The following is a 69783-nucleotide window of genomic DNA, read 5'->3' as shown; positions in this document are numbered from 1 at the left end:
TTTATAGGGTCTAATATACTCCACAGTAAAGTCTACAACCAATCATAATTCTTTCTCTCCTCCAGGTATCGAAGGAAATAATACCTGACTGGTTAAAAGAGGGTAAAAACTTAACAGTCATGCTACAGAGGGAAATGGTATGTGACTGGGTACAGCACTGTGGGAACCATCTCAATTCTCAAGCTATGTTTATGTTAGGTTTACCTCATGACTGTTTAATGTTGTTGGTTATGTGGAACCTACTAGTTTTTCTTTGGCATTGGTGGCCTACTCACTGATGCCTAGCGCTAGATAAGTAGGTAACTGGTGTTCCTCATCTTTCTCAGGCTTGAGTTGGTTTAATGCCTTCTGCTCGACCTTAGGACGGCTGAGAATGACTTGAAGCCTTTAGTTAATATCATTTAGAAGTCAGGACTGATGAGGGCAGGTATTGTCAAGGATATAAGGATCGGTCGATTCTTGCCTGGAGTGCCTGATCTTGTCCAGTATCTCTCAAGGCCATTACGGACCTTTACGGTTTCAATTTAGCTAGGATAGATCCAATTTTACTTAAGCTAAGGATCTGCTGGTCAAGATTGCTCTGGATCAACAATTTAGAACCATATTTATGAAATGCTAAATTACTCTAGCATATCTGAACATTAAAAACCAAGCTGAAACTAATAAATGTTAGATGGTCAGTAAATTTACTCAAAATCGTTTATATTTCCAAACTAGCTTTCAGCTCAAAATTGTAACCTTTGAATCTCTATCTCCGTTATTAGCAGCTGTTTTCTTTCAGCTATGGGGTTACTCAGAACCACTGAAAGTGTAATTTCATGACTCCTAATTTCTTATTCATTGTGTAACTGTGGCATGGCATGATACCTTCCTTATGCCTCAATCTGGTGGTTTGCTCTTGTGTCTTTCACAAAGTATGGGGAACTGATATTTAACTGTTTGGTGGATGATCTTTATGTAGTTGAGGTTGGTATTGAATGAAAACCTGGCAATGCTTCAAATATATGATGCCTCTCCCCTTGATGAACAATTTGGCTATTGTAAAATCCTAGAGAAAACATAAAATGTCTGCTTTTGGTTAATACATGTGCTAGTCATCATGGCACTAGATATACATAAGGTCAAGTCATGAGATGGATTTGGCGGAAATTTGTTTGATATATTTTAGTGAACATGTGGATTCTCTCTCTCCGAAAACAAGATTTAAGGAATTGGGCAGTAAGATTAATGGTAATGACTTCCACTGAGACCAATAGTGCTGGTCCTCCATCCCTAGTTAATATTTCTCAATCCCTAGTAATGTTTTTGTCCAAATAAAATACATATCATATGTATACCCTTCTTTTGTTTTTTAAAATTCTGGTGTTTTCTTATATTCATTTTCCTTTTTATAACCACCAGTATTTTTATCTGTTTCAATTTTTATTCGGAAAAAAAAATCTTTCCTGTATTGATACCTTTTCAATGTTGTCTTGTTTCTATATGTATATTAAATTTATTTTTGGATTTTTTTATGGCAAACTTTATTTTTCTTACTACAATTGTTATATGAGCTAATGTTTCTTTAAGAGATGCCAATATAAGCTTGTCTATGCAGCCCACCCTCTTTGAGGCATGTGGAGTGCGGGCTTTGTTAGCCAATTGTTTGATCTTTAGCCATGTGTCAAATTTTTGGGTTCCCGAGTCAACACTCAACAGTATTGTGCGCCATGTTTGAGCTTTAAACCTTATATTTCAACAGTTGGAACCCTCTTTGCAAAGCTAGGTTTTCAACCATTCTGCAAGCTTTATGTCTTCACATGGAAAAGTGGGCTTGGATTGAAGGTAAGAGATAGATAGAGTTGACGTTAACATGTCTACAAAATCTGACTGCCAACTAAACCGTGACTTGGTCGATATTAAGGCCTTTCAAAAAGATTCTCTTAGCTGGGCCATGTAAAGGACATTTTCTCCTTCAATATTTACACATATTTGAAATATTCTGTAAATCTTTCTCCATGCTTGATTTCTAGATTGGAAATAGCTAGACCCCTGTGGACTCTTGCATGTGTTACCTGTGTTTCTGCCTCATACATAGGTGACATTGATGACGAGAAACATTCTCTAGAACTTATAGATGGAGAAAGAAGTTATGGAAATGAATGGACCTTCAAGAGCAAATTTATGTTCTCACAAACTGGGGGTTACCGAAGAGAGATGACTTGTATGCCAAGGAATGTGGAAATCCTAGGTTGATAATTTGGTATAATGTGGTACCGAGAGGCTCGTAAGTTATTAATTATTGCAATGATAGTTTCCTGAGTTGGAGGGAGTGAAATACAGACATATTACATGCAGTGTTATGGCATGACTAGATATGATGTCAAAAACCAAGTAGTGTGTACTTTTGGTAGCATTATTTTTCTGTCTTCTAGCTGACTCATACTATGATGGCATAACTGCTCTACTTTATTCTACTAATCCAAATGAATTTAAATGCTTCCTTTAGAATCAGAGTTGGGGAAGGGGGGGGGGGGGGAGACAATGCCCTTATTCTTTTGATATTTTAAAGGACTGGTTTCTAAAGTTTGCTGTCTTGAATGCAGAGTGATATTTTCCTGATTTGCACAAATGCAATGCAATATAATGCTCCAGAAACAATATACTTTAAACAGGTAAGACTTTTGATTGATTTCTGTTCTCTCTCTGTTTGTTTAACTTATACAGTTGTTTAATTGTTAATCTCTCACTTAATTGTTTTGAAAAGGCACGTTCCATACAAGAGCTGGCAAAAAAGAAATTCCAGAGATTAAGGATTGGAATTGAGCGTGCTGAGAAAGAGCTCAAGTTGGACCAGAAAACAAAATCCAATTCTGCCATGAAGAAACCAATAAAGAAGTCCTCTTGCAGGACTGCACAGGAGCCTGTTGGCTCTGATTTCTCTTCAGGTGCCACTCTTGCTACAACAGGAGATACCGGTACCTGGTCAAATGTGATACAGGCTGGTGGTTGTGAGAGGTCTAACAATACTGATGGACCTGTAGATGGGAATTCTTCTCTGATTGATAATAAGCCAGAAAAGACGGAGGAGCAACTTTCATGTAAGGTTATGGCCGTCTTCATTTTTTTGAACTCCCCCCCCCCCCCCGGCGGGTGGGTGAAAAAAACCCCATATTTTGTAAGATGGACATTAACAAAAGTTTTGAGGAGATTGTTGAATCAGGATGCTGATAGTTTTGATAAACAAGGTAGTTAGACCTGCATTAGATTTTCAATGAACGTTACTGTTACGGATTGTCTCTTGTAATGTTAATTTTGGCTTTCTTTAGAAGAGGTTAAAAAAATAAAAGTATGAAGTCCAATAAACTTTCCAGAGTATTGATCATCTCTTGGAAGAGTATGTTACAACAAATGGACTCATATAGAAGCTGGCTGATTTAGCCAATATAAATGTAACCCTTATTTGTCTTTGGGATGGATTGAATCCCTAAGGAAATCCTGCAATATGGTGTGCATTGTCATAAATTTTTTGTCCTTTCGACCAACTGAAAATAAGGAATGTTTTGAGCACTCTTATCTTCACCATTGTTCACCTTTTGACCTAGAGACAGATTTAAAGTAAGGCATGTATTGAGAAGTATTATCTTCATCATTGTTCACATGTTTTGCTGCTAATTGCTTTGATTGTTCTCCTGCATTAGGGAAGGGGCTCCCATCTAAATATGGAAGGAAGCCATTTGTGGTTGATGAAAACCGTCGTGCAACTTATAATTTATCCAATCAACCTGTGGTCAGAATGGATTCGACCTTTACGACTTTTGAAGGCGAAAGCAAGCAGATGGTTGCAGTATGTAACAAAAAATTGATTTCTCCCCTTTTACCCTTGGCGTCTTTACTCATCTGGTTTCAATTTTTTGAATCAGGTCGGGCTTCATGCAGATCATTCTTATGCAAGGAGCCTGGCTCGTTTTGCTGCAACACTTGGACCTGTTGCTTGGAAAGTTGCCTCCAGAAAAATTGAGCAGTCCCTGCCTGCTGGGATGAAATTTGGCCGTGGCTGGGTTGGGGAATATGAACCACTTCCGACCCCAGTATTAATGCTTGACAGAAATATGCGAAAAGAACCGGATTGTGCTGCAAATTTGAACTGTACTGCTGATTCAAGGAAAGAGGAGAAGGCAGAGGGTTTGAAAGCTGTTCAAGATGATGCTAACCTGGGTTTCAAAACTTTGAATTCAGCAGAGATGACAACTTCTAGTAAGACCACAGAACCTGCAAAGGTGAGTTCTGTTAGTAGGCCTAATTTAGATGGGAAATTGTTCAGTGTTTCTGGGACCAGATCAATAATTGGTGCTACATGTCAGCAGCAGAAACCAGTAACCACCGCAAAGTCTGATGGTAATGTCTTTAAGAAAGCTGAATCGAATAGCTCTTCTGCCAGTGGGAACCCCTGTGAGATTGCTGCACGAAAGCAATTTGATTATGGTTCTGAAATGACTACTTCGAGGTTGCTGGATATGGTTTCTAGGCACAGAAATATTGTGCAATCTGTACCCCCCAAGCAGAAAGAAGCCAATGGGGTTGCTGATGGAGGTTTGCCTACTGGTAAAGCTGTGAGTGGCAGTTTGGATGGCAATAAAGTGAATGGTTCATTCTCTGACTCCGTTTCTAGTCAACACAGCAGGGCAGAAACATACTTTCCCCATGGAAATCAGGAGAGTTTTAGTGACCCAGTTTTGTTGATGAGAATGTTGGCTGAGAAGACACAAAACCAGCAGAAATCTTTGAACTGTACTTCAGTTGGTGCTCAACAGGTTATGCCATCCATTCCATCCCTGAGAAGAGATGATTCAAACACTGCTGCCATCACTGCTGCCCGCACTTGGATGTCCATTGGGACTGCTGAGTTCAAATCAACAGACAACATAGATCCTTCCAAAATGCAGATTGCTGCAGCTTCTCTGTACAACCCAGCTCGAGAACACCCACCTATTTCACGATTTTGTGAGGAATCTCCTCGTTCTGGAGGGCTGCAGTTGCAGCAAGAGAAAAAGATGTTCCCCCCTCAGGCTTTCCTTCCACATCCTGTTCGTTCTGGTGAGGAATCACGGTCTCAAAACAACAGACCAGTTATTTTCCCTCAACTTGCAACCACCGACTTATCAAGGTTTCAGGTGCAGTCGCCATGGCATGGCCTTGTGCCACATACTCGGCCAAAACAAATACAGGATATGCTGCCTCCTGACTTGAACATTGGATTCCAATCATCAGGGTCTCCAGTGCGGCAATCGTCTGGCATTCTGGTAGACTCTCAACAGCCAGACCTGGCATTGCAGCTCTGAGTTTGGCAGTGTTTATAGGATAAAATGGAATGAAAACTGGGGAGTTGAAGAGTTGATGGCTTATGGTGTGAGGAGCAGTTTCATTGTTTTATCGGCAAGTTTCTGTTACATCAGGAAGCAGTCTCCTCTTAACACCTCTGACTTGCATCAAATGTCATAGTTATCAACATCTGTATCTATTGAAAATCCATCTTTTAGGGCTGATGCTAAAGATGGGAGCAGAAATTCATTGTTAATCTTGGATTCAAGACCTCAAACCATCTAATCTGATTCATTGAGTTACTAATGGAAGAGATGAAATTGAATACTTTGGTGACTTGTAGGCTACAACATTCTTCGACGGGACATCTGGATAATTTGCTGAAGGACATTGCTTACTGCCGATGAACTACGGCTTTTTTTCTTGGTCTTGCGCATCTGACCAAGAATATTTACATGCAGTGGGGAGGATATATTATTTGCAGATACATGAACATTCAAGCAATGGAGTGCTTACAAAAGTAGGTGGTATCCTCAGGAAAGCCAGTGGATTATGTTCTGTACATTATCAGAAGATGAGTATCACTTGTTCAGATTTTTAATTGTTCTGCATATCCCTGGTCTGCTGATGATTCATAGCTTACATATCATGTACATTGAACTTGGAAAAAATTTTGAACAGAAAAGTAGTACCACCTATTGCATCTTTTAGTTGTCGAGTTGAGTGCTTGTTATGACTGATGAGTTCCAAATTCGGCAGCTGCGGTCTTCTAATCAGAACTGTATTTGAGAAGCATTTATAGGTTGGAATTGTCCTGGCTTTGTGGAGTCAACTCTTAAGTCTATGACACTCACTCTTCCTTGTTCCCACAATCCAATCATAGCATTAAATCACCATTGGTGAAGAGATTCTTGTGGAAAACTAAATCCAATGGAGGTGCTGAACTTTAAGGGTTTTCAAATTAAACTAAGGCTGCGTTTGGTAACGGTCTGAACACTGTTCTTTGCTGTTCTTCCGTTCTTTAAAAACAAAAAAACATGAAAATCTGTTTGGGTTACCAGTTCGTTTTTATGTTCTTTTAGAACGAACCGGAGGAAATCTTTACCAAAAGATCGTTCTTTACAGACCATTTCTGAGACGGTCTGTAAAGAACGAGAACGACTAGCCGAAGGCAAAAATCGACCAAAACCCGTGAAAACCCGTATAGGTCTTGGTTTGGAGATACAACCTTGCGATCAAATGTTGGGAAGAGAAGGGGAAGAGAAGGAGCAGAGGAGGAGACCTCTACCTGCAATTTGGCCTTCAAGGTAAGAACAACAAACCACGATCTCATCTCTCTCTCGCTCTCTCTCCCTCTCTCTCCCTCTCACTCTCTCTGTCTCGTTCTCTCTCTCTCTCTACCCTGCTGTAGACCCTCTGTTGTTAGGTCGAAGAAGTCGGATCAAAAGGAATGGATTTCAGAAGAAATTGAGCAATTTTAGGGCTTTTGGATAATGTAACATTCTCTCAGTGTAATGTATTGATTTAGTAATTCTTCATGTTTAAGATTTTAGGGTTCTTTGTTGAATAGATAATCCGTGCCTCCATATGTAATCCGTGCTTCAAATTTTTTAGGGTTCTTTCTCTATTTCACTATTTAACAAAACCCTTGAGGTGTTTTGTGTCCTAGATGGGTTGTGATTCTTTGTAGGTGGATGTGTAATGGAGAAAGATAACTCAATTGGGTTTTGACTATGTTGAAAAATTAAAAGTCATACGGAATATCCATCTCACAGGAATATCCCAGTTTCCTGCTGAATAGGATGGGTGAAATTCATTTTGCAGGAATATCTCCTAACACTACTAAATAGGACGGGTGAAAATCTGCTATGGGAAACAGTACCTCCATGTAAAGTACAAGCAGCAGCAAATGGACCAGATAAGCTAAAGTTCTTAGCACTCCAAATTGGGGGTAAATTGTAAAACACACTAAATGCAAGTTTTGTTAGTATGTCTTGGAAAGTGTCTGTAAAACCAGTAATTTTTAGCAAGTCTTATCAGGTACTGTTTATTCTATATTTTGTTGATCTCAGATAGTATCATTCTATTGAACAGGTACCACCAAGCCTGCTACACACTTGACAAAATGTTTCTCTCTTTTTGGATTTGATTTCGTAAATGAAAAGATTGTTTACGGAGAAAAAAACAAATATGGATTCGCATTTATATACATGAAAATTATATAGGAACTTTCCTCTTTTTTAAACAAAATAGTAAAGTGATTCAAGTCCACATTATAAGCTTGGTAATCATTGGATGTTCATGTCTCCCATTCTCCCCACTATTTTGCTTAAGTTTTGAGGGCTTCTGGTACTTGTGTAAATAGGGTTTTGTGGTTGCAAAGCCCCCCTAGCACAAGCCAGTAGGCAATTAATCATTTCCTTCTGTGTCTTATTCAATTGATGATTCCGAATGGTAAAAAGTTTCTGGATCGATGATGCTCTTCAATCTGTGGACCTAAGTAGCAAAATGCTTGCTGAGTGGTGATCTAGAATTTGCAAACCTACATATGAAATTTCAGTGCTAGATTAGGAAGTCACAGGACTTTCTAAATGACACCTCTATGGGTTTTGAATATGAAATTTCAGTGCTAGATTAGGAAGGAAAATGCAAACTTGCATAGCCATACGGAAGAGAATATTGGATCTCCCTCCCAACCAAATTTTCAGCTCCCTTAAGACCTGTCATTGACACAAACAGGCTATGCCCTGTTTTTTTAAGACAGTCCTTTTTTTCCATTTCTAGAGGATCGGCCTGTAGTGGTACAGAAGCAATCCCCAATACCCATTTATTGGCTGCCAAATGGGGCTTCATAAGGCTGCGATGTGGGCTGGTGAGTCCCTTCCAAGTTGTGTTTCACATTGCTGTTGCAATAATAGCACGAAGAGGAGGGAAATGACGAGGAAGAAATCCATTAGACTGTGATGTTGTGAAAGGTGTACTCACTCTATGTGGGGTGTCTGAACTCTGAAGTCCCAGGTAAATTTTCAAAGGGAAGATGGGAATCTGGAGTTTCATCTCTTTTCCTTCTCCCTTTCTAGTTATGCTGGTCTTTTTATTTTCTCCCTTTCTAGTCTCTCTACCCTAACTATATATGATAACAGATCAATCAAGGGTCTTTTCCTTTGAACAATTGCTGCCTTCAAACCTGCACAGCTTTGGGGAAGATATAGAAGATGAGATCTCTTTTCCTTCTTGTGAATGGATGTATTCATAACTTCCCTCCTGAATTTTCATTTTCCCTTTTTTTTTCAAGTTAGATGCATTTATGTTGACTCTATTTATTTCCCATTTTGATGAGATCATAACTCACCTGCTGAATTCCTATTTGGAAATCTTGCTTGTTAACTTTCTCATGCAAAGATTCATTTCATTGTGACTCTCTTGCTGTATTTCTGTTTTAGACCTTTGCTCATTTCATTTCTCTTGTGAAGATTCATGCTATTGTGACTTTTTTTGTTGTATTTCTGTTTTGGATCTTTACTTAATGGGTCTTTAGCTCAAATTGGTAGAGCACTTGGAATATGAGCATGTTCCAAGGGGATGGTGGTTCGAATCCACCAAGACCCTTTTTATTCAACTGTTCATAGTATAGTCCGTTATGGCACTAATCCACACAAGAACCCAATATTAATGGTATTTTTTAAATTTGACATATTTTTATAAGTGTTTTGGTTATGTTAATGAAATATTTTAATTTTATGCTAAGATTGGTAAGAGAGAAAAGGTTTTTACAAGTATTTTTTGGTATAATTTAGAAGGAAATGACATTACTGTAATTAACATCAAATTTGGAAGAACAGGTTTTACCAAACACCATTTTCGTTCTGAACAGCATTCTTGAGAACGTTACCAAACGATCATTTTCGGTCTCAGAACACCGTTCTACACCAAGAACGCAAAAAAACATTTCTATTCAAGAATGGGCGTTCTTTGTTCAGACCGTTACCAAACGCAGCCTAAGGAAAAAGTTTGATGAAGAGAGTCAAGGGGTCATAATTATCCTATCTCCCTATTGTATGAAGTCCATAACTCCCTTAGATTCCCATCCAACCGCAATAAAAATTTGGAATTTCTTCAACATGGAGTGAAAGAAAAAATCTCATCTAAACAATAAACAAACAAATGAGGTGAATCAGTGGGTACCCATTATTACTGTTGCCACAGCCAAGAAGGTGCAAGTAGAGATGAAGGAAGGGGAGGAAGGTTTTAGTTCACCATATCCATCGCCATTGATATCAATTTCGATACGAATCAGCTAACGGAATGGGGGCATGTGTTACCTTTTAAGAACCTCATGGGGGGTATGTAGAATTTTCCAAAACTGAGAAGCGTTTTTATAATTACGTGATATCTGATGGGAGGTACATGAAAATTTCTCTAAAACAAATGCTCTTTTATGTTAGGTCGTTCCTATCAGCCTAAGCCTCCGCTACCACCACAAATGTCACAAATTTTTCTTTTTGGGTCACCATAAAAAATGTCGAAACGGTGCAAACTTCAAAATGGGTACAAGAATTCAAGACACACATAATCTACATCAATATCAATCACTGTCGATATTGATACCTAGCGAGCTATACGTACCGACACTTAAATCCATGGTGGGGAGAGGAGATGTAGAGATCATGAATGTCCTCATCATTGTCTCGTTCATGTGCATTGTTCTTCCAAGAGTAGTGCAGCTGTGTGGATGTAAGTGTGCAACAATGCTAACTACCACCAAAGGACAGTATTAGGAATGCACTCAATGCACAACCATTTAACACTCTCCTTCACCGTTGGGCTTTGAAAGTTTTTTAAAACTAGAATTTAGGGAGGAGGGAGACAGCCATGGACCGTTTCCCCCCGTGTCCACTTTCAATAATATTGCTTCAATTTTTATTTTCCCCCCTTTCAATGAGAGAGAGTTTCTTGTGAGGGAGAAGGAGAAACTCATTCAATTTTTTTCACTCTTTCCACACCAATTCAATTTAATTTTTACAATATTTCAAGGACCCAATTACTCTCCACTCAAGGTGAAGAGAATATCTCTTCATCCATCCTCATCCGTCTCTATTTTGGATCATGACCAATAGAAGATGAGAGTTAATGATGAATCAGAAGCCAATCATAACGTCACATCACCATTGATTTGGATCAACAAAACTTAATAATACACATTTTAATTAAAATTTTTAAAACGATACCACATTATGGAGTGAGAAATAAACTAGGCAAACAACATAGTATGAGTGTAATGCAGCAAATGTTTTGAACATTTGGACGACTTGCTGTTCAACGGTTTAGATTTACCCAATTGGCATGTCATATAAAAAAAAGGGATGGGGCAGGGAAGCAAGGGAGCATGCCTCTTTTTTTTTGTAAGGAGTGTAAGTTTTCGATTATTTCTAAGGACTCTTAACACTTGCAGACTCCCTAATTAGGAAGCCCATGTTCATTCTGTGTATGACAGTATGATCATTTTTCACTCTATGATTGAAGGAACCTCGTATTCCTCTAGCCTCATTAAAAAAAAAATAGAAAAAGAATGTTGCCTGATTACGTAGCTCCTATGTCCAGACTTCAGACACATGAGTATGTGAAATTATCACCCTACTCCTTGTGAAATAAAAATCCCATTATCGTATATACCCTTGTGTGCACTCTCATTGGCACTCCCACGCATAGGGACTTCATGATCAGTCAACGATCTCTAGCCCTTAAAAAATATGGAAAAAGAATCTGAAAGACAACATGGTGTCTAGAGTCACATTCACATAGAAAGGCATAAAATGACTGCTCCACACCCATGGAAGGTGAAAATCCCACCATCATTTATGCTTCTATGCACACTCCCATTGACAACCCGGCTGGCGCAGGGATACGATGCCTTTTAGCGAACCCTCTCCCAAAAACATGGGGTCATGTTCGAATAATTATCACCTCCAATTCCTCCAATTCCTCTAATAGGGAGGAGTGGAACCACCTTGGGTAGTGTTTTCGGGCAGGGGGTAGGGTGGTCATTGCCTCCCCCATGTGAGGAATAGGAGGGGGCAGCGAATTGGAGGGGATAACGATTCAGTCACTCCACATCCTCCTCGTCTATCAATATATCAAGGGTAATTTACACATACCACCCTTGAGGTTTGACGAAAGGATAATTTTACCCCCTAGTTTTGAAAAATTCTGCGTACCAACCCTGAGGTTTGCAAACAGTAACAAATAAGCCCATTCCATCAGTTCATGACTGACAGTGTTAAAAATAAGAGGTGAACTAACAAAATTACCCTTGCAAAAAATGGAAGAAAAAAAAAAAAAACCTGCAACTCATCTTCCCCAAATCAATTGGGGAAGATGAGTTGCAGGTTTCAAAACCCTTTCAACCCTTAAGGAATTTAGGGTCTCAAATTGGGAAAAAAATCCCAAATCAAAACCCAATTTCTAGCGACATCTGCAACCTACTAGAATCGAAGCTAAGCCTGCAGTTACCGCTGATTTCAATTTCAGAAATCTGTAGTCCAAAGACCACTTGATTTCTAGAGCTGTGGTGTTTTGGATCGTTCCAACAGACCTAGGTGACCCCAAATCTAGAGATTTCAAGTTGTTTGAGACAGTTCCAGAGACTGCAATTCGATTTCCCCTCATCTTCGCCAAATCTTTTAGGATTTGAAAAAGGGGAAGATGAGTTGGGCTTTCTTCTTGGGAATCATGAGGAGAATAATAGCTGCTCAAACTGGATACTTCAACATTGGAACGATCACAAGCAGCTCGTCGTGGGTCTTGATGTCGAATGGCGTCCAAGTTTCAGCCGCCGCGTTGAGTACAAGGTTGCCATTTTACAGCTTTGCGTGGAACACACTTGTCTGGAATTTCAACTCCTTTACGTGGATCACATACCCAATTCTCTCATCGATTTCCTGAAAAACCCGAATTTGAGGTTTGTTGGAGTAGGAATCGAGGGGGATGTCGAGAGGCTATTGGAGGATCACGAATTGAATGTCTTGAACAATCTGGATCTTCGTTCCTTGGCAGCAAAGAGGTTGAGTATGCCGGAGCTTAGGAGTTCTGGGTTGAAAGAGCTAACAAGAGAGGTACTTGGAAAAGAAATAAGGAAGCCCAAGAAGGTAACGATGAGTAGATGGGATGTAGAGTGGCTCACATACGATCAAGTTCAATACGCTTGCCTCGACGCTTTTCTTTCTTTCGAGATTGGAAAGAGTTTGTTGCAGAAGAGACGAAGAACTGGAGAATGAGACCTAAATTAATTGATTATTGAACGACATATGGGTTTTTGCTCTTTCTTTGATTGAGCCCATCTGAGACTCTGGAATCTGAATTCTGGATTGAATCGACCATACCTATTGTTTGTTTCTCCCGTTGTTTTCCAATTTCTTTTTATTTTTTACTTCAATGGAGTTCGATCTTGTGTATCGAATGGCCTTGATTGGGATGAACAAAATTGTTTTTGAATATGGGAATGTGATCACTGTATGCTTTGTGAGTATTTGGATACTTGCAACTCGATTGGGGAAGATGAGTTGCATTCACATCGTGTTTTTAAAGGTGTTAGTCATAAACTATCGGAATGAGCTTATTTGTTACCGTTTGCAAACCTCAGGTAAGTACGTAGAATTTTCCAAAACTAAGGGGGATGTAAAATTATCCTTTCATCAAACCTCAGAGGTGGTATGTGTAAATTACCCATTTATGAAATATCCTCATTTCTATGTCCTTTTTACCCATTTGAGCTTTGGTTATTAAGACTAACGATAAAGATTTCAATCCTGGTAAAGATTTAAAATCTCCAATCAATTCTGGTCGGATCGGAGTGAGGGAATTGCAAAACCCTAGAAATTTTAGAATTGTAGATTCAAACACAGACAGAAGGTACATTCTATTGATCTTTTGCACTTTTTGGTAATGAAAGGAGAAAAAATGGTCAAAAAAGAGATTTATGTACCCATTCATGACCGATCCCAAATACCCCTTCTCTGAATCTCGATTTTTTCAAATCATCCGATATTTGACCAACTTGCTGTCCCATGTTTCGGTTGATACCAATTTGATTGATTCGATCCCGTTAATTAAAATCATGACCGATACAGATACCAATACCAATACTGGTATGGATCGGCCGATACGACTTACTGCCGTGTTTATAAGCTAATTGCTAACCGCTAATGATACAATTTAGCAGTTACAAAGAAGCCCCAAACACAAAGAACAGTTTCGCCAATCTAACGACAAAACTCGCGCATGGCCTGCGTTTTCTTCTCTGTAACTCTCGTGTCGTGTCATCGTCACTCTCATTTTCTAACCCTGGAGATCAATTTATAAGCTCGAGTAGGTATTGTCGAAGAACTGTAGAAGACAAAAACCCCTAAATCTCCATCTCATCTGAAACAACCAAACCCTTTGGATATCCAATTTGCAGTCAAACTCCGAAGAAGGGCCCCTCCCTTGTCTCTCTGTGTGTGGACTGTGGTCTTGTCTGTCTCCATTTTCTCCAATGGCGACGACAGGCATTCGTTTAGAAGATTACAAGCACAGCCCAGTTCACTTCGCCATAGCACTGGGAGACCACACTACTCTGTCTCGTCTCCTCACTTCTCTACCTACGCTCCCCGACCCTTCCCAGATCCTCTCAGAGTCTGACTCCCTCGCCCAAGAGCGCATCGCTGAACAAATCTCCTCTCTGCTCGACCGCCGTGACGTTCCTAACAGGGAGACCCCACTCCACCTCGCCGTCCGGCTGAACGACCTCTTCTCCGCCCGATCACTCGCCGCCGCTGGTGCCGATGTCTCCCTCCAGAACGCCTCTGGATGGAATTCCTTGCAGGAGGCTCTATGCCGTCGCTCCTCCGACATCGCACTTTCTCTCCTCCGTCATCACCACCGCTCCGCCTGGGCCAAGTGGCGCCGCCGCCTCCCTCGCCTTATCGCCGTCCTCCGCCGGATGCGAGACTTTTACATGGAGATTTCCTTCCACTTCGAGAGCTCCATCGTTCCCTTCGTCGGTAAGATCGCTCCTTCCGACAGTTACAGGATCTGGAAACGCGATGCAAACCTCCGTGCGGATACTTCTCTCGCCGGTTTCGATGGACTCAAGATCCAACGCGCCAATCAGAGCTTCCTCTTCCTTGGAGACGGCGATCGGGACCATGGCCTACCTTCTGGGACTTTGTTGGTTCTCAACCGTGATGATCGCAAGATCTTCGATGCCTTCGAGACTGCGAGTGTTCCCATGTCCGAATCAGACGTAGCAGGGTTTTGCTCCCAGACGAGCGTGTACCGACCAGGCGTTGATGTCACCAGGGCTGAGCTGGTAGGGAGAACCAATTGGAGGAAGCAAGAGAGAACAGAGAGCGTGGGAGAATGGAAAGCGAAGGTCTACGAGATGCACAACGTCGTGTTCAGTTTCCGCACCAGGAAAGTCGTCGGAGACGCTGCCGGTGATCCCCCAGGAGGCGAGCAGATATTGCCACTGGAACTCGAAGAAGACGCCGAGGATGGTTTCCTAGTTGCAGAATACCCTAACTTTGGTCTCCCTCCACCATCAGATCGTCGACGTCACAGTAGTTTTGTTAGAGAAGAAAGGGAATGGGTATCGTTGAGCAGGAAGAGCGTCGATATCCCTGACCGCCGGAGAATTCCGTCGGTAATGCCTCCGCCGCCGAACAAGGAGAAAGAGTATATCAAAAGTCTCCGACCATCTGTGTGGTTAACGGAAAAGTTCCCATTAAAGACGGAGGAGATTCTGCCGTTACTTGACATACTAGCTCACAAGGTCAAGGCCGTCAGACGTCTCAGAGAACTGTTAACTACAAAATTCCCGCCGGGAACATTTCCTGTCAAGGTAAAGGGTAATCAAACACTTTAATTTTTTTAATATTTATTTCCACAGAAAAAAGAGTAGAAAACGTGGGCCCTATTTTGTTTTCTTTTTTACCCTTTTCCTTCTCTCGATGCTCTCTACATTACTCATCAGTCAAAAATCTTTTTTTGAAGGGCAAATCAGTCAAAGTACAGTCTAAGTTAACTTTTCGTACTAGATTTCTAGGGTTTAGGGCACATTTTAGCCGATACCCCGATACCTTACCGACCGCTCTAGACGGATTCCCGGATTAGAATCGGCAGGGACGGATTCGGATTCGGATCCGGATCCCCAATCGATCTTTAACTTTGGATGGAATGGAATGCAGGTGGCGATACCGGTGGTGCCGACAGTGAGGGTGGTGATAACGTTTACTAAGTTTGTGGAGATGCAACCGACGGAGGAGTTCTTCACGCCGGCGTCGAGCCCTGGGCAGTGGGTTGGGGAAGGGCGCTACAGCACCTCCGTTTCCTCCTCCTCTTCTGCTTCTTCTTCTTCTTCTTCTTCTTCTTATTCATGGCTGGGTCGTAATAACAATGCTGCTCAGCCTGCGACTGCAAGCAAGCAGAGGAGTTGTTCGGCGGCGCAACAATTGGATCCGTTTGCCATTCCCAGTGATTATACATGGACAAGCATGGATGATAAGTCTCGGAAGATGAAGAAATCAAGGTCCACAAAGAAGGCCAAATAGATTATATTGGGTGGTGGCCTGGTGGGTATCTTCTTCATTTTATCTTCATTTACTCATCTATTTTTTTTTTTTTTTTTTTTTTTTTTTTGTTGGGTAAAATTTAATCTTCATTTACTCAGTTATGCCTGTGCGTGTGCCCTGCAACTCTGTCTATTCAGAATCTCAGATAACATGTACATATGCCCCCAAGTCTATGGTGTGGGGATGGAAGGTCAGGAAGAATGTTCACAAGTCCACTTTTTTTTTTTCTTCTTCTTTCTTTTTTCCTGTTTCTCTTACTCTCTTAGTAGGAAGGACCACAACATGCTTAATTAATTAACAATTAATTTTCTGAAAAATCTATTAATATCTCTCTCTAGTAGGCCAGGGTGTGAGTAGCTATCATTGGCTCTAACTTCAAGAATGTTTTTGTATTAGTAGGATATAGAAACTATTAGTTCTAAATAATCACTTTTGGTTCATTAAAATACTGCTGCAAAAACCCTGTTTCCCTCTTGGGTACAGAGTACTAGTTGACATTTTGTAGAAAAAATATATTTCCTCATCAAATGATTGACAGACAAGGAATTAGAGGACCCAAAGGACCTTTAAAATAATCTAATTCTCTAACCCCACATTTCAAATTAATTCTTATACTCAAAAACCTGATTCCTACACGATGCTTATTTAATTCAACAAATCAAACAACCTTTGAGAATCATAGTATGTGTTTAATAATGGTTTGCCGCCAGAGCTTCTTCTATCCTTAGGTCATTCTTGCCATGGCCACCCATATAGTTTTGAAACTTATATTAATTCCTAATGATGAAATCATTTCCTAATCTGTTATTTATGAATTATATATTTCTTTTTCCCATATTTGAAATTTTGAACATTTTAACATGAAAGTGTCAATGGTAAATTATGTAATTTTAGATAATAGGGGAAAAAAAAAATTCCCTACAATGCTAGTCTACCGTTGTTCTTTTATATGGATTTTTTATTATTATTTTCTCTTTCTTTTCTAATCATGTGGGTCCATGTGAATTATACTATTCCTTGTGCCACCATTGGTGTGGCATGGGAGATTCCTCCACACTAACATGGTATCGTGGGGACCCTTCCCGTTTTAAATATTTGAAAGATAAACAAATACCTTTACGATACTTGCTTTTCCATTTTTTGGATGTTTATTGGCCAATGGACAACTTGGAATGGGGGTTCTCCGAACAAATGACATAGGGGATTGCACCAATAAATGGTAATGGAACGGATTTGTGAATAGGGGGCAGAGAGATCATTTCATATGAAGAGGAAAGAGATTCAGATTAGAGAGAGAGAGGGAGGATGCTACTGTATCCTACGTCGCTTGCTTAGAGAATCTTTTCCCATCTCTATTTAATCTCGGGTGCACATTTGCTTCACTAGTAGAGTTGCCATTTGGCAACTAGTTTGACGTCACTTCTGTATGTCATGTTTAAGTCCAATTGAACTTTACCATGTGTCAAAATACAGGTTTGAAAATGATTAGTTTCCCTACAAATTTCAAGTATTAAGAATATAGAGAGAAGAATTGAATAAGCTGTGGCAAACCTGTAATTGTCATGTAATCAATTCAAAAGATACCATAATCATATCAGCTCTTCACATTGCAAAAGATAGCTAGCAGTGAAGGAAATTCACTCCTTTATACATTGTAAAAATAAAGAGAGAGAAAAAAAAAAGCTAAAAAAAATAATTCATAAATCAGGTAGATGAATAAGTGTTATGTCTAGATAATCTTTGCTTCTTTCTTGGTTAAAGAATCAGACCTCTCAATTTCTAGCAGCACTAGAATGATTGCTACTTCTTGGTGGAAATGGCGTATCCATCCTAGGTTTATAGTTTTTGTATATCAGAGGTTTTTGTTTTAGGTCGTATCCAGTGCACAAGGCTCCTGCGTTTAGCAGGGTTTGAGGAGGGTCAGATGTACGCAGCCTTACCTTTGTTTTCAGAGAGGCTGTTTCCAGGACTTGAACCCGTGACCAATCGTTCAGTAAGTGAGCACTTGACCAATGTGCCAAGCACGACCTTCAATGTTCATATTTTTTAAATGGATGTGTCGAGATAATCTTTGTCTTTTGTAAAAGAAAACCTTAAATGTTTTGGCATATTTTTTTTTCTTGTGATTTTCAGAAAGGATTTGGGTTGCAGGGGTATTGGGTCTAAGAACTGAAAGACTCTCTAATGCTCCCATTTTAAATCTATTCTGATCTTTGTTCAATAATAATAACTCTTTTGATTGTACCTGGTTTTTCAATGTTGTAGCTATTTTATTGTACTTTATTTGGATATAGAGGGAATCAACTTCCTATGTTCTACTGTTTTAATTTTTTTCTTTTTTTTCATGAAAAAAACTAAATGTTATTTCTCATAAGGGATTGAAAATAATAATAATATTTTCAAAGGTAGAAAGGTTTCTCAGACATTTTCATTCTAGAAAATGGGACCATTTTGCCCCTCCCATCTCACTTAACCCATTGGTCAAGGCGGCGTGGCCAACCTCTATTCCTAAAATTTTTTTCTAATTTACACATTATATTGTGCCACACTTCTTTGTGTGACAATTCCCATTAAGGAAGGATATAAAGGAAATGGTCTCGATTGACCACATAATTTCTAACGGGAGTATTTCATACGATGCCAGTGCAGTTTTGCAACCATAGAGGTCGGTGATAATCATCCAATGGATGCATTTATTGAGAGAGGATGTGGGGTCCATGAGTGAGATATGAGAGGGTGGGCACAGCAGTTTGTACACTAGCATCGTGCGCTTCCTTTTCCCAAATTCTAAATTCAAATAACTTACCAACCCTAATATGTCCATGTCCTTTTTTGGTTATCAATTTTGTTTAAATTTATACTTGAATTGAAGACCTTGGGTTTTTTTTTTTATAGGTAAAAAGACCTTGGGGTTTATCTATCCATGACATAATTTTCTTTTTGAATTCTTTTTGGTTTGGTTTTGATTTGGGGTTTTTTAGAATCCAGCAGAAACTATAATTGACCAGACTTGCTGAAACCCAAATGGAATTAACGCTAAAATAAAATAGGCTGGCTAACCCTAATTGACCCTAGCCAGGAGGGAAAGGAGATCTAGGGGTTGGGTTAAAGGAGAAGAAGAAGAAGGAGACATGATCGGGCTAGGTCAGGGTATCTCAGCTAGACTCTATTTGGGCTCAAGGTTAGCTTGGTTTGATAGGGCCAAATTTACACCCGTACTTAAAACCGATTTAACCCACTCAAAATTGAATCGAATCAACTGATTGCCACCCTAGGAAGCATGAAAACTCCATCTTCCCTTGGGAGATATTGGAGTTGGACAACTCAAAAAATAAAAAAGACAACTCAAAAAAAAAAAAAAAAATTAAATAAATAAATAAGAAGAGATATAAACAGAGATAATTATGGAAAAAATCAAGGGTTGAGGGAAAAAACGCGTTGAAAGGGTTGACCATGTAGGGTATATCGCAGTGGTACTCGGAGTCGGAGCGAAATGGAAGGTCCTTCCTCAAAATCAAAATTGTTGACCATTGGGAAAGAAGTGCTCAAGAAGGTCTCTTTGTGGGTCCCTAGTCCCTACCCTTCACACCCCCACACCCCCCCCCCCCCCAAGCAGGCTTAAGCCAATCTCACACTCTTAACCCCACCCCACCCCTCAAAAGGGTACATGGACATGGACATGGTCATGGTCATGGACCCCTCCATCCTTCACAGCTTACAGCCCTACACCCTCTTTCTTCCTTCTCTTTCTCTCTGTCTCTCTCTTTAATTTCATTTCATGTTCTAAGCTTTTCCTCTGTGTTTGAATCCTCAAATTATTGAATTCTTCTACTTCAATTCTCAGTTTCTTTTCTTCTTTCCAATTCCCCTCTACACTCTCTGTAGAGGATTTGAGAAAGAAATACCCATATCATTATATCACCAAACATCGGAATTTTACTACTGCTCTCTCTCTCTCTCCCTCTCCATTTTCTCCCTGTATAAAGAGAGAGGAGAGAGATCTTTCTGAAATCCCAAAAGTTGCAGAATTGAGAGAAATCTCAAATCTCTTGGAAGGGAAAAATAAACTCTGAAAAACCCCCCCAAAAGAAGAGAGGATGGAAAGCAAGTAAGATACATAGAACAAAGGAAGCGACAACATAAGAACATAGTTATTCGATTGTTGGTTGGTTGGTTGGTTTGAAAGGGGCAAGGAGTTCCTAGTAGACAACGACGGATGATTCCTAACAGCGGTTCTCCAGCCACCAGTAACAACGACGATGCGTCGGTTGGTGGTGGTGGTGGCGGCGGCGGCGGAGGCAGCGGTGGGGCCTCCAGTGGGTGTCTGAAGAAAGGGCCTTGGACGGCAGCAGAAGATGCGATTCTGATGGAATACGTGAAGAAGCATGGAGAGGGTAACTGGAATGCTGTCCAGAAGAACTCAGGCCTCTCGCGTTGTGGTAAGAGCTGCCGTCTCCGTTGGGCTAATCATCTCAGGCCTAATCTCAAGAAGGGTTCCTTCTCTCCTGAAGAAGAGCGTCTCATTCTCGAGCTTCACAGCAAGCTTGGCAACAAATGGGCTCGCATGGCCGCTCAGGTTCATCCCCTCTCCTTTCTTTTTTGATTTAATTTTCTCAATCTTTCTAACATTTAATCTTCTTCTTCTCATTTCGCATGTTTATGTGTTCTTTATTTCAGCTTTTGATTTCTCTGACTCGTTCCTGAATCTGAATTTTATTTGATTTGTGATCTTTATCAGTTACCCGGACGGACAGACAACGAGATCAAGAACTACTGGAACACCAGAGTAAAGCGACGGCAACGTGCAGGTTTACCGCTCTACCCACAAGATATACAGAAGCAAGCAGCTGCATTCCACCTCAACCAGATCAACCAGCCCCGGTCTTCTCCATGTGCGCCTCCTCCAGCACCCACCCAACATCCCTCGACGACGCAACAACCCCACAAGCCCAATTTCGCTTCTCCTCTGCCCCTGCTCGATCCTGTAAATTTTCCTGTGACGACCCCTCTCTTAGGCCACCACCCTGCACCTTTTCTCCCGCCTCCATTTCACAGATATAAGAGGTTTCGGGACAACAACTGTATAGGATTCTCTCTCCCTTTCTCTGCAACTCCTCCTCCTCCTCAACAGAATCATCCACCACCTCTGTTCAGCCAGGGTCTTAGCACCCAATTGATGCCAGCGTCATCTTTTCAGCTTAATTGCAGCAATTTCGACTTCAATCCACCACCACCAATCCTGGGAACCACCCCATTTGAAACCGACAGTGGTTCCCCTTTCTCCATGAAATTGGAGCTCCCTTCAAGCCAACTGCCCCAGCCAGCAGACACAGCTACTGCTGCCTTGGGCTCCGTAAATGATTATAAGATCATCTCCCCGCTGGGCCGGGGCAATAGTGGATTATTGGATGCTCTGTTGCAGGAATCGCAAGCTATAGTGGAAAGCGAGGATTCGAGGAGAGATGATTTGTTAGAAGAGAAATGTGGATTAGATGGATTGGTCAGCGTCAGCAAGGCCCCGCCTTCTGGGTCAATTTTCTGTGAAAACGCTACCACCCCTCCATTAGCGTCTGCCAGTCATTGGGATGATTCCTGCTCTGCCCATTCCTCCCCTGGTGAGCTCTCTTCATTCTCTTTAGATTTCCTCTGTTTAATTTTCATCTTTCCCCCCCCCCCTCCTTCTTGCCCTTTTCGGTTCAAATCAATGGAGTTGATTACCTTGAAGGGTACCTCTGATTCTGTTTGCTCTCTTTTAAGCTTTAAATACTATTGCGTGCTCTGTTTTCACGCTATATTTCAATCCTTCTGGAATGAAATTAAACTTCCCAGTCCAGACCAAAACTCTATTGTGGATTCTCTGTTCTTAAATGTTAAGAATCAGTTACTTTTTATATAGTACACATATCTGTTGCCGCTTCCCACTATCCCATATTGCCTATTTTGTTATGTTTACTGTTTCAAACTTCATTGATCAGTATTCCAGTTTTCCTTGTTGCATTCGCTGCTTCAGGCTTTCAGCTTCAACTCCTTTTTTCTTCGTACTTTTTCCTATTAAATACTCGATTTGTTTGTCTAAAGGGCTTTAATTAGCTTAGAAAATCTATCAATATGACCAACCCAATAAACTTTTCAAAATTCTAGTGCTCTTTCTTAATTTCTTCTTTATTGTGCTTTAAATCAGCTTCATCAGTATTGTTTCCATTAATGTTCGATAAAAGTCCCAAATGGGAAACGAGCTTTTTCGGTTCTGAATCCGAAATTCGTGAAGCCAATCATTTAAGACCTTTAAAGTCCAAAGTAGCATATTTATCTTTTGCTTGTGTGTATGAATTTTATTTTAAAGAAATCTGGGTTGCTGCCATTGATTCTTTGCAGGGTTGCAGATAAAGAAAGAAGGAACAGATGAGATCAATTCCGTGGACGAGGAGGACTTGAACAATTTTCTTGATATCATCCCTTCTACAATGCGAGTCCCTGAATGGTATAGCGATAGCGGTGAGATGTCAAATGGGCAGTCATCAGGTGTTACAGACGATGAAATTGGGCTTGAAATGCAGCAGATAGCTTCATCTCTGTCTGTCCCCAACACGACTGACCCTGACTGGACGAATTGGAACAACATTCCTGGGATTTGCTAAGTCTTTTGGCGATTCAAGATAAAACAAAATTATAGCTTATTGATTGCAGATTGCAGATTGCAGATTGATGGTCTTGTGTGAGTTAATTCTAGTGGGATGGGTTTGATTTTTATCTTTTTTTGTGCCATTCTTCCTTTTTGAAGCTTTAATAGAGTGGTTTGTCATATACATTTGAAATTTATACGTAACTACAAGAACTTCACTGTGACGTTTGTTGTTAATCAAATACTAGTTTATCTGTAGTGAAAAAGTCTGTGTGTGTGTGTTTCCAGCCATGGGCATGAGATTGAGACCAGACCCACAAGTCCAAATTCCAATTTGATGGGGGTGAGACATGATTAGACTCAAACTGGGAACAGGGTGGCCCATCCATTTCTTCTTTTGCTGGAATCTCTGCTAAGTTTAGCTGTGGATTTCCTCCAACTTTGCTAAATTTAGGGGTGTGTGTGTACCTTCTTGGGTAAGCATCTTCTAAATTTAAGAAAAGAATGCAAGCAATTGTGAGCTGTTGAAATGAGCGATGTTCCCCAATTGCCTTTGCTTGTCCATTCCGAAACCTCCCTATTTTTAGAAGGGGTTCACGCGGACTATTTCTTCCCCTAATCATGGCACTTTTCTCTCTCTGTCTCACTCTCTCTTTCTCTCTCTCCATCCAGCCCAAGGATTTCAAACTCTCGGAATCAGTCTCAAAAACCCTAGAATTGGCTGGAGACGTCCAAAATCAAGATTGGTCATGACCAATTCAGATCCTATTCCATTGATTTAACACACGAGCCGAACAACATTTCACTATTAAGAGGTTGTGAGTTAAACTGTTCTTGGGTCTACCTATAAAATAAATGATGGCTGGAATCATAGGACTCACTTCATCTTTATGCCTTATTTCCAAAACCCAGAACCATATCTTCCACCACATGGTTTTAGGTATTGGCATCAAATCGGCTGTATCGGTTGGTCCGTATTAGTATTGGCCCTGACCGATATCGATACCTAACAGATTCATATCAGTGGTATTGGTCAAAGGTTTTTTTCTATACATTTTTGGCCGATTTGAACCTGATACGGTCGCAGTCGTACTACAGTCGTATTGATATAGGCGACGACCAATACCGATACCGATACCTTTCACTAAAACCCTATTTCACCATTAAATTAGTAGAAAGCATTGCAGTTTCGGACAGGGAATAAGAAAAAGGGTTTCACAGTCTTCCACCTAATGTCATTGGGCTTAATTAAGACTGATCTCATCTTTTGGGGGAGTTCTAAAGCTCTTCATTACAACTTCAGTGATTCAGTAATTTAAGGTTTTAGGTGTTGAGGTTACAATGAACCGATTCAGGACAGATCAAAATCAAACTGAACCCTAGAAATATTCAGATTTCTCGAACTTTTAGGGTTGATAGTTTTGAGATTTCATTTCATTTCAGGGTCTTAAGGGGACATTGAGATTGCATGATAGGAGGGTATATCCAACCATGCATAATACATGCTACAGAGTGGAGCATTCCATCTCCGCACACCACTTCAATTTAAGCTCCAATGCTTCTTCCATGCACCCATAATCTCATCATTTACACTTATGAGCATCACAACACTCACATCACATCAACCATGTGTTGGTCCTTCCTTTCTGGGGTTGGCAATATCATGTTCTTGTCCAATCTCCAACCCCAGAAGGGGAAGTTTTGAACAATAAGCTTCTGGATCAAATCATAGGTCACCCAAAAAATTTTGATATCATCAGAAACCATTACCAGGTCAGGTCCCAGTTTGTCTGTTCAGACAACTTGATCCAGTTTGTCCAAATTAGGGAGATTACAATGTTTATCAAACCTGTGAAATTAACCCAACAAGTTCTGAGTTCAAATCTTACAAAAGAATGAGTTTTTGGAATAAATAGAGAACTTGATTAATATGATTCTGGCAATTTATTGTAAAAATATGTCAAACCCAGCTGAGCATGGTTAACCAGGATTGGATCTATGATAAGAAGCATAGTCTCTGACAAAATTGCTCATCCTAAATCTGGGCTTGAAGCTGGTCCAGGTCAGATACACAACCATAGCTACCAGCCTTATTTGATCCAAATCAGACTGGTTAAAGGTTTGTCACCTACTTCTCTAGTCACAGGGGATGCTTTCTTTCCCCTTCAGCACCTCTTCTCCTAGGCATAGAATACCTGCACTCTGAGTGTGTGTATAGAGAGAGAGAGAGAGAGAGAGAGACATGAGGAATCTTTCTCTAGTCTATATTAGAGCTCTACCAAATATGGTAGCTGAAATTGCAATGAAGCATCACCCACTTGTGTAAATCAGTTCTGTCCTGTGGCCAAGTAGTCTGGCCATGTAAAGAAAAGGTTGTGGGGTGGAACCTATTACCCTACCATTCCTACAAGGAAGATGCTAGTTTTCTTGATAAATTATGGCATTTCTTCTCATACCCCACCATATATTCCCCTAATTTTAGAGGTTAAATCATTTGCCTCCCATCAGTATTCCTTTCGATAAATTTCATCATCAAATCATTCTCCATTACTCTTTAAACAGCACTAGCATGTAACCATATAATCTCAACATTTCTAAATACCAGAAACTGCATTAGATGATTGCAGAATAAGAAATTATATATGAAAATATTTGCTTTAAAGCTACAGATCAATATGGTTTCTTACTGTCAAGGTGCATCTCATGCTTTCATTTTCCCAAATGGTTTGATGCCACTATTTATGAAAGACTCAGATGATTACTTTTGTATTGTACAAGATTGTAATTGGTTTAACATGTAATCAACTTAATTTCTTGTTCAAGAGGACTGCTACAAATAACATTAAGCTAAACAAGTGCTTGCATATCCACTTAAAAATTTCGAAACTTCCCTGAAGCTCGAAAATGGGCAAGTTTTGATAAACAGTATAAACCTAGCATACTCAAAATCAAAGGAAAAAAAAAACAGTAACCCATTCATCACTTTCTAATTTGAATTTAAAACATAATCATGCACCAATTCCCCATTAAAAAAAAGAGCAAGATTTAGTGAAATCCCAGAATAGGTTAGAAAGAAAGAGTTCCTTATCCACACAACTGTGCATTGGAAATAATGAAGTTGAGTCTTGATTGATCTACCCTGTAACAATTTTTGACAAGATATGGATCTCAAGGATGAAATTATGGAAACAATGGGCCTCTTTGGTTAGTATTGAACTTATAAAAAAATTAAAAAATTAAAAAAAAATTAAAAAAAATTAAAAAAAATAATAGTTTGAGTGAAGCAATCAATCGATTATGAATGGTCTGTGGACCATTTTCCCATTCACTTATACTTGAAGATTCTGTGGTTCTGGATTGCTCTGTAGTTGCTTGTGATGAAAAGGATGGATATTTCATTTTACAAAATAAGCAATAACTAGAGAATACTAAGAGTTCTTGAAATTTTTATCAGACAAATTAAATTGTCATATTTGAAAGCATAATGAACTAAAAAGATGGTAGTTAATCCAAAATTAGGGCAAACTTATTTAGCATGGAACAGATGAATTACCATAGAGACCCAAAACAATTGGTTTACAGATAACAATGATTAGTGGATAAACTTACATGATAAAAAGAAAAAATAATAAATTAGAGAACTGCTGGTTCAAGTTGAACTACAAATTTACTTCTTGCAGAAATTCTAATGAGACCTTATAATCAGTACATAGGAACTGGTGGTCTCCTTAGAACATAAACTTCTTAGACAGTTATTTTAACACTCTTAAGGAGTGAAGATATGGATATAAAGAAATGGCATGGAAGCATGCCACTATTTTAATTATCCAAAAAATTACACATTCAATACAAGTAGAAACATTAGGGCTAGAGAAGATATTGAACCTAAGCTTTCCAAGAAGTTTTCAATGCCATGGTAAATTTTATGTTTTGAACCAATCTTCCATTGCTTCATGCAGCTATCCATCTGCATTGCTAAGTCTTCAAAGCAATTCATGTATGAACTCATCAGAAACCCTTGCATCCTCACTTCTTTTCCCAACATATCCAGTAGAGTCCAGACTCCTATCTTTCCACCCTGAGCAAGTGGCATAGGGGAGTACACCAATGAGGGGCGACGGAATGGTGTCATAAGTAGGGGCAAAACAGTCATTTCACGTGAGGGGAGAGAGAGAGAGAGAGAGAGAAACCAAAATTGGCAACTTAAAAAGTAAATTTTGCCACTGACTAGTTTTTTCCCCTTCAACCTATTTATATCACTTCTCACTGGTGCAATTTCTATTTATTGGACATGAATGGATCATCTTCACCTAGTTATCTACTGGTACTAACCTAAGTGCTTGTGATGTATTCATTTCTGATTCTGTCCTTTTTAGTATTTCTGTTCATCTATCTCGGTATATACTCATTGCAGCAAAGCATGGCCATCTTCTAAAGTATTTCTTTCATGTTCCATCATTTCTTGGAATATATTTCTCAACTAGATTATGTCATATTAAAAAAAATTACTTTGTAATATTGCTAAAACTGTTCCACAAACTTGTAGAAATTTTGATTCTCCTTTTTTCTTTAGAGAGATAAGAAAGGAATTATGTTGAGGACAAAGAAAATAGAACTTATACAGATGAGCATATGTCCATGTACATTCTTATAGAAAGTGGTCAAGAGAGATGGGGCTTGAGATTTTTAGGCCCAGGGTAGGACCGGGCCGGACCGGACCGGACCTAAATTGAGATCTCGGGCTGAACCCACGTAATAATATCATATATCATGTCTAGCTTGGACTTGCCTAGCCCTGAAATGGGAAAAATATGGGCTGCCAGGATCAATCAAGGACAACCCGGCCCAATAAGTGTCAATCAAGGCGAGGCTGGGTTAGATTGAGCCCAATAGGACTAGGCCTGGGCTGAGATATCCCAACCCCACTTTGGGCTGGGCTGGGCTTAGGTTGAGCTAATGGAGCTGGCTTAAATATCCAATTGTATGAAAATATTTTTCTTCAGGTTTGGGTTTTCAAATCACCTCAATACCTGGGGAGACTGTAACTCCAAATGAAAAGGATTATACATTTTTCAATCTTGATTACTCCTTGCTAGAGTAAATTTAAAAGAGCTTATTTGATTTCTAAATTGTATTGGAATTATCCAAAATAGCCTTGTGATGGAGATCATGGTCAGTTAAAACAGGAAGGGGGTAAAAAAAATTTGTTCGGTATAACGTGTTTAAAACAACTCAAATTTTGAATAGTATGATTAAAAATACGATCAAGACATTTTGAGAATGACAAAAAAAAAAAAATGAAAACAAACTGTTCTTGTTTTAAATGTTTAGAATTGAAAAGTACTAGGCCAAAAAAACAACAATATATACAGAGAAATTGTGGGAGAAATTTATATGTTATTAATTAAATATTAATATTTATGTATGGACCCTAATATAGTATTAAATTACTTTTAAAAAAAATACCATTTTTTCACTCAAAAAAATGATAAAACTTTTGTCATATTATGGGCTTTTTTTTTTTTTTTTTCTTATCATTGAGTTAAATTCTGGAAATTATACAATAATAAACAATTTCAGCAAAAAAAGAAAAGTGTTTAAAATGTGTTTTAACTAAGTAATTATGAATTAAAGATCAAACATTGACAATATAAATTAAGAATAGCTCATACCACAAAAAACGAAATTTTTTTTTATTTGAAGAATAGCTCGTGCTCCAATGAGTATTATCTCATTTATTGCGGTCTCCCCTTCAAATGTTGGGCTGGGCCTTAGATGACCCCATAAAGCTATAGCCCATGGATGTAGCTTTTTAGATGTGCTTTTTCTCTTTTTGGGTTATAAGGATGGGGTTGGGCTGGGCCTTTTAAAACCCCAGTCCAACCCTGAGTCCTCTTAACTGGGCCCAGGCCCGGCCTGGCCCTGACTCTGGGTCAGAGAAATCCAACCTTGACCCAAGGTGCATGGGCTGGCCAGGTTGGGAAGAAGAAGAATAATAAAGAACGAACATGAAGCAGAAGATAGGGTTGGGTTGGGTTGGGTCGGGCTCAATCCGAGGCCTCAACCCTAACCCAGTCTGGCCCTGACTTTCTTAGGACTGAAAATTTTCAATCTTGACCCGCCCTCAGGATCAAGGTATCTCAACCAAGGTCCTATTCAGGCTCAGGGCGGACTTGGGCCGTCAGGGCTAAACTTACACCCCTAGGGATAGCCTTGAATACCACATCCACATCTAGAGGAATAAAGCATCAAATGGATCTACCCAAAAATTTTTTTTTTTTTTGCAGGTTTTAAGTTCCATTGATTTAGGAAAAAAAAAAACATTTTCCTTCTCTAAAACAGGGCATGCAAGGATTATAATCGGTTGCAATATGATTAAGGTTTTAGTTCACAGAATTGGTGCTAGTACCGGTCATCCGCGATACCAATATTGATATAGATCGGTCATGTCTGACTAATTCCAACTTAAAAAATGACTAATTGACAATCAATGCCGTATATAGAATACAAAAAATGACTAATTCCCAATCAATGCCGTATAGCATAGGGTCACCGCCGATTCTTGATATTGATACCTAAGTCCATGAATGTGATAGGTGGGTGAAGTGTAAGCATACGCCAGGCATAAGTTTAAGAGAACCCTTTAAAGGTGTAAAAATTTAGATGGACCAACCACAGGCAATTGATGACTCACCTGCAGGTGATCTAATCACTTATCAACCAAAAAATAAGATTAACAGGTAGAGTTAAGCACTTAAACTTCATGCCATCATGTGGTGATGAAGCATGGATATTAGAATTTTTTTTCTCTCAGGTTTGGTGTATGCAACTGATTCTTCTTATAGGGAGGATGAAAATGACGATTTAACCTCACTCGGACAGTAAAGTAGACTCCCAAAATTGCTTTACAAAGTGTAATGGTTGAGTATACTTTACATGCCTTATTTAGGGAAAGAAACAATTACTAATACTAATAAAGACAGCCAAGCCTTAGCCCTTAGCCAATCCAACCAAACCCATAATTCAATTCCCCCATTCATAGCATACCAAATGTGAACCTGTGAAATAGCTGTTCCATTTCATTTCACCAACTCCTTCTTCAATCTCTTCTTCCCCTACCGACCAAGACCCATTTCACAACTATCAAATCCAGGAGTCCTCTCTCTCAAGGTACCTTCTATCTCTCTTCCTCTCTTGTTTACTGTAGATTCTGAAATTGAGTTTAGATCATCTGCAAGGGTTTTTATTTATTTAGCCTGATAACAGCTTCGTGTTTCTATAATCTGTAGATCTAAATTTAAGGAGATAAAGCTTTCTGTTCTTTCTTTGTCTTCTTTTCTCTTTTTATTCTATTTTCCCTCTAACACAGAGAGGGTCAGCAAATGGTTTTCTATTGAAAGCTATTCCCATCCCCCAAGCCCTAGTTTGAGTTGATGTGATATCTCAACAGTCCCTGTTAAAGAAGCATCTTTTGGGGGGCCATAGTATCCATTATCAACTTGGGACTTCTTATCTGACAATGATGTTGAGAGGGTAACCCTTTTGGTGGGTTTCCCTTCAATTAAATGTAAAACATTGCAGATAGAGATAGTCCTATCGAATTTGATTCACCTGCACATACAAAAGGGGCTAACCCAAATACAGTTTCTCTAATCTTTGACAGGACTCAAAGTGCATATAGGTTACTGATTAGTGATTACCCTCCCAGTATTCTGAATTTGTAAAGATCAGTAATGGCTAATGAAGCACCAAGCTGGGCTGATCAGTGGGGTGCAGGCGGCTTTGGCGCAGGGGAAGCTGATGAAAAACCCAATACCCAGAAAGGGAGCGGCAATAGCAGCAGCAGCAAGAAGATGGCAAACGTGAAGGCTGCAGCCTCAACAGGGTTCGGAAAGGCAAAAGCAGCAGCAGTGGTGGGAGCAGGGAAGGTTAAGAGTGGGACATCAGTGGGTTTCAATTGGGTCAAAGCTAAGTACCAGAAAAGGAGCAGTTCCTCCTCCAAATGAGTGATTTCTCACTGTTGTTCCGATTCTGGGATCCAAAACCAATAGGAAATACTCCTTGTAGTTTTGTTACCCTGCAAATGGGCCTAATTTGAACCAGTTTTTTTGGTGATTTTTGGTCCCTAAATGGGTATATCAGGCATACTTATATGCATCGTTTCAATGGTTAATTGTGGTTGTAAGAAACGTAAGTGAAGCTAAAACTGTCTGAACAAGCAGCCTATTACTGGTGCTTGTGGATACCTGGTCAGATTGCAATGAGTATCTCGTATGTAATAGTAGGAGAGAAGGGATTGTGATAACATGGCTACCCAAATTCACTTGCCATGATGACTTGTGATCACTGTTTCAAAATCCAACTTGGATCTGACTGATCTCGATTCTAGACGTTTCAGGTTTTTTTTTTTTTGTCGGATTGCTGGGTTTTCAGATCTGAGACCCCAATTCTAGGGTTTTTGAGATCGATTCCAGCCAAATTGGATTGGAATAGGATCTGACCGATTCAGTCTTTGATTCAAATTTCCATAACCTTGCATATGGAGCCTGGCCTCCCATCACCTTTTCTCACTTACATGTTGTATGGTAATTAGATGAGAGGACATATGGATGCAAGCAGGTATGCAAAACTAGGAATTGGGAATGACCAAATTCTACCCTAACCCTAAAAATGGCTTATGGATCGCACTTTGGCTAATTTCGATCTGTATCAGCCTGATCTGATACTGATTCTTCAAACGCTGGATGCAATTGACCATTGGACCTGACTTGACAATCAGATTGCAGCTCAATCTAAGATTTAGACTTGGATTGATCAATGGCAATAACATTCAGGATTGGCAATCCTGGAGGGAAAGAAAGTTCACAACTCCTGTAAAGTTTTGAAGTAATTTTGGTATCCTCATCGGGTATGTGGATCATTCACTGTCCAATCCTGATACAGATAGGCTGATCATAGTTCTAAGAATCAAAATAGGATCAGAATCGGCTGGATCTAACTCCCCATTCAAATGATCGGCCTATTTTTAGGGTTCAAACTGATTCCAGACATTTTTTATCAATTCCAAAATAATTCCAGCAGAAACAAAATTAGAATGCCGAATCCGCTTACTTGAACCTTAGAGACTGATCCCAATGGCCACACCGGCGCTTGAAATTATAGGTATTGCTGGAAACAAAGTCACAATTTTGGGGAGAAAATTCCAGTTCATATCATTGGGCGTAGCACAATTGTGAGTCTGGATCCTCTCCAACGTGCATCAGATGGCTGGAGCCGTCCAATGTGTGCTGCACTCACTGGCACATTAGAGAGGATTTTTCACCACAAAATGGTAGGCTTCATCAATCCTAGGCTCTGTAGACTGTAGTCCCTAGTATAGTAGGAGCTTATGCGTAGGTGCACATGACAGTAGACCATGCATACTAGGAAAGCAAAGCACAACTTCACTACGCCTCGTTAATTTTACCATAGAACATTAAAAAATAAAAAATAATACACCTCGTAATTATTTTTTGGAAAAAGGTTGGGTATGCTTAGTAATATACCATAAACTAGTACTCTATGTGTCTATCTTTCTCTCTTCCCCCTTTGATATGACTCTTACCCCCTTATAAAGAGACAACGAGAGATAGACACATCGGTGCTAGCTTCTTTTTTACACGAAATATGTTCAAATTAATATAATTTAGCATAATGATTAAGAAAAGAGACTATTTTATAAAGAAATGAGGCAAATTGGAAAGCTACTTCCCATTATGATTCAAGATTCTGTTTTATAGTACATCTAGTCAGAAGACCCTTTGCCTTGGGAACTGATTGTGAGGGTAAGAGTTCCCCAAATAGTACATATAGTCAGAAGAACAAAAAGGAACTCCAAAGAAAATGAAAGAGAATTGCAATAATATTTCAGAAAACCATCCAATCCATTCATTGAAAAATAAGCATCTAAACTATTTGCATCATCTTGAAAATAGGTTGTAATGAATCCCATTTAACACGTAAGAGTATTTTCCAAAAGGGGCATCAAAGCAGAGAACCTGTTGAGAATTTACACCTTCTTCCCCCTTTTATGTTCCCTTTCTAAGTCCATGAGGTCTTATTTACAGTGATTCAGCTAGATTGCCCATAAAAATCAAAGCGGTTCACCAAATGTATTCTCCCCACTGTAGGTCATGTAGAGAAAACCATCTTCATCCTTATTCTCCTCATAGATAGCAGACATCATGGCAGCTACAATGACAAATTATAGTCAGTCAATTAGTGGAAAATTAAAGAATACAATGTGCAGATCTCTTTGGAAATGCATGTAACATTCAGAAACACACATCAGGTAGAAAAATAGAGAATCTTATAATCACAAAATTCTTCACTAGAGCCAATTTGCCCATGTATAAACAATGCAGCTCTTATTACTTCACCCATATAACATATTTACCAAACAAACCACGAATAATTGTACTAATAAATAAGAGAAAGGTCTCTCTGAAAGCATTTACTATGCCTACACACAAATTTTTTTCTCTGCTTAAAAAGTGAACTAAAAATTTCCGTGTCTAGGCATGGTAAACGCCTCATGTTCAGAGAACCCTTTCCCAATAAAAATTGTTAAAAAATACTATAATCTTTTTTATTTCAAGGTCTGCTCAATGGAGAATTAAAGGGGGACAGGGTGCAAAGAGATGGTGCATCTATCAGTACTACGCAACACAGGATACCGGCTAACATTGTCAAATAATGCAGGAAAACATTGAAGGATTTGCTATAAGCCTTCAAAAAACTTGTTTATTTCAAGGTTGGTCCCATGGAAAATTTAAGAAAAGGGGGGGGGGGGGGTGCGAAGAGATTGTGCATCTATCAGAACTACTATTTCAATATGTTGGAGATTTTTTACCAAAGCACTATTGAAAAGCAACAAAGCTTAATGGGAAGGGAGGAGAGAGATGGACTAGATGCTATTACACAAAGGGTTCTCACCAGTAGGTGGTAGGATATTCTTGACAAAGACGAAAATGGCCTTCTCAGCACTAAGCTTGATCCTCTTCCGGACCACATAAACAAACTGCCCAACAGTCAAATCAGCAGGAACCAGGTATCTGCATTCAAGAGAAGTTAAAGGAGAAAGGGAGTAAAGGACATATATAGTTAAACAGTTCAACAATAAAGAAAAAGAAAAGAAATAGAGAGAAGAATGTGAACAACTCCACCATTACAATGCAGTCATGATGCAGTATCGAAGAAGAAGACTGGATTCAGTCCTATAATGGTGTTTGCTCGAGAAGTTAAGAGTTCAATCACTCGTCAGATCGATGATTAGTTTTCAGGAATTATTTTTGCTTTTTGATTGTTGTTAGTCCATCTCAAAGTAATGGCTGGAATTGAGTTAGTGTTTTTTCAGTTTGAATTTTGATTGTTATTAAAGTCCTAGATGACATAGGAATACTTATTGTCGTCAGTCTTAGTGTTGATTTAGTTTTCAATTTCAGGTAGGAAGAGGTCCAGGTAAGTTCAAATCAGTCCTTTACCCATCTAGTCTAAAATTATAAAAAGATGTACATGCTAACAGCCTTCCTTCCCCACGATTTAATGAATATATATAGATTTCAGTTTTCTTTTGGTCTGCGGATTCAGTACTTTGAATGGATTTCTCATGTTCTATTTGGTGGATTCCAAGGGAGTTTCCTTGCCTGTTCTATCTTATATATCTCCAAGTAACAGGTCAGTTTCACAACTCTTCTCGCACCTACTTTACCCGTCTTCACCCTAATTTCTGGTTGCTTTCTACTTCAATCTCTCTAAGAAAGCTGATCAGAATTGATTAAAATCTGAAACATAAGTATCTGGTTATTGGTTTTCTTGATTTCTGAGTTGAAAATCCGAACTTTGTTGCTTATTATTCTAGTTCCACTATTGCTATGCTGTTCTCCTAGTAGCACTACGGGTTGTCTGTGCAGGCTATATTAGACAATAGTTTTCTAAGATATTTTTCAGATTTGTTCTACTAAAACAGAAGAGCACATAACCAGAGTTTGGTGCTGCTCCTGATTCTTCTGTCTCAAGCAATAATATTCTCTCTTAATCTCTCAAAATCTCTGTTTTCTGTAATCCTTTGTTTCCGCAAGTCTCCAGTTGGGACTGGAATTGCATTAAGTGCTCACATGACCATGTTCGAACATTGAAATACAAAGTGTTTGAATCTCAAAATTCGGAACTGACAAGAAGTTCTGTTTCATGAACTGAAGCACAACCTTAAGTTCTGAAACAAAAGCAAATCTAGTAGAAATGCTCTCTCTTTCAGCAACAAACTAAATCCAGATATTATGACAACGCCTACATAGATAGTATAGCAAAAATTATACTACATATAGAGATCAATGATAGATTGCTTCCCCTCATGCACATCTACCAGCAGATCATATTTGTCACTTCATACTCCAGGAAGTGTGGTAGGTTCACTACTTGCAACCCTACCACAGAAGGAATTGCAATATTTGCACGTCAAGTGATGTTATTGTCATGAGACAAATTCCAGATCAAAGAAAAAAACCATTCAATTAATGCATGGTGACAACCTCTGAACATGTCTGGCAGGCATTACCGAACCAATTTAGAAGCAACTCACGAGAACAATGCTAGAAACAGTAACTGTCTAAGAAGATCAGTGGTCTAACTTATCAATGCAACACTGTACTAACAGAAAATGAAGCCCAATGACTATAATAAATTTAAAAGAAAAATTTCCAGACATACAATGCAATAGAGGGAAATGGCGTAATGAAAGGAACAGAATGAACATAAATGAGCTAAAAAGAGGGACTACAATAATTACTTAGTCCCAGTTATCAATGGCAGCAGAAAGAAACCGTTCTCAGAAAGACAGTTTAGCATCTTTAAAGGCACCCATGCTAGATGATGATATCAAAATGAGTGGATGTAGCAAATGCACAACCTACTTTATGATTCAAGATAAGATTCTACATGCATGGCTGGGAATGTAGGTTTATGAATGACATATATGATATAATACATAGATGATAAAGACACAGCTTCATTGGAATGTGCATAAAAGCAAACAGAATCCTAAAATTCCAGTTATAGTGCACAGCTATTGACTCTTGTCAAACCCTTACCATGTTTTGGAGGACCATTCATAAAAATAAAAAAAAAATTGAAAACACATAGAAAGGTGATTTCAAAGCTAAGAAAACCCTTCTCTCAATATCCCAATTTTACTGGAATCATTTTCATTCCCCATCGGATCTCAAACAGTAAACACTAGACCCTACTCAGTCCACTCCACAAATTTAACATCCGGGAGAAACCTCAAAACACCACCCAGAAACCTTCCTCCCTTGGCTTATTCAAAAGGACTTACTACAACCGAAGAACGATAATTATCCCATCTTCCAAAAGTCTAATCAATATCTTATTGTTTGATTATTGAAAGATATACCCGAGGGTAGACAACCATTTCAAAATTGAAAGAGGTTGAAATTTATATTAAAGTGCAGTAGATGTGCTTTCCATGTATTGAGAAGAGATGTAACAAAAACAAACACTAAAGAATACGAATGACAACCAATTCATTTACATTCATATAAGCAAGCATATCTGCATAAGAAGTTAAAACAAGATAACAACTGCAACTAACTTCTTCTTGTCAATGTCAGGAATGTCACTCCTTTCAGCCTTCTCCACAATTACCTGTGTAGCCAAATCATAAGTTTAGAAAAAGTTGAACAAATGAACAAAATATTATGCAAAAACAAGTTAGTCATTTTCTCAATACACAAAACTCAAAAGAAAAGTTAAAAAGGCCATACTGGTATTCTATCAGGATACTTCTCCCGGATACGAGCAGCTTCAGCTTGCCTCCTTTCTGAAAAAAGAAGAAAATTTTAGAATTAAAACAAGAAAATATGATTCGAGGTAAAGTCTAGCTTTTCTTTCTTCCAAATAAGCGTAAAGACTAACTTTCGGTTTCTTGTTTGAAATACTGGACTAGAGTTATTCCAATTACCAAAGGTCCATTATATTTTGGCAATTCACACAATTTTACATTAAAAAAAGGGCATACAAGTGCACGAGGCTCCCGCCACTGCGGGATCTGAGGAGGGTCATAATGTATGCAGCCTTACCCCTGCTTTCAAAGAGAGGCTGTTTCCAGACTCAAACCCATGACCACTTGGTCACAATGGAGCAACCTTACCGTTGCACCAAGGCCCACCCTCTACACATTTTTACATTAACTAATAATATTATATTATCACTGCCAAATGCCATATTTAACATGCACTGATAAAATGCTGAAACAAGATCAAATCTAATGTAGAAACCACCATCCAGACCTATGATTTTGTTATTTTAAAGCTTGGTTTATTAAGTAGAGTAGTTGACATTACAAAGACATCCTTCAGAAATCACCAAGAAATGTCAAATCAGAACAAGAGACATAAGGGTGATCAGTATCCCACCCCATTCCCCCCCCCCCCCCATACACACACACCCAAAGAAAATGGTGAACAGAGTAATATAATTGACAAATTAAAATAAATACTAGAAAATGGGGGGAAAAAAAAGAAAAAAAAGTTATTGAGTCCAGCATGCAAGAATAGAAAATAATTAAACGATAAGAAACATACAGATGGTACAGAGAAACAGTAAGAATGAGATGTCCATTAAAACCCCACAATCAAAATGCATCTTCCATAGCTAAGGTAAGAAGAACGCTACATGTATTATTCCTGGTAGTTAAGTACACAATTTATCCAATTATTCTGATCAATTAAAGGGTTTAAAGTTAATGACGCCATCTTTCCGTTTTTTAAATTAATAATCTACAAGTTCTCCTAATGAGGGTTCTGAATGATCGACTGCTTCAATGAAGCTCTTCCGCTTCGTGAAAACATAATCCACCAAAAACCCAACACTCAAACTCCATGTACAATAATCATGTACGAAAACGAAGGAGAAAACTTAAATCCAAATTTGAATACACCGGATGCAAAATATAGGATCTTGAGAACTTATGCTTTCTACAACAAACTTCTCACAAAACCCATACATACAGCAGAACTTGATGAAACTTTGGCACAGAATACCACATCCAACGGACAAGAAAGCCTCCAAGTAGACAATTTAAAAATAAAATATTGGGATTGGGGGTGAGGATGATAAAAGCACACTTAATTCAGAATTACCAAGACAGGGTTCCTAATAAAAGACATAATTATTAAACCAAAAGGAGAAAGGAGAAAGGAGAAAGGAACAAGAAAACAAACCCAGAGGGTGTTCGAGCTTGAAAGAACTTTTGGCCATGGCGAGACTTCTGCTACTACAACAGCAATCTGCAAATTTCGAACATTGAAAGAACATAACACACCGATCGATCAACCAAAAGAATTAAGAAGCAAAACTAAAGAGAAAGAAAAAAGAAGAGTGGGAAAAAGGGCAACATAACCCTAACCCTACCCGAGACGAAAATAAAAGATGGAAGCGAGCAAGAGTGGTCGCAGATCAACAGAGAGATTGCTGAAAATAAATATCAATTGTCAAAATCAAAGTGAAGAAATTGAAAGATTGAGATGTTAATTTAATGGGGCAAAGATTGGAACAGATAACAATCTAAGGTTTTTGATACCAACACGAAATCGAAAGGGAAAAAATATAAATAAATAAATTAAAGAAGTATGAATTGCCTGCGAAACTAGGAAACCGTGTCGCTCCCAACTCCCTCCCTCCCTTCCTTCCTTCCTTCCTACCTTCCCCTTCCCTAAATAATAATAGAGAGAGAAAGAGAGAGAACTAAACTAACTTATAAACCAAAAGCTGTGTGTTTGCTTAAGATGATAGAGTTTCTTATCTTTCTAAATACTATTTTTAATTATCTTTTTAAGTTCTCTTTTACATAATTCGTTCCCTCTTTTGGTCTTTCCCACCAAAAGCAAACCATTCTTGATTCACCGTCCACTCGAGGTCGATCGACGAATCTAGACCGTTCATTTACTACTCTCCCACTTCGCACTATTGTCGTCCTTCTAATTATAGATGATGGGAACGATTATGAATATGTGTGTGTGTGTGTGTGAGAGAGATATATTCCCTACACAAGCGTGTAGGCTCGTGTAGGGAGTTCAAATTTTAGCCCAGATTGGTTGGACCGATCAAAACCGTTAAGTTGAAACCTTATCAGTTTGATTTTGGTTTTGGATTTCCATGAAGCTAGTAAAATACCAAATTAGATCGGTCCAACCGAAATAGAAAACCGAATCAAAATCGAAACCCGGTATAAGAGCAGGATGGACTTGAGCTGAGGCTTTGGGTTCGGGTTGAGCCCAGCTTGGGCTTGTGCAACAATCAAAACAAAAAAAGAGGTTTGAGTTGTTTAACATTTTCTTTTTGGGTGAATAAAACTATTAGTAAGATTGCACCAGCCGGGAATCGAACCCGGGTCTGTACCGTGGCAGGGTACTATTCTACCACTAGACCACTGGTGCTTGATAGGAGTAAAATCCTCTATAATACAAACATCTGACAGTGCACTGTAGTGCTGGCCTAAGAGCTTAACATGTGGAAGGACCTTCATCCAATTGTGCAAGTTCGATGCACGCCAGCTTTTTTTTTTTTCTTCTAGAACTCGGCACAGTTGGATATCGCAACTTCCACATGTTGAGCTCTCAAACACGCACTGCAGTGCACTGGCAGATTAGGGCATTGCAGAGGATTTTCTTCCGTGCTTGATTTTATAGGTATCACATTTTTTATTCTTTTTCTAAAGTTTTTAATGTGGGAGAGAATAAATTTTTTTTTGCTCTAAGAAAACGGAAAGGCAAAAGAGAATACACTCATTTTTAGTTTCACATTGAAATTTTAAGAAGAGAATGAGATAATGAGAGTCTATAAATAAGAGGGAGAGCTTATGGATATTTTCAAAATTGATTATTAACCCTAAGAACCAACACTTTACAAATAAGAGGTCATGAGTTCCATACTTTTGCATTACCAAAAAAAAAATCCCATTCTTTTGGGGCCCTATAAAAAAAAGTTGTTTATTATTAAATCAACCAAAAAATCTAACAATAAAATAGGGTCAAGCCCGATCTGTCTTGAGCCTAGTAGGGTTGGGCCTAGGATGAAATATCTCAACCTGGCCGAGGACCGGGCTTGGGCTAAGCCCTAGGGATCCTGGTCTGGTCTGAATTTTAAAAAACCTGGCCCAATTACAGCCTTATCCTAAACATTAGATGAGAAAATTACATCAATTTGAGGCGTACTTTAAGCATACACCCCTCGTTTTGTGATCAATCCACCCAGAGTTTGAAGATTCGGAATTGAGATCTGACCCGTTTAGATTCAGAATTGATCGATTCGGCCCAGAATCAAGAGGAATCAGCTCAAATTGCCTATCCCTAGATTCTGGTCGAAGATCAGCTATGCTGGATTAGTTGGAATTGGGATTGACCTCGGCTGATCCGATCCCAATTTTTAAAATCATGATTCCACCTTCACCTTGAGGTTTTTTTTTTGGGTAGAAAGCAAGGCTATTCATTCATGCGAGCCCAACGCCAAAAGGAAAACAGGATACATAACACTGATAGATAACATGATAAACGCAAGGTTTGGATATACAATATCCAGAACCAATGAGTGGAAATTGATCCGGTCTTACATGTCATTGACAGGATCATCCAGGCTAGGGGTTGATTTAGAACCACTTCCCTAGTAAATATGTTGTAAACACAGCTTGGTTTAAGCGCATGCACATACGTGCCAATAAAGGGGTCCCCACATGTGCCGAGTAGAACTACGGCTGGGGTATCGAAGCCGACGAAAACATCAGCAAGGTTATGGGCAAACCCCAAAAAAGAAAAGCTCTCAAAACAACTACCAAAACAGCCGGATACATGACAATTGTCCATGATGCTGCAGGGATCAGGATGGATGGGCATGGCTAACAACGCCATGTGCTTTCCCACCAAGGTGATCGACAACCTGTCAAGTCCCCACAATCCCAAAAGCCAGCTTGGCCGACAGGGCACCAAGCGAAACCAATAGCAATTGACGACAGTGACGATGATGGAGAGCATGGAAACTAAATGCAGGACCGGCCTGAGATCGTATTCCTCCCAACTTCGATTACTGGTGTCGCTCAGTTCGACAACAGGTGGACCAACCACGACGAAACTCCATCCAAGTGGACCGTCAACAGAGCTCCTCGAGACATTGATGGAGAGTTCAGGTCCTTCTTTCCCACCCTCAGTATCCTTGTATTTCAGGCCAACAAATGGCTCCTCTGCACTTTTTCGGGGCGGAGGGACTGGAATAATGGACCCAAGAGACATTTCCAAAGCCTTCAAAACTAACACAGTTGCTGCCCAGATGTAGGTCCAATTGGAAGCTCTCATACCTGAGATCCTCATCTCCAAAACAGTCACCGCCAGAGAGCAAGAGAGATACCGGAGAAAACAGAGGAAGCGAGAGATCGCTTGCAGTAGGACCAGATGGCAGCCCACCGAATGAGTACGAGGCGGAGTGTTCGAAACATCCATGAAGAGCTCAGATAGAGGAGCGCCGAAACTGATAAAAACTAGGTGGTGCATCCACAGTGAAACTCCACTCTTCCCATGGGCTCTGGTGTAGCTCAAATCGGCAGCAGGAGGAGTGTCCTCGGCGAAGCTCCAATCAAGTGGAACAATCACAGAGTTACTCGAAACATCCATGAAGAGCTCAGAGAGAGGAGTGTCGAAACTGAGACGAGCGATTGAAATCTCCAGACACCACATGCCAGGTGCTCAAATGCCATCCCGCAACAAGAAGCCCTCCACTTTGAGAAGGTTCCTGAGGGACACCAAGTAACTGTTCTTCTCGGGGGTGGTCAAAAGAGAAAGGCAACAGCGCGCCCAAGGATCAAATCTGCTGCTCGATAAAACCTGGGTGGAGATCAAGTGCTTTTGGTCGGTGTTGCCGTAGGTGAAGCTCAGGTGGATGAGCAAACGTAGCAGCTGATGTACACAAAACCATGTCATGTCGAGAATGGCGTCGGCATCGTCGTCGTCGTCATCGGTATCTTCATCGTTACCGAGGCCGATGGTCATGGTGGAAGAACTGTGGAGGATATGGAGGAGGAAGAGCAGAGGTTCAAATGCACGCACAAAGACGGAGATCAATACACACCACAAGGATGGAGACAGAGACACGCATGGCGGCGGAAGAGTAATAGCGGCAAGAAAAAAAAAAAAAAAAAAACCCTAACGGTTCTCTATGAGCGTATATTCTCCTTCTACTTTAGCTATTGAACCTCTTCACCTTGAGGTTAGTGCAGCCAATAAAGACTTCAAGCAAGTAAATACTCCCCATTATATAGTGAAAAATTCATCTTCACCCCCCAAAAAGAGGATTGCTCTGAGGTCGTGTGGCCCATGCATCAATGTGGGACCAATGAAACAATTGTTTGTGGTGCGGGGGGGAATCCAGGGCCTAAAAATTTAAACCCTAACCCGCTTTTAGGGTTGAAAAATCCAGTCCAGATTCTATTCAGGCTCAGGGCGGGCTCGGGCTGATAGGGCCAAACTTACACCCCTATTGGGGCTAGTGGGTAAGCCTTCCACTGATTATAACTAGGTTTTAGGAACGGATCTCACTTTCACTTTAAAGGGTGGGTTGTTTCTCGAAGAGGGAAAAGGGGGAGAAAAATGATGAGAAAATATAATATATTTTTTAGAATGTATTCTTTGTTGAGAGCCCCCTACGCCCAAACATAGGGCTGTGAGAAATGACCACTATGCCCTTCTTAGACAATGCCTATCCGTGCATTCTCATAGGCCAAGGCACTAATATAAAAGCCATGCTTCTGAACAAGGTTTATTTTTCCTATAAGGTACGTTTGACTTTTACACACATTGAAAAACTTAACAATTTGACTTCGTAAATGTAAAATTTTACATGTTAAAAAGTTTTCCAGTTTTTGTTTCCATAAAAAAACCAAGTATTGGAAAACTTTTCAATCTGTAAAATTTTATAAGTCAAATTTTTTGAAGTAAAATTTTTCATATAAAATTTTACAGTGAACTATGGAGCATATATATATATTTTTTAATTCTAAAAAAAATATCCACCATATATTTCAAGTGATGAGATTCTTATTTAAAAAGTGTTGGTCCTACTTTCTCTATTTATGTGTCTAATTTGAGTTTAATATAATTTTCTTAAAAGGGTAAAGCTGTTTGTTTGTAACCAAGCCGGTTACAATACATTATTGTAACCGGACTTATTTGTCTAACATATATTACTTACAAACTTTTAAGATAAAGGTGTTTTTGTTTGTAATTTCCCATCCCTCTCCCCTTCTCCGGCTCCGGCTACCCTTCCCCCTCCCTCTCTCTCCTCCCTTACAGCTCCCTGCACACCCGCCTCTGTATGGCTCATTAGTCATTTCTATTTGCTCTTCGCCGCTAAAAACAGTTCTCACTTTTCATTGATTCATTTACTGTAAGAAATCGATATGGAATTCATCCAAGACAAAAACAAAAAATATAGATATGGCCCCGAATTAGAGGGTTAACGGAGGGATTAGTATATATACTTCCAGTAGTTGTCGATTTAGAGGCTTCTAATTGTTTTCAGATACCATGAATTTGGTATTTTCAGGAGAGAATCGGAGAGCAATGGTTCATATTATGCAAGTCAGATCGCATTAGCGTGAACCATGTAAGGAAGACCGCAAAAGTACTATGCAACACCTGGTGTGGTTGTTATTATTTGATTTTTATTTGAGTCTTTGTTTTTCTATAAATAAATATAATTCGTATGTAAGCAGCACAATATAGCATTCCATATTTCCATGTACTAAAACTAATGGGAAGCTATTTCTCTCATTTGGAGAGATAATTTGGCCAATCTAAGTATTGGATAACTAGAATATTCCTTACCCTATGAGGGGTAAAGGAGTCATTTTAAAGAGGGGGAGAGAGAGAGAGAGAGATAGAGAGGGTGCTAGCTTATGGTATACTCAACCTTTTCTTTTGTATTTTATATTCATCTTTATTATTTTAATATAAAAGTAAGGAGAAAGAATGGTACTTGGGCACGTGTGATGTACTGCTCCTCCGACCACATGGATGCACGAAATGACCGCCGCACCCCCATGAAAAAGTAGAAAATCTTAGGGGTGCAGCAATCATTTTGCGCACCCTTGTGTCTGGGCGCAACGAAGCACATTGTACGTGCCCAAATAGCATTCTCTTTCCCGTAAAATTATAAACATGAATATACATTTTATATCATAAGGAAGAGTGTTCCCCATGACGTCAGTGTGTGGAGGAATATGCACGCCCACAATGCCACATCAATGGTTGTCTTGAAAAAGTATCACCACATGTGGTTCACTTATTTAGAACAAGAGAAAGAAAATAATAATATAAAAAATCATATGAGAGAGAAATTGCACTATGGTGTTACTTTTTCCATGTATGAATTTGTATGTTTCAATAATTTATTGTAAAACTTTTAAACTATTTTGATTAGATATGTATGTTTCAATAATTTATTGTAAAACTTCTAAACTATTTTGATATATATACTTGCTTTGCAAATTATGATTTCCACTATTCATTATTATTTTTAATATCTAAATTACCAAAAATTAAATTATATTGGATCATAATCTCTAAAAAATTTGGATTTGTTCATTAGTTAGATATTTTCTTTAGGATTCCTTTCACCAAAATATGTGGCTATAAACTTCATTGGTGGTGGGTCTCATTTATTGAGAACATGTCAAAAGGTTACTTTGGTAAAAGACAAACACTGGATTGAGAAAACTCCCAATAGACTGTCATGAGTCATGACTCCGTAGTCTTCACTTCCACACAACCCCCTAATTGAACCCACCACAAGAAAATAGCCAATTTGTAAGAGAACTTTGTGGGCCCATGACAAGCCCACCATGATGGTTAATTCTAATCTCTACCAATAAGGCCCCCACCCCCCTTTAGATTATTAAACTTCCTCTCAAGCTCTCTCATGAAGCCCATCTCAATTCTCTTCACTTCTCTTCTTCCTGGCCGAGTTCAGGTCTTCCCTACCCCTCAAGAGTCAAGATTATTAAACTTCCTCTGTTGCTTCCATTAAGCCCATTTCAAGTCTCTCTCTCTCTCTCTCTCTCTCTCTCTCTGGGTTCAGGTCTTACCAACTGAAGCTCCCATTAAGCCCATCTCAGTTCTCTCTCTTCTCTCCTTCAAGATGTGAGACATGTCCTCCAAGAACACTGCAAGACAAGAGGTGATGAAGAAGGAGCAAAGCTCAGAAGAGAATTCAAGCTTGAAGAAGAGATGTCTTGCCAAGGCAAAGGAGCAAAGGGCTCGGTTCTACATTCTCAGGAGATGTGTAGTGATGTTACTTTGCTGGCAAAAGTATGGAGAATATTAATTAAGGTTAGAACTTAAACATGCGAAAGCTGGCCGGCCTCGTCGCCGGCCGGAAAATCATGGTTGAAGTATTATTGATCGCCGGAAAAGAAACTCATGCATTGTACAACTACTTAGTTGTTCGTGTGGTCCTTTTCTTTTAGTTCCTAAACAACCAAATCTTAGTAGGTTATCTGATTAGAATTTTGAGACCCAAATGAAGTAAGAGTCAGTATTGTACGGATAAGGTTTTCACGTGAGAACAGTATATGAAGAGGGTTCGATCGTACTGGTAAGAGAAAAAGGATAAAAGATCTCAGTGGAAGAGATAGGGTTAATTACTCTGTTTCCATTATGTTTAGAGAGTAAAATACTTGTATTAATTTAGGGTTTTGGGACTTCTAGGAACTTATAATTTGGTTAACAAAGTGGTCACTTGTGTTGTGTGGTGTGGTGTAGTACTTCTATTGCAATTATTTTGATGGAGATAGGAATGGGGTTTTTCCTATTTTAAATGTTCTTCAAATAGTATTGTAACTGTGGTGTGTGTTGTGTATATTCGTCATTCCACAGTCCCAAAAGTTCGGTTAATCTTTTGGGATTGATGTGTGATTTGTGTGATTACACTTTCATCAAAAAAAAAAAAAAAAAAAAAAAAAAAAAAAAGTATTGTAACCTCTCAATTATGAGTTGACTAGTCCAACTTTTTCTTTTTCTTTTTCTTTTTTTGCATTTATATTGTTATAGTACTATTTGCCATTTGAAAACCCTAGATTTTTGGACAAACAAAATGTGGATTTGGAGCAATAGAGTTCCAAAGTAAGTCTTCAGTTTCCATTTAAGGGGACTGGAGGTACAAGGTCCTGATGGACTTTTTATATGTCCATTTAAAGGAGACATGTGAAACATAAAGGCTTGGGGACCCAGAACAGTTCAATAAATCAAACATGAAACACTAGAACAGATTCAAGCTTACTATTATCTAAAAGGATTCCATTTAAAGAAGTTTAATTACTATAAAGTATTTCCATTATATAAGAGGAAAATTCATTTAACCTGACCCATTCAAATGTGATTCATTGGATAATTGGGTTTGTTCAATTGACCATTAGATTAGTTGTACATCTTATGAATTAGTCACATGTCAAATTGTAGACTCAAGCTCAATCAAATACTCTACATAGTCGTCTCTAGATTTTCAATTACATGGTTTCAAGTTCAATTTAACGGTGCAGTTTTGGTTTAAACGATTCAATTTGATTCGGTTCAGAGTGTAATTGATAGAAATCGAAACCTAACTGTTTATTAAAAGGTTCTAGTTTGTGAAATCAAAACTAAACTGAAACCATTTATTTAAACCAAATTGAACCGTTTAAATCGGAAATATTTCTATTGTCCACATATATCCATGCATCTTCACATAGTCTCTAGCTTTTTATAGATTTATTTTATCACATGATGAGTTTCTTTTGAATTGAAATTTGACACGTAGATAACCGACATTGGAGTCTACCCATCTATAAAATTTGGGTCCTCTTTTAATTTTTTAGATTATAGATATTTGGGACATTCATGAAATCTTTGCCTTATTGGTTACTAATATCTGTTAAAGCTGCCCTAATTCCAATCTTGCTGAGGAATACTTTCTCCAAATTTAATAAATCAGCAGTCAATTAACTGTTGGTTGTGAAAGTCACTTGGATTTCCTTAAACTAATTAAGGTAGAAAGTTCACTGTCCAGGAGTGTGGCCTATGCCAGCACTCCTATGAGTCTATCTCTCTCCTCTCCATATGAAAAGACACATTTACCCCCTTGTTTTGAAGAGGAGAGAGATAGACACATGGGAGTGCTGGCATAGATCACACTCCCGGACAGAGAACTACTTCCCATTAATTAATGTCAAAGTTATAATTTGATGGTTGTTGTGAGCTCAGTATCTCTCCATATTTCTCTGTTGGTTGTCATTTTCTTCTCTAAGGCTTTTGCTTTCCATTGCACTTGAACCAGGCTGGTCCCTTTCTTATCCTCTATCAAATTAAAGAATTAAAAAAACAAAAAATAAAAACTAGAAATATCACTATTGTCCATTATGATAACACTTCTCTTAATCAGGGTTTCAAAAATCAGGATTGAATCGGCTGGTTTGACCTGTTCCTTTTCCAAAAACTAGAGTTTGGGCATATTTGAGTCGATTCGTACTGATTCCTCACAGATCCTGATCAATCGATTGGACCGAATCAGATCTCGATTTTGGGTTTTTAAACCCTATTCTTAGTTTTCCCTGCTTATGTGTAAAGATAGAATTTAGTAACATATTTACCCCACATAAAAAAGATTTAATAAGATTTTGAGGTTTCATATCAGGGTTTATTTTTAAGCCCGAGTTTCCCTCTATCCACAACGAATGAGTCATTCACCGAGGGGCAGGAGAAGATAGAAATAGGTATTTTAGAATATACTAAAACCCTAAAAAGAGTTTGTGAACCTTAAGATCGATGGTGGATGAACCCTCTTCTATGAGTGGAAGAAAACTTTACCATTTTTTCTGGGGATGAAAGAGTGATTGAGCATTACAAGTCAAGAAGATGGTTAAACAATGGCCTTCACTAGTTGTCAAATTGTATCCTATCTCAGATGCTCAAGTTCCAAATTAATAATAAAAGAGGAGTATATTCGGTGCTTGGCTTTATCACTTTGGTTTGTTTTTATTCTGTATTGGCCTATATATGTTTCTCTCTCTCTCTGTATCTGCATTACTTTTTCAATAAAAAGGTTGAATAGTTAAACTTAATAAGACACTCATGTGATTGATAACTCTTAAGAAGTGAACCTCTTCATACATGTCTGAAGCTTACAGCACATGTTACGAGTATGACATGACAGATCGGCCCCATTATTTTCAACTTTAGTCCATCGTCTTCGTCCCTCATTCTTTTCTCTTCTTTTCATCCCCTTTCCCAAATCTGAATTTTTTTTCCTTTACTAAAGGAATTTCTGGTTTGGGAAGGGAAAAAGAGAAAGTTCTACTCTGTTAGGGATACTATGTCTTGTATTCCATTGCTTGCATTTCGATAGAGTGTATCTATTGAACGCTGCTATGAATTGTAATGAGTTTATTCTTTATAATATGATCAGAGAGACGTAAGGATAGATAATTATAACCCTATTCTTTATTGATAGTGAAACAGGTCTCATCTCACTCTAAAGGAATTTCTGATTTGACAAGGGGGCAAGAGGAAGTTCTCCTCTATTAGGGGTACAGGGGTACGATGTCTTGTATTCTATTGCTTGCATTTTGGTAAAGTGTATCTATAGAACGTTGCTATGAATTGTAACGAATTTATTCTTTATAATATGATCAGAGAGACGTAAGGACGAAAAATTGTAACTCTATTCTCCATTGATAGTGAAGCAGGTCTCATCTCACCATGAATGTAGTTAAATTTTGTCAAATCATGTAAAGCCTTGCGTTGTATGATTGTTGTTTACTATTCCCATTTTGTTTTTAGCATCCTTAGAAGTTCTTGTGTCTACATCTTCCACCATAGGAAAAAGGAAAACCTACGATTTGACCTCCATTATTACTTCTTTTACTTAGTCGAAGGTCCAAAATGTCTCTTCGTCATTTATGACACTCATCCAATCTTACTAAGGATTACCTCCTTCATCATAGCTGAAGAAAAACCACCATCAAGGGAATATAATCAAAACTTTCCTTCATCCATGGTGAAGGAAACACCCAAGCATCTAAGGTCATCAATACTCACTCCCTTTCCCCCCCCCCCCTCCCCCATCCCCCAAAATGTGTTGAATATCAAAAATACTTTTCAATGTTTCCCTATTCCCATCTCACACCAATGATGGCCATCGGAGAGAGAATTCCACCTTCACCGTGGCTCGAGGAATCTCGATCCAAACTTTATGTGTAACTTTTTTGCTTTTTACCGGAAAATTTAATCCTCGTAAATATAGAGATCATTACTCATTACAAATATTGGAGTCAAAAAGGGATTTCTTATCACTCAAACCACATTGAATAAGTGGAGGAAAAGAGATTGAAGTACATGAAGTGGGAAGTGAAACTAAGTGACAATGGAAGCAGGACCCTCATAACTAGGGGACTAGTGCAGGGGATGATGCATCTATCTCTTCTGAAAACGATTGTGTTTAGAGGATTATGTCTTGATGATTGTTTGGTAGGCCAAGTAGATGTTGATTTGCTTGAATGAGCATCACTAAGTTGTAATAATCACAACTAAGCTACAGGTCATGTGTGTGTTCGATTATTGATTCTGAATTATTGTGAGTTGGAAGATAACACTTCATTGACCAAGTGATCACCTCATTCTAGGAAACATAATCATATATAATCCATTGGGAATCTTTTCTACCAATAAAGAGATTTAGACTTTCTTGTTAATATAAATATTTCCTCAAATGAGATTGCTTCTCCTCTAAGATGAAGGGATCGATGAAGAGATGGTATGATAATGATAACTACTACTAAAAAATTTCAACTTTCAAATTATTTATGGGGTGAAGGAATAGATACACTGTTAGGGTATATTGGCATCTTACACATTAAGTCAGTGGGTGAAAGGAAGGGAATGCATTACGGTTCATATGTAAAGGGACTCACATGATTAATGAAGAGGGAGAGAGAGAGAGAGAGAGAGAGAGAATGTTGGTCTTTGTGAGAAGACATGTACTATGGACTGCACACCCTTCCTGGATTTGTTGTGTTAATGAAACATCAAATAAAAGTTAAAACAAAGTTAGATTAGCTATATTGATATAGGGGCATTGTTCTCTGTGTCGCAACGAAGGTTGCGCCCAGGCACATGTGGGTGGGCACAATGACCACCCTGCCCCCCTAAGTGGCAAGCCCATGTGCCTAGGCGTAGCCTACGTTGCGGCACAGAGAACATTCTCCTATTGATATAATACTAAACATTTCAGTTAGGAGGAATCTTTATGTAAATAATATCATGATATCCAACTATTGTTGGAATTATTTTTAAAAAGGTATCTAAAATTTTCAAAATGATATGACCAATCATGATTCACTCCAATATCATTAATTTTTCAATATGTTGGACCTCTCACACATCCAGATTTTTTTTTGGGGGGGTGAGGGTGGGGGGAGGGGGTGGTTAAGTATCACACATCCAAGTTGGAAAATTCTTTAATTACACTAATTGTTCTTGAATCTTCATTAACACATCAGGCATACGCAAAGGATAAAATGAGTTAAACTATTTTTTCTAAAATTAGATATGAAATGCATTTGGAGATTCGGATATACTTACTTGAGAAGAGCCATTGATTTTTTTTCCTATGACTTTGTTAGGATACATGAAAGATAAATGAAATCAACATGAAAAAGAAAATAGAGACTTGTAATAATAATCATATAAGTAATAAAAATCTTATGAAATATTGAGTCTTTCTAGGTGTCACTATGCCTGGTGAAGTATAATGTTTCATTATTGTCATTTGGCAGTATATGAGTTAGTCCACGTGATAGAGGATCCCACATACATCTCAGTGGTCAAATTTTTGTCCAAAGTAAGAAATGAAAGTTGCTCAAACTTTGATTCAAAGTTTTAGTAAAACTGCCAAAATATCATCAAACGAGATGAATATAAAATACAAAAGGGAAAATTGCGTTTATCACCCCTGTAGTTTGAAAAAGTTACACCGATACCCCTCAAAATTGTCTACCCCTCCAAAGGGGAGGTGAATGTAATTTTGAGGAGGATCAGTATAATTTTTTCAAATTACAAGGGTTTTTTTTTGTAATTTTCTCAATACAAAATGACTTTTTTTTTTTTTGGATAGTGTTAGCTACTTTCTCTTATCATTTTAAAGCTGAAACTGTACCAATGATATGCTTGCCTGGTCTTCTATCACATCATTTGACAAATAGCGAAACAATATACTACACTAAGCATAGTGATGTGGAAGAAAACCCTGAAATATCCTAACTTTCAACTAATTTTTTTTTCATTGGTAACTTTCAAATAAATTACTTAACTCTTTTTTCCTATTCAAAACCAAGTAATTATCGAAAGGAACAGTTAGGCTGTTGTGGGTTTTTGGTTTGAACTTTTTGCAGTTCTTCAGTTGTGGTTGTCCTTTGTAACCTCTTCAGTTTTCCCTTTCAGTCGTTCGGTTATAGGGATAAATTGTTGTTTTAGTGGTGGAGTTTTCTCCTAATTTTCTTCTTTCTTTCTTAATTACATGTTCTTTCTCCCTTTTTTTTTTTGGGGAGAAATTTCTTTTGTTTCATTGAATATATTTTTCATTCATGCAAAAAAAAAATTTAAAAATAAAAAATACCAAAAGGAGAAGAAAAATCTAACTACTATATTTAGTAAGCTTTTAAGTTAGAAATTCTTTTATTTTATTTTAGTTCCATTTTCCTTCCAATCAAACACAGCCTAACAATTTCGTAAATCAAGGGTGCCAATCATTTACTTTTGGTGTAAACAAACTAGAAACTTATAGGGGAAAGGTTTCATATACAGTCGTGTAAACCGTGTATGTGAGGGGGTCTCTCACAAAGAGTTGGAAAAATCATAAATTCCCACCCATTAATTAATGCCTTGAAACTCCCACCCTCTCAAATACACGGTTTACACGATCGTGTATGAAAACTTTTCCTAAACTTATAATTACAAAATAGCACATAATAAGCACACTCCAAGGTGAAGAAAAGAAAAAGAGAGTTTAAGAGTAGGGAAAGTTTCTCACAATATCAGGTTAGTATTTCCCTATCACATAAGGTTCTTTACTATTATTGTCTTTCCTACTTTCTCTCACACATACACATTAGCGTCATGGAAAACCCTCTCCCTTAAATAATAATAAAGGAAATCCCAACTCCAATATAAAAAATAAAGGAAAGCTTCTCAATTAATGCAATTTTAAGGAAGCCATTACATAGGATTCGATTTGATATATCAATTATCAACTACAAATGATGAAGGAACCACCCATATAGTGGTGGAAAACCTCAATTTTTCAAATAATCATCAGTCTTCTTGTTATTAAAAAACTGATCTTTTTTTTTTCTTTTGGTCTTATAAAAAAAAAACAAAAAAAAATTGATCTTTTTAAACTCGGCAACTTTTGACTTTCCACCAATGATTTGTCATCACATTTTCTAATAAGAATTCCAACCTTCGTCTGTGAGTTTGAATCCTCTAACCAGCACCCCGCATGGTGAGAATCAATCAAATAAAATCTCCACTTCATTGACACAGTGATCAAAAAGAGCACGAATCTTGAGCTTGTACAAATACCATCCAAGGTCTTCCAGGGCCATTCACATGAAATTCATTGTAGGACTCATGGGAGGAGTGAATTCCATGTGAATGGTCCTGAAAGGCCTTGAGCGGTATTTATACAAAGACAAGATCCGGTCTCGATCAAAAGGAGTTAGAGATATAGAGATTCTATTTGATTGGTTCTCACCATGTGGGGTGGTGAGATTGACTATTCCAAGCTCCATCTTAATATTGATTCCTCAAAGGCTCAAACCATGATCCGTGGACTCAATAAATGAAAATTATCGGGTAGAAATATGTGAAAACGAAAAATAATAAGAAAGAAGGGAATATGAGCACTAAATGCTCCTGCCAAACACGAACCAACGACAGTGAGACTCAATTATGTGCGAATGTGTGATCTACCATTAATACCCATACAGAATAGATTCCCTGCTGTGCGTACCTGTTGCAAGTACCGACACAAGCATTCAATTCCTTCACACACAATAGAAGCACCAAGTTTTATCGCATGGAAGGATAATATGGTAATATAAGTCACCAATATGGTATCCATCAAACAACAAATAACGATACGAAACCGTTGATATGATCTACCTGAAACTAGAGGTGTAAATGAATAGTCGAAATCCATTTTCGTATTCGTGTTCGTATCCGTTTAATACTATTCGAATCCGTCCGAAAACTAAACAGATGCGGATATAAATAGGTTATAGCTATCCAAAAAGCTATATTTACATGTAAACGGATAAAATATCCGATCCGTATCCATTTAGTACTATCCGAATCCGTCCGATAGCTAATCGGATGCGGATGCGGATGCGGATATAGCACTATCCGAGTCGAATTCGATCCGTTTACAACCCTACTTGAAACCATGTACGCAGTCTTACTCCTGCTTTCAAGCAAAGCTGTTTCCAAGTTCGAACTCATGACCACTTGATCACAATGAAGCAATCTTTACCGTTGCACCAAGGACCACCGTCTGGTCTAATGAATATGTTTAAACTTATTCAACTAGAAATATTCTCCCAAATAAAAAACCATCTTGGATTGGATAAGAATGAAATTTCAATTTTAAGAGACAAGAACCTGCATTTCTCCTATTCTCCCACATTAATGCCACACACGTAAAAGCTCACGCGATAGCTTCCTCTGTAAATAAAATGAAGTGGCATGTGGGGTCCATTAGGAGCCTGGATTGGGTTTGAATGTGGCCCACATTGGGTCCCTTTCTCTCTTGCAACATCTTTTGATTCACAGAACCCTTACGGTGGTTGTTTATAGCAGTGATAGAGAGAGACCACCACCATTATTTTGCTTTTGATTATGTATTGGATTCTACCAAAAATAAAAAAAGAATGTGTATTGAATTTGTTGATAATTTTTGGGCAAGATACCGTTGTCTGGTTGTGTGGTTTTTGTATCAACATGTGGTCAATAAGAGTGTGCACAGGATATCAATGCGGATGCAGCACAGTAAATTTGCTTACTCCTATGCCTAGGCATGTGGCCATGCGATTAGGCAGTGTTATTTTCTCTTTTTAATATCAAAGTGAAGATTCTTTTATACACTCTTTTACATAATGAGTCGTGGAGTCTACTTTGACACTCTCATCTCTTCAGGCAAAACGTTCAGTATTGAACAAATCTATATCTCACCTTCTTATTGATATGATGATCACACTTTAATGTTGTGGAAAACCTCTGCCCTTATTTTTCTTACATCCTCGTCTTTTCTATTACTGTTGTCATGTTGTGACAGACGAATCTGATTACTCGAATCAAATGGGTTATCCATTTAACCCTTGCTATTGCTACCCCTTCCCAAAGGGAACCTTGTCAATAAGGTGAAAAGACAAGAAAAACTAGGGGTGTCAATTTTCAACCTGAACCATTGAACCGGGCAAAACTTACTAGAAAATTGGACCGAACCAAATCCTTATAAAATAAAAAATAAACCCGATAAAAATTAAAAAAATGTTTTCCCATTATTTTTTAATGTATATGTATGAAAAGCCGAATTCGCATCAATAATTACCCAATAATGATCAAAAAAAGAATCCGTTAAACCAACCAATTATAAGAGCAATTCGAATCGAACCAAACCAAATTCAACTTATCTTAATAACATTCCTAAATCGATTCAAATCAGACCAACCGACCAATTGACAGAAATAAGGAAGCTAGAAGTTGGGTTGGCAGTTGGGCCTCGTGGAAAAGCTGATTGATAAGAAAGTTACCAACTTGTATGTCCCTTCTTCACGGCAATCTCATTAAAATCTCATAAATACTAAAATAAAAGCTCACTGAGGAATCCAATATATATTGTAATTCGGTGAGCTTTTCCTTATTTATTATGATCCCATTTTTAGTACCAATTTTTTTCATTTAATTAATACTCACAACCTCCTTTCCTGATGGGTCGTTGTAGAATTTAATGCAGCACTTCTTTCAAATTAAGTTCTTCCCCACTCCCCTTGTGTTTCTCATAAAAAGATAAATTCTCATGGAACATTTGTTCCTTCCTTACTTGCCTCTGCTTCACTTGCAGAACAACACAGTTTTCCCCCATTTCCATCCATTAATTTCTTCCTCTGTTTTCCTTGTTTACAGAACTTGTTGTTCATCACTTGTTTGATAATTGGTTTGTGTGAATCTTGAACCTGTATAGCTTTGCTTTTTAAGGATTGAATCTTAGAATAATGGATTGGTTTAACGGGATATTGGTCCGGTTCAATTAGAAAGCAGTTCTCGTTATGATTCGGGCTCTGTTATTTGATTGAGCCGTGCCAATATCACGTGGTTCTCCATTCTTGTTCTTCATATTGGAAATCAAATCGTTCACATTGTCTTCTGGCTTAACTTCCTCTTTTTTTGTCTTTCTTTGGCCCATTTTTTATTTTCTGCAATTTTTATCAAATGAAGATGAAGGATTATCCATTGCTGAGCTCCAACTCTTCTCTTCAAAGTTCAAAGTTCAAAGGTGAAGCTTCAGAAGGTACCTTGCAGCAAATCCTCTGCAACAACATTTTTTTTTATCAGGGCACCTTGTGATATTCTTATTGGTACTGTTAAAGCATTTAATCCAACAGGTGGGTACCAAGGTTTTTTTTTTTTTTTTTTTTTGTGCAAGTACCACAACAATGGCAGAGCAAGGATGGATAACCCAGCTCTATGCCTACAACTGATAGCATGTAGGGAAGTTGGGTTAGGTTGGGGGAATTATCCTTGCATAGAAAATAATAATAATAAGATTTTGTTATTCAAAACTGTTTTTTGTATATTCTAAGTCGAACACTTAGGATATTTTCCCTAAAATGGGATTTTGAGGGTAGAGTTTTTGTTTCTTATCACAGACTAGTGGAACCCATGAATGGGAGAGATGTTTTGCCACCCCATTACAGCACATGAAACATGTGGGTACAGCTAACCAATGATGAAGAAGGAAAGAAGGAAAGAAGGATCTTACTTATTTAAGGTAATTAATCTCTTGTCAAGAATCTTACTTATTTAAGGTAATCTCAGAGCATACCTTCGGCGCAAAGGTAGGGTTACTCCATTGCGACTTATGGTCATGGGTTCAAGTTGAAAAACAGTCTTTTGCAAAGTAGGGGTAAGGCTACGTTCAATATGATCATCCTGACTATATAGTGGTGGGAGTCTCGTGCACTTTTTTTCTTCTTGTCATGGATGAATGTATTGTTTGTAATATTGAATACTTTTTTTTGTATCCAACTTCTCATTTTCTCAAGTAAATTTTCTTTACATTCTTTACCGATTACGGAATTTATCATCCATGTTTAATTTAATTGATAATTTAATCCAAAACCTTGAGGCATTAGATGAAGAATATTGCTCAAAGTGTACAAGGCATAAGGATCAGAACAAACTACATGTGGTACTATATATAACTCTATAACTCCTAACAACTCAACACATGCAATATGTACAACTTTGAATTATTATTAAATTGAAAGAGAGAAATTCTCTATGGGGGAGTGTACCACCTACATCCAGACATAGATGGGGCAAAATGACCGCCCCACTTCCCATGAAAGGCAAAAATCCCACCTCTCCCCCCCCCCCTCCCCACAATGTGCCAACTTTCGTGCTCTATTTTTTTATCCTCTTGCCCCAGAAGGCCGAGGGAACTCTTGCAAGAACACTTTCACCCCTCCTCACCATAGAGAGAGAGAGAGAGAGAGAGAGAGAATAATGTGGCCTTTGGAATTATTTGGATTTTTTACTGCCATTTCAATAATTTCTCAAAGCTTAGAAGCAACTTCTACCATGGTTTGATACAAACCATACCTCTATGATCGTTCATTGTTGGAGAGTAAACGTTTTCTTCCTTCTAAATTAAAAAAAAAAACACAGTTTACAGTAGAATACCACCTCTTTAGCATTTTATTAAATCCTTTTATCCAAATCATGCTTATTTACATTTATCATTACTGTTTTTTAAATTATTTTTCTAAATCTTTTCCTGAATCATATTTTAGATCGTTCAAGTTGTTTGAATGAAATTTATGAACCAATTACTTTGATGTGTGTTGGATGGTCCAATCCAAAGCTTCAAGACATATAGTGGAAATAGCTCCTCAACTCCCTCAAGTATATGAAGTCGTCAAGGACTAGAACAAACCATTGTAGGGCTATAACTCCGCTATAACTCTATAACTCCCGACATCCACTCGTCATTGGGAGTAACCTCAGTGTTAGACATATAGGGTCGATAGTGAAGGAAGTTAGGGAGGGTAGTCAAGCTCTCGCTAGCAATATGTTGCATCTCAAAACTAAATTAGAAAATAAAGAAGAGTTCTATTGCAAAAATAAGGAACTAAATACAAGATAACAAAGGTAAAAAAAAAATCACTTAACTCTGTGGTCGCTCGGAAACTCACTCAACCAAGTATTCACCACATGAAGACTTCAAATTCAAATGGGAACTCATTCATCACAAGAGAACCTCAAAGGGAAGCGAAACTAGCCATTGGAAGAGAGGAGAGGACATTAAATGCTTGTGATGTCATAGGTGCATTAATTTTTTTTTGATAAACTCATAGGTGCATTAATGGCTAGAGATATCATGGCTTCATCACAAGGATCCAGATCTTCTACGGCGCAGGCTGCCCCAAAGGCCGTGCTGCGCAGACACAAGGCTGTGTGCAATGATCACCTTACCCCCACTCGGGCAAGGCACTCAGGCAGGGGTAAGGCAGTCATTGTGCACCACCTTGTGTCTGCGCAGCACGGCCATTGGGCAGCCCACTCTTTAGAGGATCTGGGTTGTCATCACAATGGCTTTGTTGGTTTTGGGTCTTTGGATAAACAAGAATGAAGAGGGTGAACAAGCTGGCCAGGTAGGAGAGGTCATAGCAGGTCTAGACAAAGAAAGGTAGATCAATGAGCAAAAGACCCTAATCATTTATGATTGGTTGTACCTCTGATCTAGATCAATACTGAATCGACATCGATAGAGACTGATACCATGCTCGATACCAATTCTTATAATCATGGCTCTGATATCATGTTGGAGGCTTCAATCCAAAATCTAATGAATTAACCAATAGCCTCATACAAATATGTCACACAATCAAACTGTCAAAAGAATAATTTTTATCTTCCTATCTCCTATTACAAGGAGTTCATGCAAGATGCCAAAAGATTCTGTATGACATGCATGTATTGGAAATGTGCCCCTCACATGGCAAAACTGCACAACTTCTGATTAAATCAGAATCAGGATTACTCTTTTATTTTGTAATTTGAATTGGGGCAAGAGATAGGATTTTGTGTATCTATGGGTGACTGGGTATGATACCTTAGTTTAAGTCTCAATTTTCCTTTGTTCTTCAAAGAATATTCAAGGGAAAACCATAAGTAGGGTGATGTATATATACAAAAAAAAGGTCTAAAATTTACTCAACAATAAGAAGGATGACGTACCTTTATCATTCTAAGGTAAGACCATAAGAAAAGCTACTTCCCTATATGACACTCATTAGCACTAACTAGTTTCTCTTTCCACTTCTTCAGAAGAAACATAAGGAGGATCAAACTTGCTAAAAACTCTAAAAGCTGAGATCAAAGACAAGGCAAAGAAGCACAAGAGAGCTATGGCATGGAGAATCAAAGCCACCTTCACTCTATTGCAAAATCTTCCAAAAGAGCTACAAGCTTCACTCCATGAGACTTTTGTATCACCATTGTAGGCCAAGTACAGTAAGTCTACCACAGCAGCTGTGGATGTGACCATCAGATAAGTAAGAACCTGCTCAAACCCACCCAACAATCAAAACGCAACCTCAGTACCAAAATAAAAAAGCCAAGAATGGGAAGGGAAGAGTCAAAAACCTCTTTAAGGGTTTGTAACAAAAAGGAACCTACCTGATCTGAAAAGAGTAAGAACCCAGCTTTAGTTAATAGACATTTGAGCCACGAAGAAACAATAGCCACAAGGGAATAACCCACAGAGATGGCATTAATGCAGACCATGTACCTGTGGAAGAATTCACTCATTCACAAAACAGAGAAGACCCAAGAACATTAAATATAAATTTTGAGAGTTGTGCTTACTTGAGCCCTGAGAGGTTGTTAAATTCTAGCTTTCCATAGATGCTGCTGTCCTGCTTGTTGGTTACAGTGAGCCATATGGATGCAACACTAAGAGGTATTACAGAGAGCCTTAGAGAGAGATCTATGAATCTGAGGTGAATTTTTGAGGCTGACATGCTTTGATCCAAATTAGACTTTTCTTTGAGTGTAAAGCAAGACAACCCAACTATAATGGCAACTGGGGTTTTAAGGAGATAAGATGAGAATCTATATCATTGTCACATGGACCGACTCCTGTGAGAACAGGGTTTTAAAAAATCAGGATCGGATTGATCGAATCGGCCGAGCCTGATCCTGATTCTTGCTGATCCAAATTGGCCTATCTATACTGGATTTCTAGGATTCAGAGTGATTCTGACCGATTCTGGTTGAATCAGAATCGGCTGAAGCCGATCCCTTGTGTGAGGGACACTTTTGTTTAAAGAAAGTAGAAAGGATAAGTAGTGGGTTTGTTGGTTAGTGAGAAAGGAATCACTTGAAAGGACACTAAATTGGAGCATTCTCTACTCTCTAGTGGGGGAGATTATGGGGTTGGGACATAGTTGAAAGTGCGCTTGCTTTAGGGCTGCTAGCTAAAAGCAATCATGGTGGATTGCCTTTATAGGTATTACTTAAAAATGTGGTTTTAAAGAGGGTATCACATTGTTTTTCAAGAAAGCTTCTATATTTTTTTTTGGTAGGAAGAAAACTTATACATAGTTTCTTAGAATAGTCTTGCTTAGAATGGAAGGCTTCATTCACCTACTTCACTATGTGTGACAACCCCAACCTAGATGGCAGGTAAAAGGTCTCACCCTCGCGGGCAACGATCGTGAGATCGCGGTTACCTCTAATAGAAGGCCCTCGACTCGTCGTAAGTACAACACCTTGTACCTTATCTGGGTTTGGGTCATAACACCACAAAAGTATGGTTCTTCATCAGGACTCAAATTTTGTATTGTGTATTGCTATGAAACACTGTCAAACAGGTTGTCTCCTTTGATCCAATGCATTATGCTGGAAAACTCAACCTGGGATGAGAACTCTCAAGTTATTGGCCATCTCGGACCAACCAGAATCAGGATTGATCACAGCCGATTCTGATCCAAATTGACTGATTCTCAATTCTTGAAACCATGCTCTCAAGTCAAAAGTTGATTGCAGTTCCAACGAAGTTGAATAGGAAAGCCATTGTCAGCACACTCCATATGTAAGGGTTCAAGTTTAGTAGAAAATCGATCTCATCTTGTAGCCGTGGTTTATTTTTCAGATGAATTCAACTTCTCTACATATCAAGATAGTACTTTGAGATTTGTTTGAAAGAGGCGAAATCCATTTGAGGTTGATTGAACAACAGATACCCTTCTTGAGGAAGAACATAAATATGGATTATGACTGAGATAGGTCACCAAATTTGCCAAGAGATCTATCCAAGCGATGATTCTCCATCACGCCACAACATTTGAATTGCCAAATTCATCAATCCACATAGAAAAGCCTTCAAGGCTTATACTGTTTCATTAATTGCAAGTTTATTTAGTTAGGAGGTGGTGCCGAGGTTGCCAGAGATGGAATGTGTGATATATCAAAATCACCGAGTGGGTGCACCGGGACAAAGCGTCTTATAGCTGTCCGAGTTGTAGGTAAAGAGATCCGATCCTGAAATGATATAGAGTTATCTTCACACTCAAGGAAAGAAATCAAAAGAGCATCTTCCTCACCATTTGAGTTGTAATAATGAAAAGGAGCAAAGACCCATCAAAGCCTAAAACAGCTTTCACTAATTTATGAAACAAAAGGCAGCAAAAGCTGCCTCAAAGATTGGCGTTTATTATGAAGCTCAGTAGCCACTCAAAAGTAAGTTACAAAATGGCCTTCCAAGCATTTAAAGAATGGTGGTGACAACCTGTTGCTTGCTTCCCTTTTGCTGCTTCAGGAGTGGTCTCCTCTGCTAAAATTGCAAAACCCATTGCAAGGAGCAAGGCCTCTCTCTCTCTCTCTCTCTCTCTCTCTTAACTATAATTCTACATTGTGATACTAAATACATTTTCTACACCAACATATCACTGGAAGACTCTCGCACCGTGTGCTTTCCTTCTCATGCCACTTCTTCCTGAGTTTGGAAGAACTCCAGCCTGCTTCTCAGAAAGCTGCACTCCAGAGAGCATTTTCACCTTCTCCACACCGCTGATGAACCTCCCTGATTCTCTCAGCAGATTTGCAAATCCCACTACAGCTCCAATCAAATGAAGCAACACAGATATTGCCTGCCTGAGCCTTCCACTCACAATCTGAGGTAAGAAGTTCCATCACTAAACAAATTCGTGTTGAAATATTAAGTCTACTACCAAAGCAACATTTTTTAAAATATAAATTTGATGAAACATTTGGGGGTGCTGAGTAGCACTTATAGCAAACATCTGGTCAATCCATAGGGGCTTTGTTGATCAGCACCCCTGGATTGAGCAGACTGAAACAGAAACAAATAGTCTTTCGGAAAAGAAAGGGGTGGGGGATAAGTAGTCTTCAAATATCAACCCCCAAACAGAAGCTAATTGATAGTTAAAAATGTTGGCTTTAGGTAGGTTCTTAATTCCATAACATCCAAAAGAGTTTTAAGATCATCTGATCAGGCATGATTTTAAGCAATGGTACATCCAGGTGGTAGCCCACTAATAGAAATTTTTTGATGAATTGGTTAGCCACACGCACAGCTTCAGGTTCAATCACCAATATACATATCCCTTCTTTATTACATTCTAAATTGGTGCATGGTTCCAAACACGAACACAATTCTAACGTTCAATAGAGACACTGTGCAGGAAAAGGGGATTTATGACATCCACAGTAAGGCTGCTAACAAGCTGAAGCTACCATGGCTTACATGTGCCATAACTCATGCCTGAACTCAACTTTCCAGTTTCCACCTCTTGAATGAGCTACGATGGGCTGCACTTAATTTAGACCTGAGCCCTTTAGATATTATATCAAAAACAATTAAAATGTCTAATATGGTAAATCTTAATACCAGACTCAAATTTCTAGGTCCTCAACTGAGTAGGGTGCTCTAGCTCAGTTTACACTCGGCTCCCTCAGGTGCAATATTCCTTATAAAATTGAACTGTCCAAGTAAAACTCCATTTTTAATTTCAGTTTAGACCTAAGTTGTTATGTAATTGAATTGGGATCAGACTCTGTAGGCTGGCAAATCTGGGCTTACTTAGGCCCAAGACATAAGTAAGCTAAGGTGACCTGAGCTGAGCCTAAGACCAACCCTCTCTTCATGAAACCATGCTGAGTTGGGCAAAACTCAACATGATTCAACCCATGCACAGACCCAAGATTTCGGACTTCATTTAATTTTCAAAGCAATCAAAAGTTAACTGCTTGTACAAACACTACACATTTTCGAACAACTCTAAAGCACAGAAATTTCAAAATATCATGAGAAATAAAGAATTTACCTGGTGGGGTACCACAACATAATCTTCTATCATCAATGTGATCCACATCTAAGCCAATAAACCAAGCTCCCAATGAAACATCCTCATTAGCATATTTGTGAAGCACATGCCTGAGAAAATATATATATACATGTTAACTGTCAAAAGCAAAACTGAATGAAGTCAACAACTTCAGATCCATTTAGACATAAAGCTCTTTTATAAGTAGCCAACCCTACTGGTTTATTGAGATATAGGTAGCCAGATCTTTTGAAACGGCATATAGCTGACCCGTAGCATGCCGAAAGTATTTGTTTCCCTCCTCTCCAAATTTCCAATACTCAGGTTCATGGTATCTAACTCCTCTGTTCCATGACAATGGCGAGTCAGTATCCAATGATTAGTATTTTCCAAATCAGTAAAATAAAGTCACTTTAAGACAGAATAGCTTACTTTTGAGCGAGGACGGGTCCAGACTTCATGCATCCAATATACACCCGGGGCTTCGAGCGGTGTCTAGCTAAAGTTGCTCCAAGTGTTGCTGCAGTAATTTGAGAGCAAATCAATGAGACAAAGAACCAACAAAGACTATATAAACAGAAATTACTTCACATAAACAATTGTATCGTAATCTTTGCCAGAGTGAGATCTTCTTAAGAACACTCAAAAGATGCCCCCCCCCCCAATGTGACCAGTTAAAAACAATTTTCTACACTAAATCAAGACGATATATCCATAGGGAACTTGAGAAGAATCCATTCCCCGACAAGAATGGGGCACACTTTTGAAATCCAGCTATTTTAGAAAGTGGAAAAAATTCCAGTTTCTGTCATGATCAGGGTTCAAAAATCCAGAATCGGGTCACAGATCAGAAGCGGGCTGAATCGGTTAGTAATCTTCCAGAATTGCTTGGATTCTGCCCTAACCCTAGAATCCGTACATGGATCAGCCATAATTAGGATCGGCCTCAGCGAATTCGGTTTACCTGATCCAATTTTTTAATACCTCATCATGATTGTTGGAGGAAGGTGTTGATGTACAGCCGTACATCAGGAAACATGGTATGCAATCAATGACGGTGATTCTTCACACATCCAAACAGATCAATTAGAAGTTGCACTCATCAATTGGGATCATCCATTAGAAAACCCACTTGATGAAGGATACATCACTTGAACAACCAACAAGAAGGCTTATCTATTTCAGTCACGTCATACTTTTTTGTTTTTCCTTTTTCCAATTTTTTCTACAATCCAAACAAAAATGTTGGTGGCACAGCTACGAGGATCATCTGTATCATCTTTTTTTGTAATAAACCTATTAAGATATATGGCAATGGTAAGTGCACAGACATGGAGCCCACCAACAGCCTCAGTGGTGCATCTCACCATGTTAAGGTAAATTGAGCTTCTCACACAATATCTCTACTGTACTCAAAAACCACAAGGACTAAAACTGTTGAATCAACTTAAAAACAGGATTTAGTAATCCTTAATCCCATATTGACCATTGTGGCATTATAGCAAAACATGGACGTCTAAGCTGCCTCAGCTGACCAACGATACTTGAAAGAAATTATCGCTACCATGGCTACTGGTATAAAAAGTACCAATGTTAAGCCTTTTTTGTCCAAAAGTTCTTTCTCTCTCTCTCTCTCCAACAAAAAAAAGAAAGAAACACCCTATGTGGACAGGAGTTTGCAAACCCATGAACAAGGAAAGATATATAATAAGCATTTCCTTTGTACCTATATTTACATGGACATCATCATCAACTTTGATGTAGAAATCTGCATCCCATGAAGCAACAGCAGTAGCAAAATAGGACTTTGTCTTGGCTGATAATTCAAGGTACCCCTCAACATGATCCTGCGACAGTATTAACTTATTAATACACTAACAAGTGACAACCAGTAACGTCCTTTTTAGATCAACAAAAAATGAGAATGCTCTCAGTGTGTGCTTTAGCAGCATACAATAACAATGAAATACAAAAGCCGTACAGAAAAAAGACAAAAAACATTACCAGCCTTAACAAGTCTCCATGCTTTCTATCCTCTGCTTCAATGGCTCTATCCAAAATACCACCAGATGTAGCACTGAAGATGAAAATTTTAATGAAAAAAAAAAATTAGTTTTTCGATTCATCGAAATCATACCTCATGATCCTCATTATGAAAATATATGTCTATTAATGAGGATTAAGACCAGCACGGAAGAAGCCTTACATTTGTGCACACATGATCAAGATACTATATCAATTCCTAGTGGCTAGCAACCACCTTTAGCCTCCCTCTACCCCAACAAAAAAAAAAAGACATACATACAAAGTTTCATCCAACTCTTCAACTTTGATACTCATAAAATTATAAGGCAAGCAATTGTGGGAAAAAAAAATCATGTCGCGTGTTAATTATAGATGCAGTGAGTTTCTAATATATAAACAACCAATAAGATCAGGCTTTTTACTCCATCAGATCAAAATCTAAATCAAGGTTTTAATGAATTATTTTGTCCCATGATCACATGGAAATCCTTTAAAAGGATGCAAGAAAGAACTCAAAATTTTGCCAAATGTAGAAGAAGTTGGTCTTAAAAGGCCCTTACAACTTCTTTTCTAAATTTCCGTCCACTGTAATTGGAGGAAGAGGGCTTACAGAAGGTATTCTGAGATTGCAAGAAACCAGACATATGTACTTGTGGCAGTAGACAGTTCATCCAGATGAGCCATCATTGATATAAGTTATCGACGTAGTTAAATGCATGAGCCTTGCACCACAGCTTTCTTTTCAGGGAAAGCATGTGGCACAGTCCTTTCTTTTTTGCTCCCTTCTCCCCCTTTACTGGTGCAACTAACTGAAGGAAGCCCAGAGTATCATTAAAAGTTGCCTTATTACTGCTACATGAAACTTCAGATTTTGTAACTTACAAGAAATGAATTGTATATCAGCCCTTTATTGATTTATTTTTCTTTTTTATCAGCAAACCACCCATGACACAAATTGTTATCAGAAAAGGGAGGGCTGGACTCAGCATGCCAAACAATTGGCCTTGGAAAGTACAAAATCAGGCATACTCATTTTTATCTAAAAGAGAATTTATTCATTGAAATTTCGAATGAACATCCACAAATAAGTAAAAACAAACCTAGCATTTGGCTGAATCTAAGCTAATTATCTGTGCCCTTCAAATAGAAGTGCAGTAAGTTTCTTGATGCAGAGTAGCCAACAAGGTAAAAAACTAAGCATGAAATGTAAAATATAAGAAGAAATTTAAATATAAAAAAAGGAAAGAACTTCAATGAGCAACACAGAAGAACAAGATAGAAAGTCACTCAAAAATGACAACTTCTAGTAGATTTCCTCTGACAAAAGATTGTTAGAGGGGGGGGGGGGGAGGGGAGGTCAGTAGAACTAGAATATCCTATTTTGTTTCCCAAGGCTGTTGATAAAGCTTAAGCTTGCTTTAGATATATGTTCATGACTAGAATTTAAAGGTCTTTAGGCTTGTTTGCCTCCTTTTAATCTTCAATAAATAAATAAATAAAATAAAAAATTTAAAGGTCTTTGGTTGTTACACCTGATTGAGCCAATAACTCAAGATTCCAACATTTGAAAAGATGATTTCAGATTAGGGTCCTGAATGCCTCAGTTAGAGATCTGTAAAAAAGTAACACAGCAAGCTTATCCAATATAGCTAAATTACTGCCCCCGCTCCCGTGAAATAAAAAATCCTATCCATGTTGATGCCCCTGCATGTACTTTCATTGGCCCCCACACTGGTACAGGGGCCACGAGACCAGGCAGTGATCTCTTGCGTGAAGAAAATAGTACAATAGATCATGGTCAAAATAACAGAGGAAAGCCAAAAGAGAAAACACAAACACAGAGATGGCTTTGTGGACAGAATTATAGTCAACGAGTGATGGGGGCATGGGCAGAGGAGAGATCTTGGTTGTGAGAATCCTAAAAAGATACTGCTGACTTTAGATCACAAAAAGTGGGTTCAAATTCTAAGATAGTTATACCACACCATCTGTTTAACACTCTAAAAAGTAGTTTTAGACAAAAGAGCATCTTCCTACATTTTATCTTTCCTTAAAAAACTAGCATGTTTAATTCAATTGATTTCTCTGAAGAAAAAGAGAAACCAATCATAACTAATAACTTGTAATCTTAACAAGTTTGAACTCAAAAACTGTTAGGCTGAGATGTCGATGCCAATCTATGCACAAACTTAGGAATGGTTCAAGTGTAGTGTTCAACCCAAATATTTATGGTGGCCTGCAAACTACTCGAGGCTTCATATGTCACAGTTTTCTCAGTACGAGACAGTTCTAAGATATCCCAACTGAGAACCATGATTATAGATTAATGAGGGTTGTCTCTTCCAGGCTCCCACATGTACTCCCGGAGGCAAACAAACGAATGAACTCATTCACTAAGTCACAATTCAAGTAATTAGGACTATCTAGTCTTGAATCTATAACTTTTAAGGCTATGATTTCTCTCATCAATAAATGCCAATGCCACTTTTCCAGTCCTAATCATTGAATACAACTAACGTCACAGTTACACTAATGAGACAAGAATGATCAAGCAGCCATGAAGTTCAACAAAATCCAGAGATAAAAACATGGAACAAGTGTAATAATAGAAATCAGATTTAGAAGGAATTAATCTTCCCACCTGTGACCAATAACAAAGCGAACAATGATTCCCTTCTCTTCCTCCAGCCTCTTTCTTTTCTCACCTATTTCCAATTTTTTGAGAAAACCCAGTGCAATAAATCAGCTTCAGGTAAGCAACACGCAGAATCATAAGAAATGCATTCAAGAGGAAAATAAGAGCGACGAATCAGTCCACAAACCTCGTGGCATCCAAGTGGCACGAACCGAATCTCTTCGCTTCCTACTGCTAAAAGCAGTGTTAATTCCTATAACCATCAAATATTTTCTTTTCCCTGTGGACTGAGAGACCTTTTGGTTTTCAGATATTGGAGATCCATTGAGTATAGAGTCATGGGCGGCCCTTGCAGCTGCTAATTCCATCTCTAAGTTTGAAATTGTTTTATCCAGTGTTCTGCATATCATTTGTGATTGTACATTGTAGATCAGTATCAGTGTAGATTATGAAGCATCTCTAGGTCCAAGCTAACCATCAAAAAAGGGAGAAGATTTTTTTTGTGGGTTGGGGGGGGGGGGGGGGAACGAGAACTATCTTGGCTTACTGTAAAGCATGATGAGTCTTTGAAACTTCCCCTAGAATGTCCTTGGATTCACGCTTTGTGCCCTTCTGACAAAGATGAAAAAGAATGAAGGAAGAAAAGAAAGAAACACAATTAGAATACGAAGTACTTGTCTGAGGATACAAGTCTATTCTTACATCCTTTAATACATAAAACAGAATGTTAAGAGGACAAATTTACTCACATATCTAGGCTCACACCCCTCTGAAACTAGCTTTAGCTTTTCATCCTCTGCACTATTCCTCATTATACCTTTAGCCTCAGTTGCTTCAGGTACTGCCCACATTCTATTACCAAAAGAGATTGATAAATACACCATACATAAAACAGTCTCTTTCTTTAAAATCAGAAAAAACATTTTTTTGGAGTACAAAGAGTAATGTAATAACTTGTTGATATCGAGATTCAGAGAGAGAGAAAGGGAGGGGGAGGTCCTTTCTGAACAGATATTACCAAGTCTACAGTAAATTAGAGACAATATTAGTATTAAGGCAGACCAATGTGTTGGATGTATTAAGGCAGACCAATGTGTTGGATGCCATATCCAACAGCAAATCTCAACTGATTAAGTATTCAAACAAATAAAACACCTAATAAAGTAAGGAATATGGGAGGGAAATGGAAAATGGACCATTGGTGAAACACATAGGTCATCATTGAGTAGCTCCCAATTATAGATAACATAAATACGATTACAGTATGGTCAGATATATCATATATATGATTGCCTTACCAGATAGAGAGAGAGAGAGAGAGAGAGACTAATTCAAAGTTTTGCGCAATACACGGATCTACCGAGAGGTGGGAACTCAAAGAGGTAGGGACATTAAGATAATTATTAAAGATTTTAAAAATTAAAAAAAAAAATGCGGTAACGAACAGATGGAAATGCAGAAAAGGGATGTCGAACAATTGGATTAACCTTGATCTGTATCTACAATATTCAAATTGAAGCACATGCTGACAGCCACATGTAGATTCCCTAATCATTGTAGAAGAAGAGCTTTATGGGGTTGGGTCAGACTAGGAATCCCAATTCAGATCTATCCCTGCATTTACGGCCGACTGGACAGAATTGCAATAGAACAGGAAGAAGAAAGAAGGAAATAAGAGAAATAGGAAACTCAGAAGGAATATGAAACAATAACCCAATTCAAAGTACTCAAAACTGCATCACCACATCAAGATTATTGAAAATCAAAATTTATATAGTAGACAATTACTTTATAATTACTCATGAAAAATCAAAACCCATATGAAACAGTACCAGAGAGATTTTAAACAAAAGACCCAGAATTTTTCCTCCCCGGACTAAGTAGTTCAGAGGAACATAAGTTTGGTATTCGGAACTTAGTTTAAAAGACGCATAATTAAGCCAACCAATCAAAACCACAAGCAAACCCCAGGGAAAAAAAAACCCCATTAAAGATATAAAACAGGTGGGAACTCAAGAAGAAGAAACCTCAAATGGCGAAATACCTGCTAGTGAAGAGCATTCCAACAAAAAAGCTGCCGACACAAAACAATAAGGTCCATCTCCTAGACACTACGCTCTTAGAAGGCGGCTCTGCTAACTTGTTCTTGAAAGACATTTCGTTCGTCCTTTCTGTCACTCAACTCACAGACTTTCAAAAGAAAAAACCCATCTTTTATAATTTCAAAAAGGGCTCAAAATCTGTCTCAAATTCGAATAACCATGTCCTTAGAATTCAGAACAAAGATCAGAATCACATGAAGCTCTGGAAATGAAAATCTGAAGCTGAAGGAGGGGAATTGATATCAGAACAGAGACAGAATAACAGAGATACAGAGAGAGAAAGGATAGATTCTACTTCACTTCTTCTTTACTCTGCTTTCATTCCAGCATCTGGCTTTCTTCCTCTCCTTTGCAGGGAAGGATTCTCAGTACTGAGAAGACCCACCAACAGCTCAGTTTATATATCAAAATTACAAACCTGTCCTTAACAAACCTCCCATTTTTAAATGCTTCTGTCATACTGTCACTGTTCGTAACAGTTTCTCAATTACATAAATGCCCTTCTACAGTTGAAAGTTAAACTAAAATAAATTTAAAATACGGTTTATCATTCCCACTCCTTAGTTAAATGTTAATTAATTTTTTCATTAAATAACTCCACTTAAATTAGAAACTAATTACCATTTCACTAACCTCTACTAACTACAGACTTTGAGACTTGATAAGCCACCTAAAAGAGAAGAGAAGGAAAGAAGTAGAGAGAGAGACCAGAGATTTGATCAATTCTTTTTTGG

The 69783-nt window shown here is 38.4% G+C and overlaps 7 protein-coding genes and 1 non-coding gene across 12 annotated transcripts in view; 4 read left to right on the top strand and 4 right to left on the bottom strand.

Moving 5' to 3' along the window:
* Positions 1 to 5910, top strand: part of LOC122640058 — a 9015-nt gene extending 3105 nt beyond the window's left edge. Inside the window, exons 6-9 of one of the 2 annotated variants that reach the window (XM_043833170.1) lie at positions 2586 to 2654; positions 2747 to 3077; positions 3675 to 3826; positions 3903 to 5910. In XM_043833170.1, the coding sequence (XP_043689105.1) occupies positions 2586 to 2654; positions 2747 to 3077; positions 3675 to 3826; positions 3903 to 5321 (1971 nt within the window). In that variant the 3' untranslated portion in view covers positions 5322 to 5910. Of the gene's footprint in view, positions 1 to 2585; positions 2655 to 2746; positions 3081 to 3674; positions 3827 to 3902 lie in introns of both variants that reach the window. The other variant, XM_043833171.1, reaches the window with a different exon arrangement.
* Positions 5911 to 8142: 2232 nt separating this feature from the next.
* LOC122640304 (Werner Syndrome-like exonuclease) lies at positions 8143 to 12575 on the top strand. The gene is made up of 2 exons (XM_043833461.1): positions 8143 to 8173; positions 11986 to 12575. Exons 1-2 carry the CDS (start codon positions 8143 to 8145, stop codon positions 12573 to 12575), a joined length of 621 nt encoding a protein of 206 aa, XP_043689396.1.
* A 1209-nt stretch (positions 12576 to 13784) lies between these two features.
* LOC122640079 (ankyrin repeat domain-containing protein 13C-like) lies at positions 13785 to 15937 on the top strand. The gene is made up of 2 exons (XM_043833201.1): positions 13785 to 15178; positions 15525 to 15937. The coding sequence occupies exons 1-2, from the start codon at positions 13832 to 13834 to the stop codon at positions 15885 to 15887; spliced, it is 1710 nt and encodes a 569-aa protein (XP_043689136.1). The 5' UTR covers positions 13785 to 13831; the 3' UTR covers positions 15888 to 15937.
* A 4144-nt stretch (positions 15938 to 20081) lies between these two features.
* Positions 20082 to 22796, top strand: LOC122640081 (transcription factor MYB101-like). The gene is made up of 4 exons (XM_043833202.1): positions 20082 to 20484; positions 20647 to 21523; positions 22284 to 22616; positions 22647 to 22796. Exons 1-3 carry the CDS (start codon positions 20125 to 20127, stop codon positions 22544 to 22546), a joined length of 1500 nt encoding a protein of 499 aa, XP_043689137.1. The 5' UTR covers positions 20082 to 20124; the 3' UTR covers positions 22547 to 22616; positions 22647 to 22796.
* Positions 22797 to 32494: 9698 nt separating this feature from the next.
* LOC122640085 (autophagy-related protein 8C-like) lies at positions 32495 to 38318 on the bottom strand. 2 transcript variants are annotated; one of them, XM_043833210.1, is made up of 7 exons: positions 38226 to 38279; positions 37994 to 38036; positions 37809 to 37874; positions 36351 to 36406; positions 36179 to 36231; positions 33505 to 33623; positions 32495 to 32760 (listed from the first exon to the last, which is right to left on the bottom strand). In XM_043833210.1, exons 3-7 carry the CDS (start codon positions 37843 to 37845, stop codon positions 32663 to 32665), a joined length of 363 nt encoding a protein of 120 aa, XP_043689145.1. In that variant the 5' UTR covers positions 37846 to 37874; positions 37994 to 38036; positions 38226 to 38279; the 3' UTR covers positions 32495 to 32662. The 2 variants fall into 2 exon arrangements, with proteins under 2 accessions (XP_043689145.1, XP_043689144.1); XM_043833209.1 differs by lacking the exon at positions 37994 to 38036 and having other exon boundaries at positions 38226 to 38318.
* Positions 38319 to 38952: 634 nt separating this feature from the next.
* TRNAG-GCC lies at positions 38953 to 39023 on the bottom strand. The gene has a single exon. It is a non-coding gene; the product is annotated as a tRNA-Gly (tRNA).
* A 19157-nt stretch (positions 39024 to 58180) lies between these two features.
* LOC122640084 (CASP-like protein 2D1) lies at positions 58181 to 59084 on the bottom strand. 2 transcript variants are annotated; one of them, XM_043833207.1, is made up of 3 exons: positions 58806 to 59084; positions 58593 to 58728; positions 58181 to 58503 (listed from the first exon to the last, which is right to left on the bottom strand). In XM_043833207.1, the coding sequence occupies exons 1-3, from the start codon at positions 58958 to 58960 to the stop codon at positions 58237 to 58239; spliced, it is 558 nt and encodes a 185-aa protein (XP_043689142.1). In that variant the 5' UTR covers positions 58961 to 59084; the 3' UTR covers positions 58181 to 58236. The 2 variants fall into 2 exon arrangements, with proteins under 2 accessions (XP_043689142.1, XP_043689143.1); XM_043833208.1 differs by having other exon boundaries at positions 58181 to 58500; positions 58617 to 58728.
* A 1499-nt stretch (positions 59085 to 60583) lies between these two features.
* LOC122640082 (probable beta-1,3-galactosyltransferase 2) lies at positions 60584 to 69422 on the bottom strand. Of its 2 annotated transcripts, none has more exons than XM_043833203.1 (11): positions 68992 to 69422; positions 67697 to 67799; positions 67495 to 67559; positions 67135 to 67346; positions 66954 to 67017; positions 64292 to 64364; positions 64014 to 64134; positions 62720 to 62807; positions 62506 to 62631; positions 62288 to 62397; positions 60584 to 61114 (listed from the first exon to the last, which is right to left on the bottom strand). In XM_043833203.1, exons 1-11 carry the CDS (start codon positions 69102 to 69104, stop codon positions 60966 to 60968), a joined length of 1224 nt encoding a protein of 407 aa, XP_043689138.1. In that variant the 5' UTR covers positions 69105 to 69422; the 3' UTR covers positions 60584 to 60965. The 2 variants fall into 2 exon arrangements, with proteins under 2 accessions (XP_043689138.1, XP_043689139.1); XM_043833204.1 differs by having other exon boundaries at positions 67495 to 67556.
* Positions 69423 to 69783: the final 361 nt, after the last annotated feature.

The sequence above is a fragment of the Telopea speciosissima genome, chromosome 9 (assembly GCF_018873765.1).
Source record: "Telopea speciosissima isolate NSW1024214 ecotype Mountain lineage chromosome 9, Tspe_v1, whole genome shotgun sequence".
Taxonomy (NCBI): domain Eukaryota; kingdom Viridiplantae; phylum Streptophyta; class Magnoliopsida; order Proteales; family Proteaceae; genus Telopea; species Telopea speciosissima.
This window is presented reverse-complemented; position numbering and strand designations above follow the sequence as displayed.

Bases quoted from the DNA above. Each gene is read 5' to 3' on its own strand.
- LOC122640304 (XM_043833461.1), top strand. From the start codon at position 8,143: ATGGGGCTTCATAAGGCTGCGATGTGGGCTG. The intron at 8,174-11,985 runs GTGAGTCCCTTC...CAAATCTTTTAG, and splicing joins TAAGGCTGCGATGTGGGCTG to GATTTGAAAAAGGGGAAGAT.
- LOC122640079 (XM_043833201.1), top strand. From the start codon at position 13,832: ATGGCGACGACAGGCATTCGTTTAGAAGATTACAAGCACAGCCCAGTT. The intron at 15,179-15,524 runs GTAAAGGGTAAT...AATGGAATGCAG, and splicing joins CGGGAACATTTCCTGTCAAG to GTGGCGATACCGGTGGTGCC.
- LOC122640081 (XM_043833202.1), top strand. From the start codon at position 20,125: ATGATTCCTAACAGCGGTTCTCCAGCCACCAGTAACAACGACGATGCG. The intron at 20,485-20,646 runs GTTCATCCCCTC...GATCTTTATCAG, and splicing joins GGGCTCGCATGGCCGCTCAG to TTACCCGGACGGACAGACAA. The intron at 21,524-22,283 runs GTGAGCTCTCTT...GATTCTTTGCAG, and splicing joins CTCTGCCCATTCCTCCCCTG to GGTTGCAGATAAAGAAAGAA.
- LOC122640085 (XM_043833209.1), bottom strand. From the start codon at position 37,845: ATGGCCAAAAGTTCTTTCAAGCTCGAACACCCTCTGG. The intron at 36,407-37,808 runs GTTTGTTTTCTT...TTCTTTTTTCAG, and splicing joins CAAGCTCGAACACCCTCTGG to AAAGGAGGCAAGCTGAAGCT. The intron at 33,624-36,178 runs GTTAGTTGCAGT...TCTTGAATGCAG, and splicing joins CCTGACATTGACAAGAAGAA to ATACCTGGTTCCTGCTGATT.
- LOC122640084 (XM_043833207.1), bottom strand. From the start codon at position 58,960: ATGTCAGCCTCAAAAATTCACCTCAGATTCATAGATCTCTCTCTAAGG. The intron at 58,729-58,805 runs GTAAGCACAACT...ATTCTTCCACAG, and splicing joins AACAACCTCTCAGGGCTCAA to GTACATGGTCTGCATTAATG. The intron at 58,504-58,592 runs CTTAAAGAGGTT...GGTGGGTTTGAG, and splicing joins GTTCCTTTTTGTTACAAACC to CAGGTTCTTACTTATCTGAT.
- LOC122640082 (XM_043833203.1), bottom strand. From the start codon at position 69,104: ATGTCTTTCAAGAACAAGTTAGCAGAGCCGCCTTCTAAGAGCGTAGTG. The intron at 64,135-64,291 runs GTAATGTTTTTT...ATACTGTCGCAG, and splicing joins ATGGAGACTTGTTAAGGCTG to GATCATGTTGAGGGGTACCT. The intron at 61,115-62,287 runs GTAAATTCTTTA...TTCTTACCTCAG, and splicing joins ATGTTGTGGTACCCCACCAG to ATTGTGAGTGGAAGGCTCAG.